The sequence below is a fragment of the Microcebus murinus genome, chromosome 15, assembly GCF_040939455.1.
Source record: "Microcebus murinus isolate Inina chromosome 15, M.murinus_Inina_mat1.0, whole genome shotgun sequence".
Classification (NCBI taxonomy): domain Eukaryota; kingdom Metazoa; phylum Chordata; class Mammalia; order Primates; family Cheirogaleidae; genus Microcebus; species Microcebus murinus.
In genome coordinates, this window is record NC_134118.1 from 3,054,259 (window position 1) to 3,126,347 (window position 72,089).

Below are 72,089 nucleotides of genomic sequence, written 5' to 3' on the forward strand. Positions count from 1 at the left end.
GGGAGAGGATTGCAGTTTTTAAATTTGGGGCAAGACAGGTGCAGCTCTTGCCCTTCCCCCACCCCCAGCACACTCGAGTGGGCAGGAATTCACGTGAACACAGACACAGAACAGAGATGTCAAGATCTATGTGCCCAGGGTAGTGGGGACACATGGCCAGGGCAGAGGTGGGCCTTCCTGAGGAAAGGTGTCTGAGACATGAAGCAACAGGTAGAAACAAGTGTAGAATAAGCTATAAACTATTTTCCTGTTTTCATGGGGTATAAAGTCAAAACAGTACAAAATTAAGCCCTTGAAGTGGGAGGAGGGCAGAAGGGCTCAGCTGTCCTCTCGTTCTCTATCCTTCCTCTCCCTCTTTTTTTCCTTCCTTCTTTCTTTCATCATAAACTAGAAAAAGGAGTTCTGCCTCAAGGCCTACAAAATATAATTTGGTTTCATTTTCTTTTCTCCAGTTGACTGCAAACAGCTTCCTTGTCAAAATATACTATATCTTCTTGAGCAAACAGAGCACATTCCAGCTCTCTGGCATGGGTTCCTCTCCCATGGCCCTGCTTCTGGTTCAGACCCACCTCGCCCCTTCCCCCACGCCCCAACCTCCTTCCTGCTGCTTCTCGGGGGGAGCTTCTGCGGGTTATACAGCAAACATTTGTCCTATACTTTTGAATAAAGTGCCAGATACAAGTTAGGTTCTGGGAAGACAAGAAAACATCAAAGTGGCCTAGCCCCCAAGGAGACGCTGTCGCCCCCCTGATCACACACGGCGGCCCTGGGAGCAAGTGCCCCAACTGCAGCAGGGCCCTACGCCAGCGGTCCAGCTGCTCTCCACCCACAGCAGTCCCTTCTGGGCTGCTGCACAGGTCTCCTCTCCACGCCTCTGCTCCGAGACTTAGCCCCTCACACCCTCTCAGATGTCAGCTCCTCCGCTGGGGGCTGAGTCTAACTCGTTCCTCTTCCTCTTGCTTACGCCTCCATGTAATCAGACGCCTGGATCCAAGTCCCAGCTCTGTCCCTGTCGCTTACTATCTGTGTGCCCTCAGACAAGTGCCTAGTGAAATCTTAGGCAAGTTCCTAACCTTTTTGTCCTCAATTCCTCATGGGCGAATGGAAGCTAAAGGTTTATGCCTTGTCTGAGGCTTACAGTTATTATAAAAGTCAAATAAGTATAAGTAAAGAAATGAAAACCAAATCATCAAGAGGTGAGTGTTGGCGAGGATGTAGGGAAAAGGGAACCCAGCACACTGCTGGTGGGAATGCCAGTTGGCACAGCCGTTATTGAAAACTGCATGGGAGTTGCGAAAAACATTATAAATAGGACAGCCATATGATCTAGCAACTTCACTTCTGGGTAGGTACTCACAGGAAATGAAGTCAGCATGTTGAAGAGATGTCTGCTCTCCCATGTTCACTGCGGCACTGTTCACAGGAGCTGAGGCATGGGAACAACCTGGCGTCTGTCTGTGCATGAGGGATGAAGACACTGGGGTGTGTATATACACAGTGGGAGGTTAGTCAGCCTTAAAAGAAGGAAATCCTGTTATTTGTGACAACAACATGGATCAACCTGGAGGACATTATGCTCAGTGAAATAAGCCAGGCACAGAAAGACGAGCACTGCACGATCTCACTTATATGTGGAATCTTAAACAGTCAAATTCGTAGAAACAGAGAGTGGAATGGTGATTGCCAGGGGTGGGGGATGTGGGATGTGGGAAAATGTTGGTCAAAGGGTATAAATGTTGGGGGCTGACATTATACTTTCCTGGTTTAAGAATTAAATTTAGTGAGTAATGAAGTGACCACCTAGGCATTGCAGCAATGGCCATACATTCCAGAACACGTAGCCTAAGGACACAGATGTCCTCTGACTGAAGGTTTCCAGACAGTTGCTCAAGGTGCCAGGCATAGATCACAGGCTGAGATAAGCAAAGGTTAAGCAAGGCTGCCACAGGGGGCACTTTCCGTCCCTGGTTCCTCCTGGCTGGCCCCCAGCAGCTGTATCTGTCTTAAGTTTTTCCTCCTTGAGGAATCTTACTGTTCATTGACTATCCAGCCATCCTACAGGGCCAAGCAGCAATCGTAGGAACAATTTGCTTATTGTGTGGCTTCCAGGCCTCCACTTATCGTGGGGCTGGGCAGCTCTTGCCTCAATGCAGAAACCCAGGACTATTGTTATGCCTCTAGGCAGCAACCTTGTCCGGAGCACATTACTCTTAAACGTTCTGGACGGAGCACATACATTACTCATTAAATTTAATTCTTAAACCAGGAAAGCATAATGCCAGTCCCCAACATACAAACTTTCAGTTTCTCAGGATGAATAGGTTCTGGAGATCTAATGTACAGCATGGTGACTATAGTTAAGAATAACATATTTTATGCCTGAAATACTGAGAGAGTGTGTGTGTCTTAGATGTAGGTGCACCAGGCATGTTTGGAACACGGGGACCCAAGAGTGCCAACACATTGTCTGAACCAGTTTCTTCTCATTCTAAAAGGGAACAGATGACATGGAAATCAGATGACCACAACCAGATGATGGAAAGGGGAAGGCAAAAGGTTTTAACTTGTTAAAAACATAAACTTGATTCAGAATGTTTCACATGATGCAGCTAAAGAGAAAATCACCTACAGGATTTAGGCCACTCATTTGCATTTGACAACCCAAATGGTGTAAACATTTCTCTATTTTATCAAACTATTTCATACTGCTCTTCTGTCTGCTCATAACTCTGCTCAAAAGGAATGACTGATTCTTGATATTTGTATTAGTTTTCCAGGGCTGCTATAACCAAGGACCACAGGCTGGATGGCTTAAACAACAGAAATGTATTCATGGTTCTGGGACTAGAAGTCCAAGATCAAGGTGTCAGCAGGGGTGGTTCTCCTGAGAAATATGATTGAGGAATTAATGAGATGTGGCTCATAAGACCATTATTTTATTGTATATCCCAATATTGCTATATTAAAGACAGAAACAGGGGTTTGCAGGGTTTTGCCCTGAAGGAATGTGTGAACTCAATGGTTCACTTATTAGAGGCTGTTAACATGGGAGAGCTCTCAAATCTCCGGTAGGGATGTTTTCCAGGAAGGCTTCCTGGTATCTCAAAATCTGTGAGCTTCCCTGTGTCTTGAAAGACAAGACAAGGCAAATATGGCCCACAGGATGGGAACCAGAGACAATGAATGCACTTTGCCCAGAGATGTGCCCTGGTGGTTATAAACAACCTATTTTATAGAGATGAGTTTCCTGCTCTCTCCTGTCTGTCTACCTTTAAGTCCACAATTACTAATCAAAGAAATATAGAATCATTATACCTCTTTTGTTATACCTTTGTTAATTTACAACTACCTCTTAGAACTTAGAAGTTAGCCCCTGAAAGACTTTGTACTTGTTTGTTCACCTAGATAGATTAGAAGCACCTTGAGAGGACTTTTGATCCCAACCCACTACCTGTATCCCTTAGCAACTGCATTCCCTGATATGTAAATATGTTACCCTGACAACTGGTAATTGATGTCTGTGATTATAAAACCCTGTATAAATCTAACCATATTACTGGCATTTATGGGGATAGGCCAGTCTCCTGAGTACCCCGCTGTGTTATTTATATCTTATCTTTTTATATATAAAACTATAAGCTATACCTTAGTCTCTGTGTATTCTTTTATTTCTCTCTATCTCCTATCAATTTCCTTATCCTCTGTGGCAACCCCTATCTTAGGGACTTGGCTCCACAGGGAGAAGTAGCTAATCTCCTTGAGGGCCTGCCTCAACTATTCCCCTGCATGGTTCCTTCTCCGGGCTCAGGGAGAATCTGTTCCAGGCCTCTACTCCTTCACTTGCGGATGGCCGTCTTCTCTCTGTATCTTTGCAGTGTCTTCCCTCTGTATGTGTCTGTGTCCAAATTTCCCCTTTTAATAAGGACATCAGCCATATTGGAATAGGCCTACCCTAATGACCTCATTTTGCCTTAATTATTTCTGTAAAAACTCTGTTTCCAAATACCATCACATTCAGAGGCCAGAGGTTAGGACCTTAATCTATGACTTAGAGTGGGGTGCATGGGAACAACACAATTCAGCCCATGACATTGTCCCAATGTTTCAAGACAGTTTCTGCCCAGATAACATAGCCTTACCTTGATAATTTTAAAAGACTTTTTCTGTAAGTTTTAAATCAAACTTCTTAGATCACTTTCCTTTGAAGCACTGATGAGGACCAGTTTTGTCAATAAATCAACTGAATTGGCAGACAATGCTTCTACAATTTTGTCTTTTAAAACAAGAAAGAAAATAGGTCTAAGTAATACTTAGACACGCCTGCTGTGATAACACGTAAAGAACTGAGGACCAACTTTTCAACTGTACTAAGGTGATCGTGCCTAGAAGTCAAATTCATGTAGATTTGCTATCCTCACTGTTTAGTAGTTCATTTTCACTGCATGTTTGAAACTATTCTTAACAATATAGAGTTTAGAGAGTTTTTCCTGTCTGCTGTCCCTGCAAGAAAGCAAATGATAATTCTTTTTAAAAGGAGTTATGATCAGACAGAAGAACAGTATGAAATAGTTTGATAAAATAGAGAAATGTTTACACCATAAGTAAACAGTTTGGATCTACTGAAATTATAGCTACATCTGGGTTTATAAGGACTTTTTTATAAAGCTTTTATTCAGGACTGAAGGAATGGAAGAAAGAAGAGAACCTGCCACTCCAGGGATGGGAATCCAGAAGTGAGGTTGGAAGGGCAGAGGAGGAACGTGCACCCTCCTCTGACTAGCAAGGTGGTATAGACAGCTGCAAAAAGTGGGGTGTCTGGGGTTATACCCACATCCAACTTTGGTGGGACCTATCCTGTCCCAGGCATTGCACCAAGGACTCAAGATAACTCATGGATTTAACCCTCAAAACATACCCTTTGGGAGGAAGGCCCTACTGCCCCCTCCCCAGGAGGCCCTCCCAGCTCCCCCAGGGAAGGGAGGTGGCTCCGCCACTGATACCCAGCTGTCATGTGAGCCAAAGGTCTTGCAGGGCAGGGTTTTTCTTCCTGTCTTTGTATCCTCACTGTCTGGGTCAAAGTCATCATTTGTATGTTTATTAAACTAAATTGAACTGGAGGAAACTCCCTCAAATACCAGTGATTCTTTGGCTGCTATGCCCTCAGCTATGGGGCCTGTGACTGCTTTATAGCTGAGTACAGAGATAACTAAAGAAATGTTCATTTGCTGGTAACTATTGCTCTAAAGCTTTTGTATCCCAGGATAATTAAGTACGTTTCCTTACCCAATAATTTACCAATTTATCTATGGTAGAAATAGTCATGGAAATCCTGGTAACAGCACAAAACAACATAAAAATTGAAGATCTCATCCTCTGTCCTTTCTGCCACCCTGGCATTTGTTTGTTGCCTGGATACCTCGAGGGCCCCTGGGAGACGTCTGGGGTGGTGCTGTTTCACTTCTGACCAAGGGAGGCGACCTGGGACAGCATGACCCAGCCTAATCAGCTGTGGAAAAGCAAAAACAAATGACCTCTTAGCCACCGGATGAGCCCATACGCATGTACGCAGGGGACCAACCATCTGTCTCTTGAGTAAAGTCTTCCAAGACCACGGAAGCACAATGCTGACACCAGCTGATGGGAGCCTGGCTGCAAAGAATCCACACCTATCCACCTCTAACCGCAAGCCAAACAGACTCCCATACTGACCTCACCCTGACGCTCCCCTCATTATAATCTCATTTTAATGCTAAAATTTACAGTCAGGGGTGGGGATTTAACATGCTAATGATACATGTGATGCATAAAGAAGCATAATGGCCAAGTGCACAGCCGCTGACAGAACCCTGCCTCTACATGTAATGACTTCTGACCTGACACCTCCCTTCCTCTTTGCAACCTCATACGAGTCCCACAGCCCTGTGTTTGATGATCCAGCCGGTTGCCCCTTAACCAGCAACATCTCCCTTTTGTTCCAGCAAAAGCCCCAGTAAAGCCTTGCCTACCTAAATCTTTCTGGTGTCGTGCCAATTTCTATTGACTCTGGGACCAAGAAATCAAAGTCTCATATCACCTCTGACAAGGCCTGATAAATTTCTGGCAAGATTCTTTAAAGTCCTGGGAGAAAGACCAATCATTCTCATTGCTGCAAAGTCAACAACTTTTCTAAGAAATGAAAACTCTAAAAATTGTCCTGACAAGTGAGGACTGAACTCTGATCTTTTTCTTTTGCTAAAAACTCCTTCCTAAGGAGGCAAGCTGGGTCAGGCTGGCAAACGGTAAATTCCCACTAAGCGCCAACCTGCTTCTGGTATGGCATTAACATCACCTAAAAGATAAGAAGCCCCTGTCTTAACTCAAGCATCCTAGCAGATGCCTATCATAAATTTAAAATATCTTAAAGCATCCTAGCAGGCGCCTATTGTAAATTTAAAACATTTAAAACGTCCTCCTGTCTGGACCTCCCAGAGTGCTCACACCCTTATCTTAAAATAAGCATATCCTTTCTGGTCTTCTAGATAAAGTCTAATTCTCTCAGCCAATTGCCAGCCAAAGAATCTTTAAACCCACCTGTAACCTGTAAGCCCCCACTTGGAGATGTCCCACCTTTTTGGGCCAAACCAATGTATGCCTCTCATGTATTGATTTGTGACTTTGCCTGTAACCCCTGTCTCTCTGAAAATGTATAAAACTGAACTGCAAAGCCAAGTCTGCAAAATAATTTTTAAAAGATTTATTCTGAGCCAAATTTGAGGACCATGACCCGGTGCCACTGCCAAGAGGCCTTGGGCAAATGGACTCGCTGTGGCTGGGTTACAGTTCAGTTTTATACATTACTTTAAGATAAGGGTATGAGCACTCTGGGAGGTCCAGACAGGAGGACATTTTAAATTTACAATAGGCGCCTGCTAGGATGCTTGAGTTAAGATATTTTAAATTTATGATAGGCATCTGCTAGGATGCTTGAGTTAAGACAGGGGCTTCCTATCTTTTAGGTGATGTTAATGCCATACCAGAATCAGGTTGGGAAGTAAACCACTGCTTTATTTGGTTAACAAAAGCCGCTTAGTAGGAATTTACCATTTGTCAGCCTGACCCAGCTGGCCTCCTTGGGAAAGAGTTTTTAGCAAAAGAAAAAGATCAGAGTTCAGTCCTCAGGGGCTATTGCATTGGGGCTCTGTGAGCCATTCTAATTAATTATCAAACTTGGGGGTTCATGGGAGCCATCATATTTGTAGCTGGCCTGGCAGAAGTGCCTGGGTGCTTTATTTGGGATTGGTGTCTAAAGCCAATTGGGGAATTTTTTTTTTTTTTTTTTTGAGACAGAGTTTCACTCTGTTGCCTGGGTTAGACTGCCGTGGTGTCAGCCTAGCTCACGGCAACCTCAAACTCCTGGGCTAAAGCAATTCTTCTGCCTCAGCCTCCCAATAGCTGAGACTACAGGCATGGGCCACCATGCTAGGCTAGTTTTTTCTATATATTTTTAGTTGTCCAGCTAATTTCTTTCTATTTTTAGTAGAGACAGGGTCTCGCTCTTGCTCAGGCTGGTCTCGAAACTCCTGACCTCTAGCGATCCGCCCACCTCAGCCTCCCAGAGTCCTAGAATTACAGGAGTGAGCCCCTGCGCCCAGCCCTAGGTTGGGGAAATTAACAAGGGTCTTTCTGCAAGGGGCAAGTTGTGGTGAAATTAACAATGGTCTATGTGCTTGGAGCTGGGTACTGAGAGATGGTGAGTCTGTGTCAGGAAGTCTGCCCAGGGGTCTTGGGAATCTCAAATCTTTTGCATAAAATCCATCATCTCTGGGAAACAACTCAAAAGATCAAGCAGATCTTTGTTAGTTAAGGCAGAGGGCTAAAAAAAGAACATATAGGGGTCATTGAAATTTGTTCATAGAGCCGGTTACAAAACTTGCTCTGTTCATGCGTGATCAACAATGGACAAAAATAACAATTAGAGCATCTGATCTGCATGGATATGGCAGTGCCCTGAGCACCAGCTATCATTATAGCTATTACGTTAACATATTTGTGCTATCATTTGTGGTTAATTCCTAAAAGATATAGGGAGCACCTTGTGGTTTCCCTGCTCTAGACATACAAGTTGACTTGGTCCTCAAGAATTACATATGCAGAGTCTTTTTGGAGAATCTGACCATATATTTAAAAACCATGTCTTTGTCCAATAAAACCAGAGTAGCCAATATCTTTACTATCTTTAATAAACACACAAAAACCCCATTGCCTTAAAAATTAGGTTTCTCATATGTTAGTCTGAAAGAAATTCCAAATGAACTAATGCAAAAAAATTATAAAAGCTCTAATGAAAAAAATAGATGAATATTTATATAATCTTACTGTTAAGAGAACTTTCTTGTATGACTCCAAAGGAAGAAAACATAAAGAAAAAGTGATAAAGCTGATGACTAAAATAAAAGTCCTTTACTTAAGACATTAATAACACTAAAATGTAAATAAAAAGAATAGAAAATATATGTAATATGTATATGACAGGGAGAAATCTATTTAATCAATAGATTTTAGTGCTTAAACACTAAAAGAGAAAAAAATAAACATCCCAAGTACAAAAGCAGGCAAATAATAAAAATAGGCTAACTCTAGCCTATTCATAAGAAATATGAATAGTTAATAAAACAAATGGAAATTTAAATAATGATGACACATAATATCCCTCCCATCAAATTATCAAAATGTTGTTTGTAATGGTAAAAATGTTATAAATAGTTTAAATGTCTAATTTTAGATGATTAATAAATTATTATACAGTTACCTAATGAATGGAAGCCATTGTAAGCATGCCATAAAAATGTTTAAAGACATTTAACAAAGTCCATGTGATAGTTTGTTGAGTGAAATATGCATAGGTAGGCCATCTCTACCTCATTTTGCAGCTAAAGACCAGAAATATTTTATATTGTGCATCTTTTCGTATCCTACCTCTATTCTGGCTGAAATCAACTAAAATGAATACCAACAGCAATCTTGCTTACGGGACATTGTACAAGAACAATCTCTTCAATAACTCAAGTTGCAGAAAATGAAGGGGGCCGAGTGCTCAGAAAACATGCTATAGATTAAAAGTTTGAAGAGCCATAACAATGAAATTTGATGCATAACACTTGAATGGATTCATCTTTGAAGAAACCAGCTATAAAAGATATTTCCAGGACCACAGGAAAATTTGAATATGGAATGGGTATGAGGAAATAATTGTTCATTTTAATAAGTGTGAAGATAGTATTATTGTTGTGTAGGAAAGCATCCTTTTTAAAAATAAAAAATGGGTACTGAAATATTTAGAGGTAAAAAGTAATGATGTTTATAATTCACTTGGTTTTTTAATGCAATGTCCAATATAATTTTGTCCATCTACCAAATGTTCATTTTAAAATTTTCAGTTTTAGAATTTGTTTCTGTTTCTATATTGAGTTTTTTCATCAGTTCATCCACTGTGCCATCTATTCCTTAAATACTTTAACATATTTACAAGCACCGTATTGCAGTCTTTGCTAATTCCAACAAGTGTGTCATTTTTGTGGCTGTTTCTATTGACTATTTTTCCTGGTTATATTTACTTGCACTTTTACATGTTGAGTAATTTTTTACAAGATGCTGGACATTGTTGATTATGTTGTCCTTTTTAGTGTTAAGTTTTGTTTTTGTATGGTGGGTCAGCTTGATCTTGTTGAAGTTTGGTTTTATTAGGAAGAGTTTAGAGTAGTCCTGATTTTAGAGCTATACTGGCCCTATTCCTAAAGCCTGGGCCTTCTGGACTCTCAATTACATGGCAAAGTTGTTCAGCAAGGGTTTCTTAACTCTAGCTGGACAGAAATCAAACACTGTCCCACACTGTGTAATCTGGAACCTCGGTTTCGGCTCTCATGGCCCAGTCTATTCTCTGCCAAGTCTTACGGAATCTCAGCTGAGGCTTGTGCAGCTTGGCATTCAGCCAAAGCCTAAACGAAAGCCCTGTGCATGTTTTCAGGGCTACTTTTCTGTGTTACTACCTTTTCTGTCCTACCATGTCCTGCAAGTGCTGGTTGCTTTAGCAACCTTGGACTTCAGTCTCGGTAGACAGTTCCTTTCTGTTGGGCATCCTCTTCCCTGTGCCATAAATTGAAAAGTATAATCAGGCAGAACATGGAATTCATCTCGTGTGCTGCCCTTCTCTCAAAGATCACAGCCTTGCTGTGTCTGCCCAGATAGTTGTTTTATATATTTTCTCCAGTTTTATGGTTAGTAACAATGGAACAGTAAGTGCAATAGTTTTAACCCCATCTTGGCTAGAACTATTAATAGAAATGACATGAACTTGCTTATTAACCTCTAAGCCTCAGGTTCATCACCACCTGTGGCATGAGGACGCAGGCTAAATCAGTGGTTCTCAAACTGGCATGCATCGGAACCACCTGGAGGGTTCCAGCCTCAAAGTTGCTGAAGTCTGGGGTAGAGCTTGAGAATTTGCAGGTCTAACAAGTTCCCCAGAAATTCCAATGTTGCTTATACAGAAAGCACACTTTTGAGAACCCCTGGGTTATATCATGTTTTCAACCATAGTAGTACATTGAAACCACCTAGAGAGGTTTAATAAAACAGCAATGCTAAGGCACCAACCTAAAATAATTAAATTATACTTCCCAGTAGAAGAAAGGCATAGGATTTTTGCCTGTTTGCTTTTTAGTAGAAGGTCAGTCTTAAAAATTGTTCCATCTATATCAAAGAAGCCAAGAAGAAGAACTAATCTTATGTGCACATCACTATTTTCCTTTTATTGATTTAAATACATTTATTGATAAAACTTCATGCATGACAAATAAAAACTTAAACACAGCAAAGAGTACAAAGAAAAAAAAAGTATCCAGGCCCTAATAGCTCCTCAGAGGATTTTATTTTAATATATACTCAAATTTGAGACGCCCAAGGCTAGATGGTCACTGGTGTCCATTCCAGCTCTGAGGGTGGAACTTGCAGGAGAGAAGGAAGGAAAGGGAAGTTATTCATCTAGAGGAGGGAAAGCAAGATAGTGGAACAAGGAAAACTTGCCAAGTAGAATTTCCAACTCCAAAAGATGGGACACATGAGCATCAGGGCAAAGATGGCACCCAAGAGAGGACTCTCAAAACTGCATCAGCTTCAAAATAGGCAGAAGGTCCTCACATTCCGGAAGCTGTCACCTATGGTGTATGACTCTGCCCACAGTCAGAATTATTTCTCAGGCTAGGAAACACTGTCTCTGTCTACAATACGAGTTTCCAGTATAAAAGCTGGATTCATGCTCTTGAATATACTCTTATGCAGTTACAGAAACTTCTTGAGCTAGAAAATTCTTCAGAGATTATATAGCTAATATTTTTTTCTGGCTTTTAGACCAATATTTTACAGTTTACAAAGTACCTTCACATACATATTCACAGGGTTACAAATACCTCATGAGGCAGTAGGTCTCTCTTTATAAGGCTCTCAGAAATTATGTGGCTTAGGAAAGATTCCACAGTAACGTGGAGGCACTGCCTAAACTTCAAAGCTCATCAACTCCCTCGAAGCCTAGTGCTTCTCCGAAAGACAACAAAGCCTCTGAGTTTATATACAAAGGGAGCTGTGGAGGAAATTGTCACAGATCTGTAAGATCCTACCACATTTTTAAACTTCCTTTCCCATTCCAGTAGCACTGGCAAAAGTCCTCATGAGCAGCTCCATAATGGTGTGGAAGGAAATAATGTCTAATTTGTATCAGCCAGAATAGGCTGTGTTACACAGTGGTAACAAATAATCCCCCAAATCTCAGCTTAAAATAACAAAGAATTGTTTATGCTTCAGGCTATAAGTCCATCACAGACACGCAGGGCACTTGGGGACCCAGGCCAGTGGAGTAATTATCACCTCACATGTTGCTGATGTCATGCTACAGTGACAAAAAGAATTCTAGAGGGTCTCAAACGGTCAATTAAATACTTCAGTGCTTGTCACTTCTACATACAACCTGTTAGCCAGAACTAGACATATGGCCCCAACAAGAGAGCCCAAAACAACAATTCTACGATGTGCTGGAAGGGAGGAAAACTGGAAGCTTTTGGCAAACCCAAATGACTACCCACAATTCTTTCTTTTGCAGTGGAGTCCTCCTTGCCTGGGCCATCTGGGCAGCTGTGCTTCCTTTTGTCCCTAGGAAGAGCACAGCATGGCCAGAGCAAAGACACTCAGGGGAGATAAAAACACATTGTATGAAGGGTTTTCTTGGCATGGCTTCTTTAATAGATGACTGCAAAGGTGCCGTTTGCTTCAGAGAGGGTGTTCATGGTGGAGGGCCTGGAACCAGAGCACAGAGAGAAATGTGTAATTTTGTGTTTGACAGTTTGTTGTCCTCAAGGGGAACAGGTGGCTTCTCAGATGGAGCCAGCAGAATGTTGAAGGGTGGTAACAAATAATGCTCTGGGTTTTGTAGTGGATCTAAGGTTTGAGAGAACTATCGGACTTTCTAATCTTTGTCTGAAAAGGGAAGAACAAGCCACATTTCTTTTGTTGTTGTTGTTCTGAATAGTGTTCTCAGAGGATGTGAGAGTGGAACTCTTTTTGGGTAACCCAGCCCTCGCCTCCATCCTGGTCCTCCTGGATGGGCTTTGAGGAACTGGATGCCTGTCTGGGGCTCTGCTTCCCCAGGCTTTGGCCAGAGAAAGGCACAGGGCTCTCTCCTGGGACCCACCCTGGCTGCCATCCATCTTGAGCTCATGTCCTGGGAGGCTCCACGGACTTGGGAAAGGATGCCTCCGAGTAGGTGGAGGGGGCGACAGAGCCCACCTGTCAGAAGGGGCGCCCCTGAGTGACAGTAAAAATATCCTGAGCACTGACCAATCAGAATAAATGCTCAGTGACAACACAACCAATGAGGCCATACTGATACGCATTAGTGAAATGTCAGCCCCATCAGATACCCCCAAGTCGAGGACTAACCCCAGGTCTTATATATTCAGTCTCTAACATGAGTGTTCACACTAGGACATCTGCATTGTGCTCTCACTGCCTCCCCTCCCTGGCTCTGCCCAGCCTCTAGTCCACGGCTCCCTCTGGCCACCCAGTCTTAATAAAGAGGCATCAAGGAGCCAGGCCCTTCAGAAAATGGACACTGAGGTGCTGTCCCTGCCAGTTCAGCTGCAGTCAAACAACAGAGCCCTCTATCTCTTTGGTTTCTAATCCTAGGACTACATGGTGTCCCTAGATCGCGCTGGTCTTCACTTGCTTTTCCCCAAAGCCAAAATGAACTCTCCTAGAGCCTCGGGATCTCTGGGGAGACACGCGAGGTGGGGTCTGGGACTACACCAGCCCGGGCCAACTGCAGGCATGTCCCTACACCCAGTACGCGTGGTGGCGCCGGGGCCTGGGACCCATCCCTCCTTGAAGAGGTCTCCTCGGGAGATCCCAGCTACCCGCGCCCTCCGCGCTGGAAACCTGCGGCAGCGGGGACCCGCTCCGGTTTAGACCTGAACTGCCACGTGAGTTGCATGTAACTCATGCTAGTTTTGAGCCAGAGGCCTTGAGAAGCAAAGCCCTGCAGTTGGTTCGAGAAAATCTTACTTGTTGATGTTCTTATTGTTACAACTAATATTGACAATTTAATTCTAAAAACATGGACTGCGTTGCATATAACTCACACACACAAGTAAAAAATAACAAACGAGAAAGTATTGTTTTGTTTTAATAAAACACTGTGGCCCAGGAAAACATTTTTTTTCTCCTGTGGCAGACAGCCTGTTAAGGGCGAACAAGCGGAAGCCTCGCAGAAAGTAGGCCCCGCCCTCCAGGGCGGCGGGGCGGCGGCGCGGGGGTGGGGGGCGCGGGCGGGGCGGCGGCGCGGGGGTGGGGGGGCGGACGGGGCGGCGGCGCGGGGCGGCGGCGCGGGGGTGGGGGGCGCGGGCGGGGCGGCGGCGCGGGGGTGGGGGGGCGGACGGGGCGGCGGCGCGGGGGTGGGGGGCGCGGGGATGGGGGGCGCGGGCGGGGCGGCGGCGCGGGGGTGGGGGGCGCGGGCGGGGCGGCGGCGCGGGGGTGGGGGGCGCGGGCGGGGCGGCGGCGCGGGGCGGCGGCGCGGGGGTGGGGGGCGCGGGCGGGGCGGCGGCGCGGGGCGGCGGCGCGGGGGTGGGGGGCGCGGGCGGGGCGGCGGCGCGGGGGTGGGGGGCGCGGGCGGGGCGGCGGCGCGGGGCGGCGGCGCGGGGGTGGGGGGCGCGGGCGGGGCGGCGGCGCGGGGGTGGGGGGCGCGGGCGGGGCGGCGGCGCGGGGGTGGGGGGCGCGGGCGGGGCGGCGGCGCGGGGCGGCGGCGCGGGGGTGGGGGGCGCGGGCGGGGCGGCGGCGCGGGGGTGGGGGGCGCGGGCGGGGCGGCGGCGCGGGGCGGCGGCGCGGGGGTGGGGGGCGCGGGCGGGGCGGCGGCGCGGGGGTGGGGGGCGCGGGCGGGGCGGCGGGGCGGCGGCGCGGGGGTGGGGGGCGCGGGCGCGGGCGGGGCGCGGGCGGCGGCGCGGGGGTGGGGGGCGCGGGCGGGGCGGCGGCGCGGGGGTGGGGGGCGCGGGCGGGGCGGCGGCGCGGGGGTGGGGGGCGGCGGGGCGGCGCGGGGGTGGGGGGCGCGGGCGGGGCGGCGGCGCGGGGGTGGGGGGCGGCGGGGCGGCGCGGGGGCGGGCGGCGGCGGGGCGTGCGCGGGGGCGGGCGGCGGCGGGGCGTGCGCGGGGGCGGGCGGCGGCGGGGCTAGCCTCGCTCTGGTCCGCGCGGCGCAGCGCCCTCGGGAAAGCCCCGGCCTGCACTCGCGCAGGGACTCGTGCATCTCCGGGGCGTGTGCGGTCGGGGCCGGCTGCGCTCCCGGCTGCGGAGCGCGGAGAGAGCCGCGGGCGGAGCGCCGGCCCCGAGCCCAGCACCTGCGGCGCCGCCCGCGCGACCCGGCCGCGAACGCGCCGCTGGCCCGGAACCGTCCCGGAGGCCGGGCTGCTGTCGGCGTCGGCGTCTGCGCGCACCGGGAGCGCTCCCTTCCCCCTCTTACTCAGGACTTTCCGGGAACTCTGCCCGACCAGTCGGCGGCCCGGCTTTGTCCTCGTGTGTTCAGCTGTTTAACGTATATTATGTGGTGTTTGGGGCAAAACTGAGACAGAGTTCCACTCTCACATCCTCTGCGAACACTACTCAGACAAAAATGTGGCTTGTCCTTCCCTTTTCCGACAAAGATTAGAAGGCCCGATAGTTCTCTCAAACCTTAGGTCCACTGCAAAACCCAGAGCAGGGTTGCCTTGTGCGGTTAGCATTCTTTAGGCCGGGCCAGCTTCAGGAGCCTGTGACCTGTGCGGTCCCATAAAACCCCTCCTTCAGAAGGGCTCACCTTTGATCTGATACTCCGCTCTCCACATCCTAAAATTCAAACAGGGGACCTCTGTTTTTGCACTGGCCCTCATGAATTATGTGGCTGGTCCTGGAGCCAGGTGCTGGGGTACGGCTGTGGGAAAACTCCTGCCTTTAAGTTTACTATCCGGTGCAGACAGATGGGTGGCAGCTCATTTTAGTCCGGTGCATGAAATGCTTCTGTTCCAAAAGAATTAAACACGCAGGCCTGGCGTTTAACCCTGGCAGGGGTTGTGAGGGTAAGCCAGGGGTGTGGGGCGGTTGGTAAAGGAACAGTAGAAAGTGACAACCCAAAATAGGTGACTGAGGCAAGAACATCAATCAATGGAGGTTTATTAAGCCAAAGGTTGAGGACGCACCTGGGAGAAGCACAAACTATATAGAAGGCCTGGTGACCTGTGCACCCGGAAGAGGGATTTGAGAACTCAGTATTTAAGGGGAGAGGGCACACAGAAAGAAAAAGGAGGAGGGGGTGGGCAGGGAGACAAATGGTTACATTCTTGTGAGACTTTTGATAGTGCCCAGAAAATCTACATTTTACATAAGGTAAGGTCAATGTTTGAAGAGAGAAAGGGAGTGAAGGAAGAATCAATTATGCAGCTGTTCCTGGGTAGGTGGAAGAATGATTGATCTCGTCATGTCTCTGTTCTGCACCTGGGAAGACAAACTTGTAATGCACCTTATTAGTGTGGAGTAAAACAGACTTTAGTTTTGGGAGCTAGACTTAGCTTGCAGACTTAAAGTTACAATTTACATGTCCTTGTTTATTGGGGGCGAGCCAGGAATTTCCTTATGAATGATCTGGGGCAGTACTTGTAGATACCTGAGGCCTTTTACCTTTCTCTGGGGATCTGACTCATGTATAATGTTAGTAACAGTGATTCATTTGGAAGGGGGTATTGCATGACTCAACCTCCAGGCTTGTACTCCCCTTTTACATTAGGAGTTGGCAGGGAGGAGGTGGTCCTGAGATTTTTATTTTCTTTTGCAAAAGGAAGGGGCTTCTAGGCAGAAGGTTAAAGTGTAAAGCTCCAGATGTATAGAATACCCGAGAATAGTCAGGACACTCCAAATAGTTCAGTAGGCTGGAGTTGAAGGTTGCTATGGAGTAATGGCAATGAAGCGAGGGAGGAGGGGGTTAAATCAGTAAGTGCTTTCTTAGCTCTTATAAAGAGAGGAGTTTATTGTCAAAGCAATGAGAAACTACCAGAGCTGATCACAAGACCCATGTCCTCTCCTACCTGGGCATGCAGCTGGACCACATGGTCTAGGCTCCTTACAATCAGGTGTGGCCTTGAGACTGGAGACTTGCCAGTGGCATGCAGGCAGATGTGATATGGGCCATCTCCAAGCACAGCGCTCCATGCTCTTTCTTCTTCTGCAGCATCCTTAGAAGGCGGTATTGAATGTGCAAGAATCTAAAGTCTCTGAATCACCACTTAGAACAACCATTTTTTACTTTATGTGAGCAAGAAATAGGTTTCTATTGTGTTAAGCTACTGAAACTGTGGGCTTATGTTGCAGCAGCTAGCTTTACCCAGATGTACTTTTAGGAAAGACCACTTGGCCAGAAATGTGGAGAATGGGTTGGAGGAGGCAAAAAGAGGAAGAAAGACAAGTGAGGATGCTTTTGCTAGAATCAGCTAAGTGGTTCCTAAGGCAGCATCAAAATTTACATGATGAAGGGACAAAAGGAAGAAGGTGTCCTGTGTTCCAGCTTGGGTAAATTTGTGGATTTTCTTGCCTTTCAATTTAATGCAACTGATAATTCATAAAGAGTACCAGACTAGGGGTAGGCACCCAGTTTGCAGAGTTGATGAGGTGAATTTGATTCCTGCTTTGGTGAATCCAGTCCTAAAGCTGAAAGTGAAAGAAGGAGGATTGGGTAAGTGGGCAGTGATCTTAGCTTTGGATAGATAAACATGTTGAGATAGAGGTTCTTGGATACTTGGAGGGCTGGAGTGGGCAACTAGGGAAGTAGGTCTGGAGCTCAAGAGGGAGATCCCAGCTGAACAGCCAGACCTGAAGCTCATCAGCTCTGGCTGGCAGTCAGGCCACTGTAGGAACCGGACCGGCTAGTGTGAGGACCCAGGCCAGCCCTGCAGGGGACAGCAACATTTAAAGAATGGACAGGGGAAAGAGTGGGACAATGAGACTGAGCAAGAGAGGCCAGTACAGTGAAAGATCAGGCAGGACCCAAGACAAAATATATTCTGAGGAAGAAGTCTCCAATAGAGTCAAATATGGCTGATAAATCAGTTCTTATTGAATTTAGGAACAAGGAGGGTGGGGTGTTGGGTACCATTTAATGCAATGTGAAGCACAAACCACATTAGAGCTGTCTGAGTAAGAATGGCATTCACAAAACCTGGAATTTAAAAGATTGATAAATTTAGGCCAGGCACGGTGGCTCAGGCCTATAATCCTAGCACTCTGGGAGGCTGAGGCGGGAGGATCACTCAAGGTCAGGAGTTTGAAACCAGCCTGAGCAAGAGCAAGACCCCGTCTCTACTATAAATAGAAAGAAATTAATTGGCCAACTAAAAAAATATATATATAAAAAATTAGCCAGGCATGGTGGCCCATGCCTATAGTCCCAGCTACTCAGGAGGCTGAGGCAGAAGGATTGCTTGAGCTGAGGAGTTTGAGGCTACTGTGAGCTAGGCTGACACCACAGCACTCTAGCCCAGGCAACAGAGTGAGACTCTGTCTCAAAAAAATAATAAATAAATAAAATAAAAATAAAAGTTTGATAAATTTGAATACATAAAAGTCTTAATTTTATATGGTTAAAACACCATAAACAAGGTAAATATTAATAACTATTTATAATTTATTTCATAGACAAATGGCAAATTTCTTTTTTCTTTTTAGAGATGGGGTCTTGCTGTGTTGTCCAGGCTGGAGTGCAGTAGCTATTCACAAGTGCTACCATAGCATAATAAAGCCTTGAACTCCTGGTTTCGAGGGATTCTCCTGCCTCAGCCTCCAGAGTAGCTGGGACTACAGGCACGTGCCTCCATAATGGATTCAATTTCAATATCTAAAATGCTCCTACTGATCCGTACATAATAGACCTACAATCCTAGAGGAAAAATATGGCCAAATTATTTGAAGTCAGTTCACAAAACAGGAAATAAAGATGGCTCTTAAACATAGGAGAAAATGGAAATAAGCCTAACTTGCGAAAAGGTTAGGTCAACGTTCAACTGCCATCATCATTAAAAACTCTTGTAAATACCAAGGATAAAAAAATATTTTGAAAAATATGTTTATATGGATTTTATTTTAATTTCAATACTGTGCCACTCTGTATTATACATATGGGTGTATCCTGGAATTCTTCTTTCTTTAAATTATGTGCAGATTACAGAATTAGATTTTCATTGTTAAAAATTTAAATGTTACAGAAACAGAGAGAGCAAAAAATGGAAGTTTTCCTCCTATATCCCCTTCCCCAAATGTATGCCTGAGATAACGTTATCTCTGTTAGCAGTGAAGGGTGTAGCCTTTTTAAACCTTTCCCCAGGGATTTGCATACATAAATTTACATATACCTATACAGGCTTTTGTACACATGGATGAGATCACATTATAAACATTGTATTCCAAGTTACATTTTTCACTTAATTTGTTTTCATGATCTTTTACAGAAGTGTATATAGGCATAACTTTTTTCAAAAAATTCTGCATAGTAGTCCATGATATAAACTAATTAAATTTTTTTCCTATTGAAGGAAAAATAAAACTGAACTAATTCCTATTCATTTTTTCTCTCCCTCCCTCCCTCCCTTCTTTCCTTCCTTCCTTTCCTTTTTTTGCTATTCAAAAATAATGCTAACTGTGCGCTTAGAAATGCTTAAGATGGTAAATTTTATATATTTTACCATTATTATAAAAATAAAAATAACTCTATAAAACTGCCTTATATTTTATATTATTATATTACATATTATATTTTCAAATGCTGCAGAGAAAAACTTGGAATATATCTAAGCATGTATACAAATATTTCTGTAGGTCAGACATTTATAAGTGCAAACACTAGTCCAAAAGGAATATTCATTTAAAATTGAAAGACTCTGATCAATTCCCCCCAAAAGTCTTAATCCACACTCCCACACCGTGTGAGTGCCCATTTTCTTATGTGCACACCAATACTGGATATTACCAACCTAAATTAAAACAAAGAGCAGCACAGGAGTGCCCATTGTGATTGCATACCCTGTCTCAGAATGCCTGGTAATGCAAAAAGGACCAAGACAGGCCGGGCGCGGTGGCTCACGCCTGTAATCCTAGCTCTCTGGGAGGCTGAGGCGGGCGGATTGCTCAAGGTCAGGAGTTCAAAACCAGCCTGAGCAAGAGCGAGACCCCGTCTCTACTATAAATAGAAAGAAATTAATTGGCCAACTGATATGTATATAAAAAATTAGCCGGGCATGGTGGCGCATGCCTGTAGTCCCAGCTACTTGGGAGGCTGAGGCAGAAGGATCGCTGGAGCCCAGGAGTTTGAGGTTGCTGTGAGCCAGGCTGACGCCACAGCACTCACTCTAGCCTGGACAACAAAGCGAGACTCTGTCTCAAAAAAAAAAAAAAAAAAAGGACAAAGACAGAACAAAAAAAGAAACAGAAAACATAAACAACCGGTGTAGTTAGAAGGGTGTTCTCTCTCTTATTTGTACAAACAATTACATATCTAATAAAGATCATTTGCCTATCATGTAACCATATAGCAAAAACCCCAAGAGGATTTATTGAAAACTCTTAAGCTACTAAAAGAGTACACCAAATTGGTCATATAAGAGATAAATGCATAAATTTCAGAAGTTTACTTATATGCTACCATAACCAGGTAGGGGGAAATGCTCTTGGTTACAATGACAATAAAATTTAGAAATAACCATACTGAGAAAAACAAAAACTGTGTAAGAGGTTTTAATAAAAATATATTTAAAAGGATTTGAATAAATGGAGACTACCCTCACTTTCCTGAATGAGAAAACTAAACATTATAAATAGATCAATTTACCCAAGTAATTTTTTGCTTAATGTCATGCTAACCCCTCCCACCCCCCAAAAAATCCCAGTTAAAAAAAAATTGGGGTATTGAAAAATTATTCTAAAGTTCATCTGGAAGAATAAAGATGAAAAAATGGTATGAACCCTGGGGAAAACATATTATTTTACAAAATATCCAAAAATTGGCTATTTGTAAATAAACCAAATTATGTTTTCTCCTGAATGTGAACAATGTAAAAAATTCCACATGGATGAAATAGTTAAATCATTTAAGAAAATAAAAGTTCAGAATTAAAAATAACTGATGATTTAATTAATGGGAAAGTACTTCTAAGAATGAAAGCAGTATCAGAAATCACAAAGGGAAAACCTAGATTTGACTATAGGGGAGGAAAAAAACCCATTGATTAACAAAACATCGTAACGAAATTTAAAATCCAGTAACAAAATGAGTAAAAAATATAACAGAGAGGGGGATAATATCTTTAATAGGCAAACAGATATGTAAAAATTAGTAAAATGAACAACCAAACAGAAAAGTAGATGTGTGGACAATTCATAGAAGAGGATATTCAAGAACCAATAAACACATGAAAAAGCTTTCACCAATAATAAAAGAAATGCAACTGGCGTGTATCTTTGTATAATACATAATGTTGCAATTGTTCATAATTTACATAAAAGGTGCTGAACTGTGTGCCCACTGCCAAGTTTTTTTTCACTCCAATCTCATCCATGAGATTGGATGTCTCATCTGGTTTGTATTGTACTTTCTAACTCCTACATAGGAAATGCTAGTAAAAAACACAATGAGATACCACTGTAGACTTACTAGGATGACCATATTTTTTTAAAAAGGAAATGAAAAATAATAAGTGTTGGTGAGGATAGGAAGAGAAATTGCAACTCTCATACATTGCTGGTGGGAATGAATGTAAGATTCAGCAGCTGTGGGAAACATAGGTTGGCTGTTCCTCAAAAAGTTAAACATAGAATTACCATATGACCCAGCCATTCCACTCCTAGATATATACCCAACAGATAGAAAACAGGTATTCAGACAAATACACGTACATGGATATAGTAGCACTATCACAATAGCCAAAAGGCAGAAACAATCCAAATTCCCAAATCTGATGGATGAGTAGATAAACAATTTGTGCTGCATCCACATAATAGAAAATTATTAAGCTGTAAAAAGGAATGAAGTACTGATACAAACTACAACCTAAATGAACCACAAAAACTGAAGCTAAATGAAAGCAGCCAGAAACAAAAGATCATATATGATTCAATTTATACGAACCACCCACAATTGGTACATCCATAGAGACAGTGAAGCAGACTGGTGATTACTGGGGCTAGAGGGAGAAAGGAATGGCGAGTGACTGCTTAGTGGGTACAGGCTTTCCTTTTGGGATAATGAAAATTTTTTTGGAACTAGACAAAGGTGGTGGTTGCACAACATTGTTAACATACTAAATGCCAAGGAACTGTTCACTTTAAAATGGTTAATTAATGTTATATGAATTTCACCTCAATAAAAAAGATTCTAAAAGAGAAAATCAGTAAAGTAATATCTAACCACCAAAAAAACTAACATGGCTCATATCTGATCAACTTACTTATTACAGCACTATAAGTGGCACACAGAATGGGACTATATATAGTGGGATTATGTATGTAAGCTATGTAGTCCCAATGCTTGGTGAACATATGGCCTCATGAGAGAACTTTCCTAAGTACACAGAAAAATTAATAAATAAAGCTACTGCCATGAGAGATGGGCCCGCTGTGGGCAAGGAGAATTCAAAGGTGTACATCTGGTTATGGAGAAAATGAAAAATTTCTAAAATAAGGCATTTGAAATGAGCTTTAAGAGTTGAATGGAATTTTTACTGTTAGAGGTGAAGAAATACAATAACATAAAGAAAGTTGTGATCCCTGAAAGCGTAAGTTTAAAGACATTAACTAGTCCAATCTGGTTATTGTAAAAGCTATATAAGTTGGGCACAGATATTAAAGACCAGGTGTCAAAACACCATGACTTTTCCCCCTTTGTGTCCCCAAGTGCCTAATGCAGTGTTTGGCACGTATTTGGTGACTGGTAAAAGTCAAACACAGGTAAAATATAAATGTTTATTAAAGAAACTTTTTAAAAAAATCCAAGCACCAGGAAAACTATAAAATAGTAGTACTATCTAGCAGCATCTGTAGCTATTGAGTCATGTTAAAGCAAGTATGCAACAAGTTTTGAGGTATCAGGAAAGAGCGGTGAACTAAAATGAATTGCAAGTGGAATTCTAGAAAAACTTTGCATGCCATTCTCTGCTATTTGAGATATATCCTAAATACAGCAGAGAATCATTAAGGTCTGTTCTATTACTCCAAGTCCGTGGCTAAGAGGCAGAAATGAGCAGTCCGCGCACGCGCAGTGTGGAGCATGAAGTCAGGACACTGCTCTCACACTTGCACTCAGCTTTACGCCCATCCTCACGGAGCTGTACAAGGGGACCTGGGGACACTGAAAGAGGAAAGCGCACCCCTTATGGAGATGAGAACCTGCCGCAGAACAGAAGGCAGTTGGCTTTGTTGTGCCGAATGAAGAAAAGGAAGGGGTGGTCGGCGCAGAACCGCGGAGTGGATTCCATGCAACACTCCGCAACCAGCTCGGCCGAGGCTGCCGCGGCCTCCGTGCCTTCTTCATTCACCTCCACAAAGCTCTTGTGCACAAACTTGGACAGACACAGGTCTCTCTCCACCGACATTGCCAAGTCAGCCTGGCCCTGCTGAAAGACATCTACCACCCCCAAACGCTGAAGCACAGATTCCATGTTGTAATGCTCTTGCAGTTTAAATTTTGGAAGGAAAACTTCAACTTCAGTACTCTCCATTGAGTCTGGCTTGGTCCAGGCTGTGAATTTCTCAAAAGTGAGATTTTGTTCCACCTGAAAGACCAGAATTAGACTTTAAGATTCAGACTGCAGGGCACGCCCACAAGCGCGCAGGCACCCCGCGTGCAGTGCCCGTCCCCCACGCAGCCCGTGCTGGCTGCGCACGCGTCCGCCGGGCCGGCAGCTCTCCTACCCCGCGCGCTGTTCCGCACGCAGCTCCCTCCGCAACAGGGACACCGGGCAGCCCAGAGGGGCAAGTCTGTGCCTGTCCTGGCCTTACCCAACAACTTCCAAGACATCTTTTTTTCTGACAAATGTCAATGCCCAGATGCCTATGCTTTTTTCCTTTTAAACTATGCTTATTTTTTGGAGATAATAAACCATTGCTGGTAAGGAAAAAGATGATAAAAGAAAGGGCTCTTGGTGTGAGTCGCCCCAGGAGGGGAATCTGCCCAGGGCAGACTTTGCTGTGGTTTCTGCAGAAGAGAGGTCACAGTTAGGGAGGAGGACGGAGCAGGCCGCAGGCGGCACTGCCTGCCATTTGGGGGAAGCCAGGAGGGTAGAGCCAGCACTGGGCTTCACACCACACCTGGGGGCCACTGTCGCCCCTCCCAGCCGTGGTAAGTCCAAAGTCAAGACTTTCTCATTCTCCATTTCAGATTAGAGATTTTTTTAGATTTTAAAGTGTAGTGCTAATAATAATGATTACAGTAACGGGTCACATATAGAGTTTGCCATTTGCCAGACCCCCATTCTAGCGACGAGAAACCAGGGGCCGCGGCGAACGATTTCGCAGGTCACGCAGGTGACACTGGGAGAGGTCGGTCCCTCACCGAGCCCAGCTCCACGCCGTCGTCGGGCAGCAGCACCAGCAGGCTCAGCTCCCCGCCCGCGTAGGGCAGCTCCAGCACCTGCGCGCGCGCCTCGCGCACGTGCGCGATCTTAAACGTGGCCTCCTGGAACATCATCTGCACCGGCCTCTGCTCCTGCTGACGGACGCACGGGGCACGAGTTAAAGCGCGTTACTGAAGGAGGCGGGGGGACTTCCCAAGGAGCGGCAGGTGCCCCAGGGGTGTCCACAGCCCGTCCACAGCCCGCGTGATGACCGTGTTCTCCTGCAGTTAACACAGAAGTGTCACCAGCTCCTTCGATCACCGCGCCTTCACTGTGAGCAGACACAGTACTAGTTTGGGAAAGGCTTCATTCAACAAAATAAAATGTGATCTGCATTTTCCAGAAAAAGAGGGCACATTTTCCTCATTTAAAATATGCTCAACAAATACATCCAAAGGAAACAATATATTCAAATGAAATTAAATAGAAAATTATTTTATTTAATTAGAAAAAATTGTTTAAAGTAGGAATGAAATTTATAGTTTCACAGTTGTGTGACTGGTAGTATAGATGGATACATCTTCATGTATTTTAACCCAATTGTTTCAATTCTGATATTCTAATCTAAGGAAATAATATATATATATTTTTGAGACTGAGTCTCACTTTCTTGCCCAGGCTAGAGTGAGTGCCATGGTGTCAGCCTAGCTCACAGCAACCTCAAACTCCTGGGCTCAAGCAATCCTCCTGCCTCAGCCTCCCAGGAAGCTGGGACTACAGGCATGTGCTACCATGCCAGGCTAATTTTTTCTATATATATATTAGTTGGCCAATTAATTTCTTTCTATTTATAGTAGAGACAGGGGTCTCGCTCTTGCTCAGGCTGGTTTCGAACTCCTGACCTCGAGCCATCCGCCCACCTCAGCCTCCCAGAGTGCTAGGATTACACCGTGCCAGGCTGGAAATAATTTTTTAAAAACATAGACGAGTACATGATTGCAGAAGTTAACTGAAGTATTACATTTATTAAATTAATTTTTAAAAATTGATATAGACCATTTATTATATAAATTAAAATAGTTACAAAATCAATGTTAGAAGTTTCCTTCTCACCCTACCTTTGCAACTAGAGAATTGATTTTGCTAAAAGTTATCTAAAGTACACCTTATTTAAAAACGGGGTGGAGGGTGGGAGGGGGCCTGGGGGGGACAAGTTGTTACTGGTACAAGTTTTCTAATTGCATTAAAATGGTGTTTTTTAGAGGCTGGAGGATTTGGGAAACTATTCTAATGCTTGGCTTATTTGAAGTTTTATTTTGATGTAAACATGAAGGTCTTTGTCACTCAGTTTTATTATTAGAAAGCTGTAGATACTGAATTAATGATAATAATTTAATTAACAATTGAAATCAATACTTATTTTTTTATAAAACTGATTAAAGAAATGTGTTTTCGCATTCACTCTCTCTGCCCTGCCCCCCATATCACACCACCTCAGCGCCTGTGTTTTGCTTTCTATCCAAGCAACCTGGGATTAAAGGAGACTCTTTAGTTTCCAGATCTAGGCATCAGCAAATGGTTTCTGAGAAATTATCAGAGGCAATAAGAGCAGTGTTGAAATGCAAAACATTATAGGCAGCAAATATCTTTTATTCTTTCAATTTTTTCTACTGTAAAAATTCATTCAGAAATGTGTTAAATTTCAAATTATTTTTAACCAGTCATTTATGCACTTACAAAGTTAAACTTTTCCATTTAATTTCTTTATCCAACTAGCACGATTTTTTAAGGCTTCCCCCTACCTGGTTTATTTTAAAAGGCATTTCTCTGGTGCATGTTTTGTCAAACTGCTCGGTCCACCTTCCTTTGAAGTAGATGGCGTTTACAAGAACCAGCCTGGTCTGTGCATCAATTGAGTCACCAGGCAACAACTCCTGAATTTTACCTTTCAAGAAAAGTAGAGACTGCATTCAGTTGTTTTTTTTTTTTTAAATAAAAATATGATTAATAAACTGTGATACAATGTATTGGCAAATCCTAGATTATTAGTCGAGAATCAAACATTCTGTTTTCAAGTTTGCTGAACTTGGGTTGTTATGTACAGAAATAAAAAACAACACATACAAATGGTATTTATGGTTACTGTAACTTGGAAACATCCACCAAGTTGAAGATGGTGAAAGACTCCTAAGTCACTCAAGGAAACCAGAGAGAATAAAAAACTACACCAGGACGGAGAGAACAAGACAAGCAGGATACGAGAGATGGGCTGGAGGGGTGCGATTTATCTCACTCACTCGGATAAATGGAGGTTTGGTGTAATCCTCTGTGGTCACACCAAGTTCTAACATACCATGACTACACATGGACAAGTCAGAGGTAGCCAGAATGGATGGCTCAAAGGGGAGAAAGTTGGCAATGGACACATGGGAGTTTCTGGAAGACTCTGGAAGAGATATTCCTAATGGATTCTCTAAACAAAGCACCAGGCATCTCTGGAAAAGAGAATGTGGGCAAGTGAAGATACCTCCCCCCTTCCACCTCTGGAGATCAGTGGTACCTTTCCAAAGAACTAAGAGCATTCCTGCTAATTCACCATCCCAAGAAGGCATGAGGGCTAAAGATTCCAAGATGAAACGAGGGAAATAATTGCTAAATTTTTAAAGGAAGACTACCTCTCATTCTTTACTATCTTATTTATTAACAGAAATAGAAATATTCCTAGTGGTACTAAGCATAACTAGTGCAGAAGAGTCTGAATGGTTCAAACATCAGCCTGTCCTTGATCTTGGGGGCCAAGGTAAGAACATGTCACTGCCTGAAATAGAAACAAATAAGTATCAACCCCAAATAGAAGGCGTTTTCAGTCTGTGGAACTGTTTAGCCCTGAAAGAGGGTCTGCAGTTAACCAATCAAGCCTAGGTATAAAGTCTAATTCAGGGATCTGGAGTGAAAGACATGAAGGAGGCAGAAGCAACCTCAACAGGTAAAGGTGGTAGTGGTGAGGTCCCCACAGAATCTAGGAAGAGGGGGCCTGAGTGTATGACTCGGGGAAGATCTGTCCATCAGTCTCCTTCTCACAGGGATGATGGAGTCACACGACATGTGAACCTTACAGGACAGTGAGAGTGTGTTCTAATGTCAGTTATTAAACTAGAAATCTGGCTTGAGTTTCTTTTGACCTTTGTATAAGCCACTCTGATCCTGGCAGAATAGAAAAAATTAAATCTCTGTTGTTGAAAACCTGAGCATCTGATCAGAACTTTTATGAGTCCACCAAGGTTCAATATGCCACAAGACCCAGCCAGACACCAGTGAGATCAGAGGGGCGGGGAGGGGAGCTGAAGTGGGGGAAGGAGAGGAGGAGGATGAGATGAAGGAGGAAGAGGTGGGTGGGGATGGGATGGGGAAGAGGGTGGAATAACTTGTAATTCTGACCTTCAGTCTTTTTTGAGACCCAAGTGTTGATGTGTCTCCTGGACTCTTCTGCAGCTTTGACAAAAGAAAGCTGCTCCAGCTCAGCGTGATAGAACTGCAGACAGGATTCCTTAAACGGCTTTAGGGAGAGAAGTGTTCAGCGAGGCTGCATTGCTAAATAAGACGTCAGCAAGCTTCCCAAAACTCTAAATATTCTATCCTTTTCTTAAATGAAAAGAATATATGTATCTCTTAGAAAGTGATATTTTAGTCTACTAGATGTTAAAATATCAGAGTTTGTAAACAGGTACATACTGAGCCCTGAATAACAGGAAATGAATTTTAGGAATAGTCAAATTTTAAATAAAACAAGATATAATTATACAATTGTGGTCTTTTAAAAAAAAAGTTTACCATAAATTTCTCAACTTCTCTAGTCTTTCTCACAGACTCTGTATCACCAGGCATTTTGAATACAAACTTCTATTGTTCTACTGATTCACTTACTGAAAGGAATTTACAAGTCTTCTCTCCAAAGAGCCTGTTGGCTGTTCTAAGCAAGTAATGGGTGCCAGGCTTGTTCACTTCAGTGAGAAGTGACTGGAAACCCCGATGAATGTCTTTCTGTGTGTTTAAAGAAAGCACCTGATGAGAAAAATAATTAAAAAATTATTAATATAGTGCTTTGGTCTCAGAAAGAAATTGCAAGCACAAATTTTTCTCAAAGAAGGCTGTTTATATTTTAATGGAGTATTTCATGCATCCTAGAGAACCAACACTGCAGGGGTGGGTGGAGAGAGGGCAGTGTGGACACAGAAAACAGGTGAGGAAAGATTTGGCTATTCTGCCTGAATGGTCTCTCTTATTTAAAGATGAGTCACAGACAAAAATGACAAGGGTGAGAGAGGTCCAGAAAAGGGGCTATGATTAAACCCTGCTTCCCAAGGGAAGCAAAAATTTGACCTAAATAGAGAGAAACTTATCTCTAAAATTTATTTTTTTTAAAAAAAGATGCACTTAAAAGCATAAAAAATGGGCAGAAATACAATCATAATAGGACTCTTAAAAAAAAGGATATAGGCCGGGCGCTGTGGCTCACGCCTGTAATCCTAGCTCTTGGGAGGCCGAGGCGGGAGGATTGCTCAAGGTCAGGAGTTCAAAACCAGCCTGAGCAAGAGCGAGACCCCGTCTCTACTATAAATAGAAAGAAATTAATTGGCCAACTGATATATATATAAAAAAAATTAGCCGGGCATGGTGGCGCATGCCTGTAGTCCCAGCTACCCGGGAGGCTGAGGCAGAAGGATCACTCGAGCCCAGGAGTTTGAGGTTGCTGTGAGCTAGGACGCACGGCACTCACTCTAGCCTGGGCAACAAAGTGAGACTCTGTCTCAAAAAAAAAAAAAAAAAAAAAAAAAGGGTATAAAATAGTAATATGATTAATAATTAGACTAAAACAGTTATTAAAATCATACACTAGAAAGATAACATATGTATATATTTTTAAATCTTACTTTAATACTTCAAAATAATCCATCATATATTAGGCCATAAGAAAAGTCTCCATCAGTACAGAAATTATACAGATTATATTGTCTTACCTCAGTATAGTAACTAGAAATCAATATTTTAAATAAAATACCAAGAACATGGAAATCACTCTTTTAAATACTATTGAAAATACTTCTAAATAAATAATTCTTCTAAGTAACAACTAAAATGCTCTTCTACACAAATAATGCTTCTAAATAATTATTAAAAATACTCTTCCAAGTATCATAACTATATGATCTACAAAATAATCAAAATAGAAGTGATATATATTAGTCCAAAGGCTTAATACAAAAATAAGTAAAAACATAGCATTAGTTGTTTTTAATATTACCTAGGTAATGAAATGATAAAACTTTCAACTCATGATGTAAGAAAGGCACAGAAAAATCCCTAAAGAATTTAGGGAAAAATAGAAAATGGTCAATGGAGGCAGGAGGGCTCTCAATATCATACCTCAGAAAGCAACCAACTTTGGTGCTCTCCCAAAAAAAAGCTCCCTTTAGAGGTTTATCAGTGAGCCTAAAACACAGAAAAACCTAGAAAAAGACCATAAATATTTAATTATAAAGAACTTCAAAAGATCAAAATGGTGTCACTAATGTTAAAACAACAACAACAAAAAAACCCTGACAAACAGAGCTAGGGAAGGCCATGAAGAGAGGGTTCTCACACTTGTATGCCTGATAACAAAACTTCACAAAAGACTGTAAAAACCACAACTTTGCCCAAAGGCCATTACTGCATCACACAAAAAAATACTTCTACAAGGACATCCGCCCAGGAACTGTTTGTCCAAACTCCAACTGGCATAATCTTTGTTATTGATGATCTTTGTAGCCATGGATAATTATTTCAAAACAATTATGTAATCCTCCTCATTTTTCCTTTAAAAATCTGTTTTTCTTTCACTCCCTGAATATGTACACAGCTTACTATGGCATGCATATTCCCACTGCAATGCTGTATCCCAAATAAACTTCTCTTCATTTCTCTCCATTTGGTACTCAGGTGGACACCCTCTACACATAAACCCTTCACTCTCTCACACAATGAGCTGGCAATTGATTAAAATGAGTAATCATTATTGAAAACAGTCCTCAAGAGAAAAGAAAGTCATACTGAAACAAAGAGCCACTATGAATAACTCTCCTACAATGAAGGTGTGTTCAGGGGCCCAAGGTTAGCGATGTCACAAGCTTTTAGGTTTCATCTCATCTCAGGCAGGTGTCTCCTACCCTTTCTAGAAACTCCTGAAGACAGGGACTGAGCCTGAACCATTTCCAGAGGTCCACTGGATGTTGGGTAAGCGGAGCTAACCCAAGAGCATTCACAGGCTGTGCCTGTAAGGAAGGGCATGCCTCTGACCCTTCCTTTGCATATTTCTGTTTCTGTCCTGGCTGAGCTAGGAAGGCACCTGGGTATAGAAATGAAGTGAGACAAGTATTCCTTACAAAGTCTCTCCAAAAAAGAGATCTTAGCAACTTATGTTTCAAATCATTTCTGGTATCATTTCCTAAACAAAGATAAAATGCTAGGACAAAATTTTGACAGTCTTTTCCAGGTTATTAACTGAGGAAACTCCCCACGTTGCAAAAACAAAAAATCTCAGTGGTATAAATACCCCATCTCCCTTTCTGAGTTGGTCCCACCTCCCTCAAACTGCTGTGTGCACACACAGGCACCATGGCCACCCTCCTTCCTCAGCACTTCTGGCGCATGAATGTGAAGCTGGTGATAGACACATGGTGCAGGCCACCCCCTCCTGGGCAACGGCCAGCTTACCTGGGCCATCTGGGCTGCAGTGTTTCCCTTTGCCCCCAGGAGGACCATGGCCAGGGCAGAGGAGATGCTTAAGGGAGAATAAAACACGTTGTGCGAAGGGTCGTCTTGACAGAGTAGCCTTAGAAGGCTAATGGCAAAGGTGCCGTTGGCTTCAGCGAGAGTGTCCATGATGTAGCTCCTGGAATCCAAGAACAGACAGATGCTGCTTCAACAGTCCTGAATGTTACTGACTTACTACATGGCAATTTTGGAATTGTACTTTTTTGATTTCATGTCAAAGCTCACAAATATTCCAAATTGAAGGAAAATCCATTTTCTGTTGGTCTCCATCCAAAAATGAAATCCAAATTTTGAGGTGATTAGCTAAGTGTAGTGACCACAGCAAATCAAACCAGCTGGAGAGCTTCAAGAATATCAACAGCACTGGCTTGCCTGCCAGACACGCACGCACGCACGCGCACACACACACAGGACACAGCTGGGATCAGCGACTCCCCTCCTCTCCCATAAGGATCAGCTCCTCCCAGCAGAGGAGGAAACGCAGAGCGATAAATGTTGAGGTTCTCTAGCCTGGCTGTGGAAACACTGTGCTTATTCTTTCCTACGTTTATGAAGAGTCCTCCTGAGATTTTCAAACGGACACCAGGCTGTGGCCTGTTTGTCCACTGATACGCAAATGGTACTGAGATGCTGAATCAGACTCAGACAGATGGCTATGAGGCAAGGGTCTGTCACCCACAATGGCTGCTCAGTGGGTGACAGCTGGGGAGAGCCAGTCTGCTCTTCTGCTGAGCACCCTCACCTCCCAGGAGAAAAGCCCAGGCCCAAGCCCATGTCTGTTGACATCCCAGAACCCAAATTAGAGTTCCTGCACACCACTATCCTCTGGACATCGTGACCTTCGAACAGTGGAGTTGGGCTGAGACAACTGTGTGGGCTTTTTTGCTTCGTTCTGTTTCGCCTTCAGTGTTCTTGCTAACTCGGAAACGTGGGTTTGGGAGCTTTACTCATCAGTCCCACCAAAAGCCATGAGAGTAGACTGCGCTTGAGAGGAAGGGACTCATCCCTGTGGAAAGCCAGAACAGAAAGGCACGCAAGAACAGTCAAGGTGAGGCAGTAAAACCAGCAAGAACAAGGAGACAGTAGCTGTGAAGCCAGTGGAGGCCAACGTGTGAACGCAACTGGGCAGGTCTGTTGGCCACATACCTGAAACCCAGCACATACCTGACACCACCCCACACCACAGTTCCCAGTGTCCTTGGTAATGAGACCCTGGGAGACCTCCCTGACTCCTCCTCATCTCTCCCTCGTGCCCCCACACCCATCACCAAGGCCTCCTGCCCCAAGTCTCTCCCCAGCCTGTGCAGCTCTGGTCGTGTGCCTCGTCTGGACCATGCAGGCTCCTCTCCAGAACCTCTGGTCTCCTTGCAGCCACTCCCCACTGTAATCAGCCCGTGCCCTCCAAAACGCCAACCAAACCACTAGAGAAGCCGTGGGACAAGAAACACAACCGGCTCTCCCCACCCCACCACAGGCAGTGAAAGATAGAGAAAGAGAGACAGACAGACACAGACACACACACACACACACACACATGACATCCTGAGAGGACAGTGGTGTCTTGATCCTTTTACCGCTCCCCTTGAACCTCCCCTGTCCCTAAGGATGGGCTCAAAGCCGCCTTATTGAAATGGCTTCGCCAAGGCGCCGCCCCTGCCCGGGCCTCGCTCCCCCACAGCCTCCACCTCTGGCCATCCTGAACCCCGTTCAAAGTCACCTCCGAGCCTTTGCAAACACTGCTTATCCCACTTAGAAGGCCCACCCCCGTCACCGCGTTAATCCCACTCCCCTTCCCGGCTCCACGTCGCAGCCCGGCCCCGCCCCCGGGACACCTCCCCAGCGCGCCCCTTGTCCCAGCGCGTGTGGTCCCCACCAGACCGGCCGCCGCGCGAGAGGCCGTTTCTGCCCGCGACAGCGCCCGCGCCGCGCTAGCGCTCCGGTCCCCCGCCGCCCCCGTCCGCGCCCCCGCCGCCGCCTGCGCAGGGCCACCCCACCTGCCGCCTTCGTCCGCCTGCCTCGCCGCGCTCGAGCCTGGACGCCGCCCCGGGAGCACGACCCGACCCCAGCCGCGCGCAGGGCTCTCACCCGGGGCGGGCGCCGCAGCCCTTTAAAGCCTGGGGGCGGGGAGACTTCCAGTCCGCACGAGGGCGGGGCCGAGGGAACCGCGGGCCGGGGGGGGGCAGGCGGGCCCTGCGCCTGCGCGAGCTCCGCCCCTGCGCCCGCGGCGCCCCGAGCCGGGCTGCGAAGGGAAAGCGTCCTGAAACTGGCCGCGGGGAGGAAGCCGGCGGGACGCCCGCGGGGCGGAGACTCTCGGGGATTTGGGAGAGGAACCCTGGAACCCTGGTCCCTTCCGCTCCCAGGAAGCGAAGGCAGAGTGACTCGCAGGCTCTGACGCTGGGGCAGGAAGGTCGCGGGGCCTGCGCCACGCCCTCGTCGTAGGTTCGCGCTCCACCTCCCACCGGAGTCGGCGCTAGTCCCGGGCCCGGATACGGAGCCCGTCTGCACCCCGGCGAGTGGCCGCGGTGCTGGTGTGCGCAGCCCCGCCGCTCGCAGCACGGTGACAGAGACAGAACTGAGCCAGACGGTGACCTCTGTGCGGGTTCCAGAGGCAGAAACGGCTTCAGGGAGTCGTGCCGCGTTTCAGGGTGTCATCTGAGACCCCCCCCACACCCCTTACCCTCATTGTTCCGTTCTCAGGCTGGAAGCAATTGAAAGCATTTCTTGTTGGCACCGTGATGTCCAGAGGAAGAGAACAGACCAGCGGACTTTCTGGAGTTGGGAGGATTTCCCAGAAGCCTTGGCCTTCAGCACATTTCCCCTCCTGTTCCACATTAACCAGAATTAATGCCTTCTCCGGAGGCTCTGGGTGAGGGTGAGGCCAGCCAGATGTCTAAGCACAAAAGTTAAGGACGGGCACACTCTTAGGTGCCAACCCTGCATTTTCACCACGCCGACAGAGCCTGCTTAAATTTTGCACCCTAGGTACCTAGCTTGTTTTTTAAATTAACACCTTTATTAAGATACAATTCACATACCATAATATTTGTCCTTCTAAAGCACACCATTAAGTGTTTCTTAGTATACTTACAAAGCTGTACAACTGTTACCAGCGTCTAACTCCAGAACATTTTCATCACTTCAGAAAGAAATGTGATACCCAATAGCAAGTATTCTCTGTTCACTCCGCCCCCGCCCCCCAGTCACTGGGGACCACTGGGCCATTTTGTTTACATGGATTTTCCTTTTGTGAACGTTTCGTGTAAATTGAGTCATACAATATGATTTGTGACTGCCACCTTCTGCTTAGCATTTTTTCAAGGTTCATTCTTGACGGTTCAAAGTAGCATTTAATCAGTACTTCATTTCTTTTTATGACTAAATAATATTCATAATAATGTATATATATCCTTTTAAATCCATTCATCAATTGATGGGCATTTGGGTTATTTTTGTCTTTTTTATATTATGAATAATGCTGCTATGAACATTCATGTGCAAATTTATGTGTAGACATATGTCTTTTGGATTTATGTTGAGTATATACCTAGTAGTGGAATTGCCAGGTCATATGGTAACTCTGTATTTAACTTTTTTAAGAACTGCCAAACTGTTTGGCAAAGCTACTGCACAATTGTACGTTCCCACCAGCAATGTATGAGGGTTTCAGTTTCTCCACATCTATTGTCTATCTTTTCTTATTTTAGCTCTTCTACTAGGTATGAAGTCAAATATTACTATGGTTTTAAGTTGTAGTTCCCTGATGACTAATGATGTTGAGCATCTTTCCATGTGTTATTGGCTCTTTACATATCTTCCTCTGGGAAATGCCTATTCAAATGCTTTTGCCCATTTTGTGATTGGATTGTCCTTCTATTGTTGAGCTGTATAGCACCAGACATTTAACAGCCTGAATATATTTTCCAAAGCAATTTGGTAAGCATCACTGGCAGTTGGCTCATTTAGCTTCCACCTCATGTCTTTTCTGGTATATCTTCTATGGAGGTTGAAAAGCTAAAAAACTTTCCAGATTATTTGGTAGCTGGCTGTACATGTGATTGGATTCTGTCAAACTGATTCACCTCAGTAAAACTCAGAAAGTGGAAATTGAATGACAGTTGTTGGGGAAAATAGGACATCCTTGTCATATTTACTCTTAAGGAGACACTCACACTCATAAGGTGCCACCCACACAGGGGTGAGAATAGTGCCTACCTATTCCCTTCAGCCAGATTGGAAAACCTGTAATTCTCAGAGTATTGAATAGAGTACCTGAAGTTATCTTGCCTCAGTATGGTGCATAATTAGCCCTCAACCAGGCTCGGGTTCTGCCTGAACAAATCTTGGAAATAAGACCTGAGAAGATAGTAACCTGCTCCTCAGAACAATGCCCAAGAATAGTTATAGAAATGCAGAAATATCCAGCTTCTAACAAAGGAAAATTCACAATGACAATGACTGGCATTCAAAAATTACCAGCCATGCAAAAAAGCAGGAAAGGATGACCCACAATGAGGAGAAAAATCAATAAATCGAAACCAAACCAGAACTGACACAGATGTCAGAATTAGCAGAGAAGGATACTTAAATAATTTTTGTAAACTGTGTTCAAAAGTAAGTAGAAACATGGAAGATTACATATTATGCATATATCATTTATTTATATATTTATAAAATAAATATATATTTATATAATATACATAAAACCTCTTGAGATGAAAATGAACTGCTAGAGACAAAAACTAAAATGTGAGATGAAAAATACACTTGATTGGACTAATGGCAAATTCAACGTTGAAGAAAAGATTAGTGGACTTGAAGACATAGCAATAGAAAGTATCTAAAAGAAACAATAGAAAAAAAATTATGAATGAAATGAGTGAACTGTGGGACAATTTTAAGCAGCTTGATATATATATACAATTGGCATCTTCTGAGAGGAGAGAGACAGAAGAAATATTTGAAGAAATAATGAATGAAAATTCCCCAAATTTGATAAAAACTGTAAACCTACAAATCTAAGAATCTCAGCAAACCCCAAGCACAAAAACATGTGATGAAATTTACTCCAAGATACATCAAAATCACATTGCTCAAAAGAAATGATGAAAAGAAAATCTTAGGCCGGGCGTGGTGGCTCACGCCTGTAATCCTAGCACTTTGGGAGGCCGAGGCGGGCGGATTGCTCAAGGTCAGGAGTTCGAAACCAGCCTGAGCAAGACCCCGTCTCTACCAAAAATAGAAATAAATTAATTGACCAACTAAAAACATATATACAAAAAATTAGCCGGGCATGGTGGCACATGCCTGTAGTCCCAGCTACTCGGGAGGCTGAGGCAGTAGGATCGCTGAGCCCCGGAGATTGAGGTTGCTGTGAGCCAGGCTGACGCCACAGCACTCACTCTAGCCTGGGCAACAAAGTGAGACTCTGTCTCAAAAAAAAAAAAAAAAGAAAAGAAAATCTTAAAAGCAATCAAAGAAAAAAGATTAGGTACAGAAACACAAAGATAAGATGATAGTAAAATTCTCTTTGGAAACAATTACAAGTAGAAATGCAGCAGAGAAGTGTCTTTAAAATATTGCAAGAAAAAAAAAAGAAACCGGCCAGGCCTGGTGGCTCATGCCTGTAATCCTAGCACTCTGGGAGGCCAAGGCCGGCGGATTGCTCAAGGTCAGGAGTTCGAAACCAGCCTGAGCAAGAGCAAGACCCCATCTCTACTATAAATAGAAAGAGATTAATTGGCCAACTAAACATTATATATATAAAATTAGCCGGGCACGGTGGCGCATGCCTATAGTCCCAGCTACTCGGGAGGCTGAGGCAGGAGGATCTCTTGAGCCCAGGAGTTTGAGGTTGCCGTGAGCTAAGCTAACGCCACGGCAAGAAACTCAAACTTCTGAATTCCTTTCTGAAATCTCCTTTCATTCAAAATAGAAAGCAGAGGCCAGGCTTGGTGGCCACAGCAGGGGCTGGGGGATCGCTCAAGGTCAGGAGTTTGAAACCAACCTAAGCAAGGGGGAGACCCTATCTCTACTATAAATAGAAAGAAATTAATTGGCCAACTAATATATATAGAAAAAATTAACCAGGCATGGTGGTGCATGCCTGTAGTCCCAGCTACTCATGAGGCTGAGGCAGTAGTATTGCTTGAGCCCAGGAGTTTGAGGTTGCCGTGAGCTAGGCTGATGCCAGGGCACTCACTCTAGCCTGGGCAACAGAGTGAAACTCTGTCTCAAAAAAAAGAAAAAAAAAGAAACCATCAACCTCAAATTCTATATTTTTTAAGCATATCTTTCAAAATTAAGAAATAAAGACTTTTTCAGATGTACAAAAACTGAAAGTTTTCATCACAGCAGACCTGCACTTGAAGAAGCATTAAAGTAATTCCTTCAGCCTGGCAGAAGAAAAATGATACCAGATGAAAAAAAGATTTACCCAAAGGAAGAAGAACATTGGAAATGGTAACATCAGGTAAATATATGACTATTTTTTTAATTTTTAAAAACTGGCTATATATAAATAGTTATAAATAGCTTTATAATTGGCTATTTTAACAAAAAATAATAGGAATCATAACATATATGAAAACAAAAGCATAAAGACCAGCAGAGGGGAAATGGAAATATAGTATTGTAAGGCTCTGTACTACATATGAAATGATATATCATCATTTGAAAGTGATTGTGATGAGTTAAAGATGTATACTTGTTTTGGGAAAATCCCAGAATGGTATAGAAAACCCGCTCCCCAAACTGAGATGGTATTGAGAGACCAAGAATGACCCAGACAAATCCAGCTTGATGGGTCAGATGAGTTTATTCGAGGTTACTTACACAGGGCTCTCATTCCTGGATGGTGGCAGGAGTTCTCTGAGGAGTAAAATCCTCACTGCCTGCCTGTTTATGGAGCCTTAAATTTCTTTCTAGCAGGTTACAAAGAGCTCTCTCCATGTCATTGCGTGCTTACAGGTGAAACAACCATCTACGCAAAAAGAGCTACTTAAGAATATCCTTTGTGCTTTGTATTTCTTTCAGCTACCTTGTTTTGATCTACTTAAAAACAACAGAGGCCCAGCGTAGTGGCTCATGCCTATAATCCCAGAACTTTGGGAGGCTGAGGCGGGAGGATTGTTTGAGCCCAGGAGTTTGAGGTTGCTGTAGCTATGATCATGCCACTGCACTATAGCTGGGGCAACAGAGCGAGACCCTGTCACAAAAAAAAAAAAAAGAGAGAGAGAGAAAATTGATTAAACCAACAGGTGTTCTTTGAGAAAAATTAAATTGATAAACCTCTAGCCAGCCTAATGAAAAAAGAAAAAGAAGACACAAATTACTAATATCAGGAATAAGAGAGGTAGCATTACTATGGATTTTATAGATCTTAAAATGAAGATAAAGGAATATTATGAACAATTTTATGCTAATACATTTGACAAATTAGATAAAATGGACAAATATCTTAAAAGCCAAAAACTACCCATACTCAAGAAGAAATAGATATCTTGAACAGTCCTATCTTCTTATTAGTCTACATTAATTAGGACGGTGGTACTGGCATCATGATAGACACATAGATCAATAAAATCAATTAAAGTCTAGAAATAGGCCCACATATATGTGATCAATTGATTTTCAGCAAAGGTGTAAATGCAATTCAGTGGCCTTTTCAACATATGCAAAAACATGAACTCAAAATGGACCATAGATCTAGATATAAATTTTAATACTATAGCATTTGTAGAGTTCTTTGAAAAGCCCCCTTTTCAAAATGAAAATACAAACCACAAGCTGGGTGAAAATATTTTCAAATCATATATCCGAGAAAGGACTTGGTATCAATAATATAAGAACTCTCAAATGCAAACAGAACCAAAATAAAATAAAACGTGAGTGAGCAATTTAAAAAGACATTTCATCAGAGAACATACATGGATGGCAAAATGAGCGCATTAAAAAAATGCTGGACATCATTAGTTATTAGGGAAATATAAACTAAAACCTCAATGAGACACTGCTACACACCTATTAGAATAGTTAAAATAGAGGTAGCCAGGGGCCTAGGTGCCGAGATGTGGTTCGAGATTCTCCCTGGACTTGCCGTCATGGGCACGTGCTTGACCATCCCCAGAGTGGCCACTGGGTACATCCACAAGTTCACTAACGGTGGCAAGGAAAAAAGAGCTGCCCATTTTGTCTATTATTGGAATTTGATGGAAAGAGATAGGCGCATCTCTGGAGTTAATCGTTACTACGAGTCAAAGGGTTTGGAGAACATTGATTAAAGTAGCATTTTCCTGATTGATGAAAAAATAACTCAGCAATGGTCATCTACTCCTGCTAGAAGGTTATATAGTGTATTATGTAGCATGTAGTATGTTATATAATGCTTAATAAAAATAAAATGACAGAAAAAAATAGTTAAAATAACAACACTGATCTTTCCAAGTGTTGGTGACTGGACCTTTCTTATGATCTACTGATAATTAAATGGTATAACCATTTTGGAAAACAATTTGGCAGTTTCTTAAAAAGTTAAACCTTCCATATGAACCAGCCATTCTACTCCATTGTCTACTCAAGAGAAATAAAACCATATGTTCATACAAAGACTTGTACATGAATATTCATGGCACTTTTATGTGAAATAGTTAAAATCTTGGCAACAACCTGAATGTCCATTAACAGGTGAATGAATAAGTAAATGTGGTATAGCCATACAATGGAATATTAGCTAGCAATAAAAAGGAACGGACTATTGATGCACACGATGACACGGCTGGACCTTGAAATAATTATACTGAATGACAGAAACCATACCAAAAAAGTACAAAGCTGTATGTTTCTATTTATGTAAAATTCTAAAACATGCAAACTAATCTAGAGTGACATAAAGCAGATGACTTGTTGCTCAAGGACTGAAGATATGTGGCAGGAAGGGGAGAAAAAAGCATTACGGAAGTACAGAAGGAAACTTTTAGGTGTGATGGATATGCTCATTGCCTTGACTGTGGTGATAGTTTTACTGGTATACACAGTATCAGAGCTTGTCAAATTACACTTGTTAAATATATGAAGTTTACTCCGTCAATTATACCTTAATAAAGTTGTAAACATTTTTTTAATATTAGGAGGAAATAAAATTAAAATTTGCAGTTGCCTGCTTTCCAGTTCTGTGGAAATTTATTGCCAAATTTACTTTGGAAAGCATGGTCCCTGAGGTGATTGTGGTCTAGCAGAGGCCCTAGTCTAGCTGGGTACATTTTAAGTAAGAGTCATATTATGAGTGGCTTGTGTAACCGGCTGATAAACTCTGAATCCAAAATGGAGCCAGAAGCAACCCCTACTCAGGCCAAACCATAAAAGTGAGTCAGGCAGCAGTGTGCGTGGGGATGGTCGTATACATGGCCGTGTACATCAGGGCAACATTTTAGGGACCAGTTTGGAAGAAGCCTCAACATGTGCCCAACTTTTATTTCAACAATATCATTTTTGGGAATGTTTCTTTAAAAATATTAAGATGTGAGAAAATATTTAGGATATTCACAACAGTCTAGTACATAATATAAACAATTTTAATTACTCAAGTTGTCTACTAGTAGCTGAAATAGATTACCAAAGTATAGACAGTCATACCATGGAAAACTATACACATCAAAATTTGATGACATGGAAAGAGAACTCTTTGGGGGAAAGTTTACAGTAAGTAGGGGTGGAAGTAGGCTACAGAAATGTATGAATAACTTGTATGAAAACAGGTTTATAAGTTTATATCTGCATACATAGAGTAGGGAGTAGGGAAGGATATATAGCACTGGTAACAATGGCAGTTGCTGGGTGGTGGAATTGTGGGTGACTTAAGGTTTCTTTGCATACTTTCTGTAGCTTCCATATTTCTGCCATAACACATATTCTTCTTTAATCAGAAAAATATATTCATGTAGAGTGGTCCCTTCCTAGGCAAGGGGTGTGCTTGGGCCACGTCTGCGCATCTCTGATCTACAGCTGCATCGACACTAGTTAGAGGGCTGCTGCTCCCAGGAGTGGCTGAGTGTGAGGGTCCCTTCTAGGCTTTGTGTGTGCTACCGCGGGAGATGGGCAGTCCACATGGCATCTGTTTCAGAGATCCGCCTCTGAGCCCAGTCTAAACCCCAGCCCTTGCAACAGAGGCTCATGGAATGAGAAGCTGAAGGAGTGGTTTCCATTAGGGACTCTGTGAGTTTTGGAGCATGCAGGTGTCTTTGTGACATGAGGGAAAGAGAGTCACTTTATCACTACTGCTTAGGAGACCATGGTGTTGGGGCTGCAGGGTGAACATGTCAAGATCTCTGGCTTTGCAAACCAGGGGTCCTGGACACTGGCATCTCCTGGCGAGCCTGGCAGAAGTGGGGGCAGAGCTTTGAGATGGTTTGAGGGCATATCAAGTGCTGGTCCCTGAGACCCTGAGAAGCTCCTGAAGATGTCCACAAAGAATGGGCATGGCCTGGGAGGGAACCTGGCAGTCCCAGGGTGTGCAGGTGAGGACAGCACCGCTTGGGGCTCCCGAAATGCTCCCAAACCAGCATGTCCTCCTAGGCCCAAACTGCACCCTTCTGAGCCTCAGCTCTTCCCAGGAGCTGTGTGATGCTTGGTTCAGACGTCCACAAAGCCCCTGGTACACACGCTATATTTGGCTACTGGAATCACAGCACCAGTTTGGTTCTGCGAGATTTAAATGAAGGCAAGGTTGCCAGAAGGAAGAGGGCCACAGGAACAGCAACCGCACTCTCCGTGAAGAAGAGAGCCCGCAGAATGAAACACGGCTGGCTCTGCCGTGCCTGAAGAAGGAGAGGGTGGTCTGCACAAACCCTCCTGTTCTGCCGGCCACCTCGCAGACGCGCCCACCCTCGCTGGCCTCCGCAAAGCACTTGTGAGCCACCTGGGACCACAACACAAGTCAGGCTGGTTTGGGGCCAGCTCCACTGAACTCAACTTAAGCACCTCTCTAAAGACCCTGTCTCCAAATACAGTCACATTCTGAGGTACTCGGAGTTAGGCCTTCAACATAGGAATTTCAGGGTAACACAATTTTCAGTCCATAGCAATCCGTATGCACATTAATGTTTGGGAAACACTGACTCAGTCGACCCCTACCCTCTCTTCCATGACTCATATTCAGTAATTATTGGGCTTTTAACTAGTCTTTTCTTCAGAATAAAGAATACTTTTTTTGCAACTCTCGTTAGCTTCTTCAAAATGTGGCCTTACCAACAAAGTCCTCTCCCAGACACTCAACAGAAATGCAAACACATGCTCACCAAAGACATGCAGTGGTGTCCATCCAGCTCTACTTGTAATAATCCTAAACTGGAAAGCCCTTAAAAGCTTCCTGGTGGATGGACTTAAACAAATGAGCTTGGACTGGAATCCACAGCCACTCAGACTCGCGGCCACGGCTCGCCGCGGTGAGGTGGGTGTTGTCTCCGGGAAGCGGAACGGCGGCACTCAGCTCCCTGCATGGGGCAGCTCCAGGACCTGGGTGTGCACCTGTCTGCATGCCCCGTTTTAGGTTTAGCTTGCTTAAGCATCATCTGTACTGCTGTTCTCCTAATGAAACATGAAATTAAAACCAGATTACTGAAAAATGAGCACAGTGTACCGAGAAAAGACACCTCTAACTCCAGGAACCTCTCAGGTATACGTAGGAGAGTTTGTATTTCTGTCTCTGTATGCTGATAAATGTAAAATCTTCATCAGGACATTTAGAATTGAGCACAAAGTACTCTTGTTCCATCAGATCAAATATTACTGGATAGATGACAGAGAATAGGTTGGCAAATATTTCTATATTTATTTTGGATGAAGTATTGTTTTTTTTCCCCCTGTTTTGAGGAGCTGCCTAGAGAAGCACTCCCATGGACTTTGAAATTAAAAAGTAAGTTAAGAGGACCGTTAACTAATATTTAGGCCTTTGAGATGACGGCTGTGGTTAGAATAGATATTATAAGCCAAAGGGAGTTACACTTTTATCCTGAAAAGCTGCCCAGTTATATAATTGGTTTTATGGCTTTGTTTTTCTTAAAGAGGAGAACTGGACAAGATGTGTAGGGCTGACATTTTTGAAGCTTGCTTCAAATATATTTTATATGTTTATGTCTTTGAGCAATAGGCTATTATTAGGTTGATGGAAGCCAAATACACATTATTGACCCTGCCATTATCACATTCAAAAGGAGTATAGGAGAGTGTGTAGCATTCGAGTTAACATCTGGTAACACATTTTTCTTGCACTTGGAATTATCTGCCATGAATTTTAAGGTGACCAATAGCCATTGTTATCACTGGCATTTCAGGAAGGTGCCTGAGTGAGTATAGCTCTTGATGGCACAACACCAATGTGCTCTAAGGCCTATAGGAAACTTACCTCCGATCCAAATAATATGACCAGCGATGGAAGATGGATTTAGCCAAGGATGAAGAAACAGAACTATCAATACAAAAATTATTTTGGTTTTTCTTTTCTCTCCCCTGCCCCCCTGACCAAGGGATATACATGGGCATGAAATCCATTAAGAAATTGTTAAGAATCAGGAGACTTTGAAATAAATTATTTATATTTCCCAATCAAAATCTTTCTCACCGCATTACAAATCTCAGTATATCTGAAAAATACTTTTTTATCTGGTTGATTTTTAAGAGTTTTCCCAGATAGAAGACAAACAGGGCCCAGAGAGGAAGCCATTTTCCTGGGTTTCCCAGCTCTGTCCAGAGGGCAGGAATCCGAGACCCTCACGCTATTTTTCAAAAGTCATTACTTCATGATCAGACAAGCCTAAGAGAAATGACAGAATTTTGTTGCTGTCCCCAAAACCTGGCAAAACCACAAAAAAACACCTCCAGTAACTGGGTCACAGCAGGAACATGGGGACACACCCAGCCAGGAGCAGCCACACTTCCATCCTAACTACAATTTTACCGAAAATAAAGGCTCTCACCGACAGTCTGTTCTGTGACCCAGTAACCATGTGCCTGGGTTCTCCCATCTCTGTAGCAAGGGACAGCACCTCCAGGTCTGTCTGAGACAACATCTGGCAGTGTTCCTTGAAGACCTACCAAGAGCAAAACACTGGGTTCGGCCCTGTTCTGCAAAGGTTTCCACAACTTGAAAACATTTTCCCCCTCTTTACATTTTTCTGGCATACATGATAACTCAGGGCCCGCTGCATGTTGAGGCTCATGATTTCAGGTAATTCAGTGTGCCCTGCACTGTGTTGGTGCTCGCACCACATGGAAGACACAGCGTCTGAGCAGACGTGGCCCACGGTCCGATGAAGAGATGCCAGCACACAGAGGTACTCCAAGGTCCCCAAACACCCCAATAATGCCCCTGCCCCAAACTTAAGCTTCGTAGGGACTTTCTGCTTAATCTTCTGTCTTCTGCACTGAACTGTGATCCTCCGGGTGGCCCAGTGCTCCTTTGTTAATTTGCATGTCAGTAGCAACACACAGCTGTCCTTCCACAGATTCAACCAATCTCATGTGGAAAATATTTGGGAAAAAAATAACAGTACAAAAATGGAAAATAATATAAAATTTAAAATAATACAGTATAACAACTATTTGTTATAGCATTTACATTGTTCCAGGTGTTACAAGTAATCTGAAGATGATTTAAAGTATGCAGCGGGATGTGTGTGGGTTATATGTGAATACTATGGTGTTTTATATCAGGGACTTGAGCAGCACCTGCAGATACCCAGGGGGGGCCTGAACCAATCTTCCCCTTGATACTGAGGGATGACTGTATTCATCGAAACATTTGTTGAATGATCTGGAGGCTTCACAGTGGGACTAGGAGATCAGGAAATCTTAGAGATCTCCAAGTGGACAAAGAGAAAAACAGCATTTTTAGATCGGGATCGTCATGGTGGCTTGAGAGAACAGCGAGCAAGGAAGGTCCCCTGGGAATGGAAGGATTAGGTCTGGAGGGGTGTGTGTGCGTGTGTGGAGGGGCTTAGAGAGAACACAGGGGCAGGAGATGAACCTTGAATGGTGAGCTGGGGCCAAGCCAGGAAAACCTGATGCTGCAATGCCCGGAAACCCAGAGGGACCCTCTTCTGTTATCACTTGGCTTCAGATAGAATGTGCTTGGCAGTTGGTGCTCGTCCTCCTGCTCGTGCATATTTTCACTTCTACAGAGGAAAGCAGATGTAGAGGGGAGGAGAAGCTAGGCAACGATAAAGGTGGCGGGTGGTCCCCTGCGTCCCGGTAGTATACTCCAATTGCAAGTGTCAACAATCAGGCTGATGTTCAGAAACGATTCCTGGAGCCACTAGGGCTCATCCTGGGAGACCTGCCAGCGAAAGCACTCAGAGTCATCCCATGGGAGTCAAGCCCAGAGCAGGCAACCGCCAGGGTTAGCTCCCAGCAGCAGCAATGCTGGGGTGACTTGCCGAAGAGCCCTTGTGACCCAGGCAGGCAGATCATTAATCTCAGTGACATCGTCCTGCATGTCACCTGGTAGGATGTGTTTGGGCCTCACTTACTGCATCAGGGAAGGGTTTTTCTGGACTAAGGAATTTTGTAAAGACATATATAAGTAAATTGAAGCTACTCATATTTAAAGTCTCCATTTCATGAACAGATTTTTATTTACAAAGACTATTCTGTCCGTAGTGTGGGTTTATGAGAAGGAAGGAAGGATCAGGTTGGTCTTCCAGAGACCAGTTAAGAAGCAATTAAAATAATAGCATAGAAACCATCCATCGTGCGACTGTGAACCCAGGCGATGGTGGGGATGAAGCCGAAAGCAGTGAATGTCAGAGGCCAGCCCGACAGCCAGAGGTGAGGTGAGGAGGAGCCCAGCTGGTTGGGCTGCCTTGTGCTCAAGCTGGAGGCAGGAGTCACGGGCAGAAGCAAGTCTGGGTGCAAGAGTATGGACATATTGAAATTGATATCAGGGAGGGATTTAGCAGAAAAAATTAAAAAGAAACAAATCAAAAGCAATATTAAAATTCAAAAATTATACTTACAGGAGTGTAATTCTAAGTACATTTTAAGATAGTCGAGTTATGTCTCCTTGTCTACTCTTCCGCTGTTTCTTTTATTTTCCTTTTCGTCACTGTGTGAACACTAATTATGAAAACACGCCTTTTCCCCAAAGAGTCTGTCAGTAGTTCTAAGAAAGTACTGTGCCAGCCACGTGTGTTCATTTCAGTGGGAAATGACTAGAAACTCTCTGTTTAAACAAAATGCCTGGTGACGGAAAACAGCAACACCAATTGTGAACATTGCCCTCTTAATTTCTCAAAGAGCAACCTCATGTTCACACTGAAAATATGGAGATTCCTATATGAAAAGGAGTTTTATTGAATTGTCTAGCCCAGTTTCTCAGCTGCAGCATTGTTGACACTTAGGGCCAGACAATTCTTTGTTTTGGGGACATTCCTGTGTGATGCAGTGTGTTTAGCAGTCTCCCAGGGCCTCTAGATGCCAATAGCATCTCCCTCAATTATAACAACAAAATGTCTCCAGACATTGCCAAATGTCCTCTTGGCTGGGCACAATCACCCCCCACCCCCACCCCAAGTAAGAACCACTGGTCTAGGAAATGTGTCCATGCCAGGAAGGCATGCTAGTGGGAGGGAAACAGAAAAACAACAAAAAATAAGTCTTAGGGATTAAATCTAACATGGCTCTAGGGAATAGGAAAGAGCAGACACAAAAATGAAAATGTTTCACCATTAGTTTTACAGAAGTTCTCCAGACTATGCTTGAAATGTCCAGCCAGAGTGAGAATTAAGGTTGTTCCTGTCACTCCCTCCCACTCCCAGCCCAAAGTTCCTCCCGCAGTGAGCCGGGGGTCTCCAGCTGGGGTCTGTGGATGCACTTGGGCGATCAGCCACGCACACTGAGCACTGGGGTCATACTCACTCTCACCGTGCACTTGAGGGAAACAAAAGTTTAGGAGCCAGGAAGGGATAGTCAAACTTGGAGGCATCGGGCCTACCAAGGGGTGGCACCAACAAAAGAGATCCAAGGAGGGAGAGAAGCCGGTAAATGGAAATGGCAGAGACACAAATAAAATTTGGATTTGACCCCACCTGACAGTGAGCTCTTTGCCATCCAGGTGAGGCAGACATAACCTGCACTGGTGTGTGTGTGTGTGTGTGTGTGTTTGATCACAGTGGCTGGACAGGGGAGGCAGGCATAACCTGCACTGGTGTGAGTCGTGGCCGATTACAGGACGGGGGATGACACAGAACATAAAATAACGACACAGACACACATGGACATGACAATGACTCGAGTGACCAATGCACCGGTCGCTTTATTTTTATACCCCCCAGACCCAAGGTTAGTTCCTTGTAGGTGAGCATCTGAGCATAGCAGCGATATCAGCCAGTTCCGGAGTTGTATCAAAAGGGAACAGTTTCCCATGCTCTCAGACCTCTAACGGTTACTAAAGTTAAGGTGCTGGACAGAGCTCAAAAGCCAAGGCCGAGATAGGCAACATAAAACAATGCAGCCATTTGAGGTGGTTCTTGGTCTCAATCCCAGGTGGCGGCTCCTTCCTGGCCCCCACGGTTGTGCCTGTTTCAGGTCGCCCCCCTCCAAGGGGAGTCTTACCCGTCATTGACTACCAACCATCAATCGGGGGCCAGTTCCTGGGAGAGTTCTTCTCGTTCTTGTTCTCATGGCCTCCAGACTCCCACCACGGGGCCCTCCGTGTGGGAGTTGGGAGCATTTGCTTATGAGCAACGACTCAGGCCTCTTATCAAGTCACAGGGCAGCAACCGTGTCTGAAGAAAATGCCGACTACCGCTGCGTCAGGCAGCACACGTACATTACAGGCTGTAGTGAGTGATTAGTATACGGCATCACACCAGAATCAGCCCCCAACAGGGGTGTGTGTGTGTGTGTGTGTGTGTGTGTGTGTGTGTGTGTGTGTTTGATCACAGTGTCTGGACAGGCAAAGGAATGAACCGGAGCACCACATCCATCTCAACTCTATATTTTAACTGCTCTCAATTCCTTGTGATGGCCTACTTCTGGCTGCTCCTGCTTCCCCATGCCTGCCTTCATCTCAATTCCTCACTCCCATTCCTGTCCAGCGTCCAGGTGCTGGTCAGGAGCATGTTAATTCCCATCATCATTGGCCCCATGGCAAGGACACACAAACACACACACACACACGTGCCTCCAGGATATGTCCCAGCTCTCACCGATGGTTAGGCTGATACTGGAATGAGATCACAGGGTGACTCCCCCATTCTTCCTGGTGCTCCAGTCCCATTTGTACATTAAAGCTTTTGAGAGAGTTGGGACTTCATACACAAACCTCTCCCAATAAATCTAGAAAGGCCTTCATTCCAACATCACACAAACACAGCAGAGGTGCCCATGCCACAGTTCTGCAATGCCACAGATACACTGCAATGGCGAAAGGTTTGATCTCCAGCCATTTACATAAATTGGCATCAAGCTGGGGGTGGTGGTGTGCACCTACAGTCCTAGCTATTCAGGAGGCTGAGGTGGAAGGATCACTTGAGGCCAGGAGTTCAAGTCCAGCTTGGGCAACATAGTGAGCCCTTGCTAAAAATTTTTTTTTAAATTAGCATGAACTAGTTTTCTTTCTACATGTGAACAAACAAGGCCTGGAACAATTACATTTCTGCCCTCAGACCTCACAGAAAACGTCCAGGGCCTGCCTCAAGAGCAAGCCTCAAGCCTTCGGCTTTCAAGTGCTCGGCATCCTCTTCCTCCTTGGAGCCCTGGAGGCCTGTGAGCTCCAGCTCCACTCCCCTCTCCCACACACACTCCGGCAGATGGATTTATTCAAAGGGCACTGATGCAAAACTTTCCTTACATATTTTGGGGAAAAGAAAATGAAAGCTAGCCCTGAAGGGGCGCATGCTGAAGGAGCCGGCAGACAGGGGTCCCCGGTCGGTCGCAGGCCACCTCGCGCTCGCGACGGCATGAAGACCTCCTAGCGGAGCCGGACCAGCTGCCGCCTCCTGCGGGAGGCCGTGGGAGGCCGCGGCGGGCCCCAACCTGGCCAGGGCCCCTCACGGCAGGTTCGGGACTCTGAACCCCTGCACCATCTGGAAAGCTGTGAATGGTTTTAATCAAATGTTGGATGAACTGACAACTTTGGAGCTGTAGAAAACAGCGCGGCCGCCGCGCGGAGGAGGCCGGGAGCCTGCAGGGAGAGCAGGGGCACCGCTGGCGGCTCGGGCCTGGAGGGAGCGTGTGGCTGGGCGAGGCCGGGCAGCAGGGCACGGCGTCGGCCTCCAGGCCGGGCAGCTGGGGCACGGCATGGCCGCTCCAGGCCGGGCAGCTGGGGCACGGCATGGCCGCTCCAGGCCGGGCTGCTGGGGCACGGCGTCGGCCTCCAGGCCGGGCAGCTGGGACACGGCGTGGCCGCTCCAGGCCGGGCTGCTGGGGCACGGCGTGGCCGCTCCAGGCCGGGCTGCTGGGGCACGGCGTGGCCGCTCCAGGCCGGGCTGCTGGGGCACGGTGTCGGCCTCCAGGCCGGGCAGCTGGGGCACGGCGTGGCCGCTCCAGGCCGGGCTGCTGGGGCACGGTGTCGGCCTCCAGGCCGGGCAGCTGGGGCACGGCGTGGCCGCTCCAGGCCGGGCTGCTGGGGCACGGCGTGGCCGCTCCAGGCCGGGCTGCTGGGGCGGCGCGGGCGGCCGTGCCCTGGCCTGGAGCTGGAGCTGCGGGGACACCCCGCGGCCTGACGGCCCAGGACGGCCAGGGATGCCAAACACAGGTAGGATGACGGGCAGGTCCAGAGGGACCTTGGGCCCTCAGCCGCTCCAGGAGGGTCTATGCAGGAGAAGGAAGCTGCGCAGGCAGCACAGTGGAGACGCACGAGGAGACACTCACCCGTTCTCAACGTGCCTAACATCGGAGGGTGGGTGCCTGTGAGGAGCTGGGAGCGAGGCGGCAGGGGAAGCGGGCACCGGGAGGCTTGTTTGCAAGCGAGCGCAGCGAGGGACAGGAACGAAGCAAGACATTCCTTTAAAAGAAAAGCTGAGGACACAGGAGGGCAGCTGGGCGGCCGCGGGAGGTGCGCGGGACCTAGGCCGCCCCGCCACTGCAGGCCTGGAGAAAGGACAGCCTCCGCCAGACTACCCCATCCTGTCACCATCGCCCACTGCCGCCCTCCAGCCTGCTCCCCCTGCCTCGGCCAGTCGGCGCCCAGCAACGGCCAGTCGCCCCCTACAGGGGCGAGGCGGGCGGCCCTCAGACCTGCAGCGCTCCTTCTTCTCCTGCCACCTGCCTTGGATCTCTGTCCCCACCCCTTCTCTGCTCCCAGAGTCCCAGAAGGAGGGCTCAGCCAGGGATCCAGGGGGCATGAGCCTCCAAGACCCTGGTGGGCCATGACTACGGCTTCCGCACCGCGGCTACCAAATTCTAGCCCTGACCCTGCTGACCACTGCCACCACACGGGCACTGCAGCTTCCCCGGTGCCACGACTGTAATAGCGCCGCACCACCACTGCTCCTCCTCAGCACTGCCACCGTACTAGCACTACGCCACCACTGCTCCTCCTCAGCACTGCCTCCGTACTAGCACTACACGACACTGCTCCTCCTCAGCACTGCCACCGTACTAGCACTACGCCACCACTGCTCCTCCTCAGCACTGCCACCGCACTAGCACTACACGATACGGCTCCTCCTCAGCACTGCCACCGCACTAGCACTACACGACTGCTCCTCCTCAGCACTGCCACCGTACTAGCACTACGCCACCACTGCTCCTCCTCAGCACTGCCACCACACTAGCACTACACGATACTGCTCCTCCTCAGCGCTGCCACCGCACTAGCACTACACGACTGCTCCTCCTCAGCACTGCCTCCGTACTAGCACTACACGACACTGCTCCTCCTCAGCACTGCCATCGTACTAACACTAAACCACCACTACTCCTCCTCAGCGCTGCCACCGCACTAGCACTACACCACCACTGCTCCTCCTCAGCGCTGCCACCGCACTAGCACTACACCACCACTACTCCTCCTCAGCACTGCCACCGCACTAGCACTACACCACCACTGCTCCTCCTCAGCACTGCCACCATACTAGCACTACACCACCACTGCTCCTCCTCAGCACTGCCACCATACTAGCACTACACCACCACTACTCCTCCTCAGCACTGCCACCATACTAGCACTACACCACCACTGCTCCTCCTCAGCACTGCCACCGCACTAGCACTACACCACCACTGCTCCTCCTCAGCACTGCCACGGTACTAGCACTACACCACCACTGCTCCTCCTCAGCACTGCCACGGTACTAGCACTACACCACCACTGCTCCTCCTCAGCACTGCCACCGCACTAGCACTACACCACCACTACTCCTCCTCAGCACTGCCACCGCACTAGCACTACACCACCACTGCTCCTCCTCAGCACTGCCACCGCACTAGCACTACACCACCACTGCCCCTCCTCAGCACTGCCACCATACAAGCACTACACCACCACTGCTCCTCCTCAGCACTGCCACCTCACTAGCACTACACCACCACTGCTCCTCCTCAGCACTGCCACCTCACTAGCACTACACCACCACTGCTCCTCCTCAGCACTGCCACCGCACTAGCACTACACCACCACTGCCCCTCCTCAGCACTGCCACCATACAAGCACTACACCACCACTGCTCCTCCTCAGCACTGCCACCGCACTAGCACTACACCACCACTGCTCCTCCTCAGCACTGCCACCATACTAGCACTACACCACCACTACTCCTCCTCAGCACTGCCACCTCACTAGCACTACACCACCACTACTCCTCCTCAGCACTGCCACCGCACTAGCACTACACCACCACTGCTCCTCCTCAGCACTGCCACCATACTAGCACTACACCACCACTGCTCCTCCTCAGCACTGCCACCGCACTAGCACTACACCACCACTGCTCCTCAGCACTGCCACCATACTAGCACTACACCACCACTGCTCCTCCTCAGCACTGCCACCGCACTAGCACTACATCACCACTACTCCTCCTCAGCACTGCCACCATACTAGCACTACACCACCACTACTCCTCCTCAGCACTGCCACCTCACTAGCACTACACCACCACTGCTCCTCCTCAGCGCTGCCACCGCACTAGCACTACACCACCACTGCTCCTCCTCAGCGCTGCCAGCGTACTAGCACTACACCACCACTGCTCCTCCTCAGCGCTGCCACCATACTAGCACTACGCCACCACTGCTCTTCCTCAGCGCTGCCACCGTACTAGCACTACACCACCACTGCTCCTCCTCAGCACTGCCTTCGTACTAGCACTACACCACCACTGCTCCTCCTCAGCACTGCCACCATACTAGCACTACGCCACCACTGCTCTTCCTCAGCGCTGCCACCGTACTAGCACTACACCACCACTGCTCCTCCTCAGCACTGCCTTCGTACTAGCACTACACCACCACTGCTTCTCCTCAGCACTGCCACCGCACTAGCACTACACGACACTGATCCTCCTCAGCGCTGCCACCGTACTAGCACTACACCACCACTGTTCCTCCTCAGCACTGCCACCGCACTAGCACTACACGATACTGCTCCTCCTCAGCGCTGCCACCGCACTAGCACTACACGACTGCTCCTCCTCAGCACTGCCACCGCACTAGCACTACACCACCACTGCTCCTCCTCAGCACTGCCACCGCACTAGCACTACACCACCACTACTGCTCCTCAGCGCTGCCACCGCACTAGCACTACACCACCACTACTCCTCCTCAGCACTGCCACTGTAGTAGCACTAAACCACCACTGCTCCTCCTCAGCACTGCCACCACACTAGCACTACACGACTGCTCCCCTCAGCACTGCCACCGCACTAGCACTACACGACTGCTCCTTCTCAGCACTGCCACCCCACTAGCACTGCGCCACCACTGCTCCTCCTCAGCACTGCCACCGCACTAGCACTACACGACCTCTGCTCCTCCTTAGTTCTGCCAGTCTACTAGCAGTACAATGCCACTGCTGCTCCTTGTTACTACACTACCACACGTCCTCCTCAGGCCCGGCACTGTACTAGCACTGCACAAGCACCGCACTTCCCTACTACCGCACTTCAAAGCCACTGCATCTTCCTGAGTAGTGCCAGTGTACTTGTAATATACCACCGCTGCATCGTCCTCAGTATTGCTAGTACTGTGCTAATACTACACCACTAGGGCACTAGACCACCACTGCACTGCACCACCACTGCCCCTCCTCAGTACTGCCACTGTGCTAGCAGTGCACGAGCACTCCGTCTCTTCAGTACTGCTGCTGTGCTAGCACCGCACCACTACTGCCTCCTCCTCAGTACTGCCCCTGTACCTGCCCTGCACCACCACTGCTCTTCCTCATTACTGCCACTGTAGTAGCACTGCACCACCACTGCTCTTCCTCATTACTGCCACTGTAGTAGCACTGCACCACCACTGCTCTTCCTCATTACTGCCACTGTAGTAGCACTGCACCACCACTGCTCTTCTTCAGCACTGTCCGTGTACTGGCACTACGACACCACTGCACTGCCTCTGCATTATCAATGCACTACGCCTCCACTGACTGCACAGCCTGGACACTAGCACAGCGTCCTTCTCGGTCCTGGCATTTTACTAGCACTACACCACCACTGTACTGCCTCTGCACTACCAGTGCATACTCTAATACTGCACTATATACTAGTACTCCACACTGTCACTGCACTGCCTCTGCACAACCACTGCATACTCTAATACTACAATATACTACTAGTACCCTACACTATCACTGCACTGCCTCTGCACTACCACTGCATACTCTAATACTACAATATACTACTAGTACCCTACACTATCACTGCACTGCCTCTGCACTACCACTGCATACTCTAATACTGCACTATATACTAGTACTCCACACTGTCACTGCACTGCCTCTGCACTACCACTGCATACTCTAATACTGCACTATATACTAGTACTCCACACTATCACTGCACTGCCTCTGCACAACCACTGCACTACACCACTACTGCACTGACTCCACACTACCACTGCATACTCTAATACTGCACTATATACTAGTACTCCACACTATCACTGCACTGCCTCTGCACAACCACTGCACTGCACTGCCTCTGCACTACCACTGCATACTCTAATACTACACTATATACTAGTACTCCACACTATCACTGCACTGCCTCTGCACTACCACTGCATACTCTAATACTGCACTATATACTAGTACTCCACACTATCACTGCACTGCCTCTGCACAACCACTGCACTGCACTGCCTCTGCACTACCACTGCATACTCTAATACTACACTATATACTAGTACTCCACACTATCACTGCACTGCCTCTGCACTACCACTGCATACTCTAATACTGCACTATATACTAGTACTCCACACTATCACTGCACTGCCTCTGCACAACCACTGCACTACACCACTACTGCACTGTCTCTGCACAACGACTGCACTATGCCACCACTGCAGTGCATCTACATTACCTCTCTACTACACCACCACTGCACTGTCTGTACATTACCACCACACTACACCACCACTGCACTACCTCTGCACTACCACTGCACTACACCACCACTGCACTGTCTCTGCACAATGACTGCACTATACCACCACTGCACTGTATCTACATTACCTCTGCACTACACCACCACTGTACTGCCTCTACACTACCACTGTACTACACCACTACTGTAGTATACAAGTAGTACACTACACCACCACTGCACTACCTCTGCACTACCACTGCACTACACCACCACTGTACAACACTACTAGTACACTACACTACCACTGCACTCTCACTCCTGCTGCTACCACCACTATCACTGCCCCTGCCACCACCACTATCACTGCCTCTACCATTAGTAGTCCTGTGACTACCACCGCCACACCACTCTAGCTTGGTGGGCGCTTCACATCTGCCTCCATCCTCTGAGGACAGCTATGGAAGTCTACACCCAATAGGAGAATGTTTTTGTTGGGTTATTATGGGTAGTGTTCATGTTTGGTGTGTGTGTGTAAGAGCAATTTTAAAACTGTGGCTTTACTTTGAAAATTAACTATAAGGAAAACCAGAGATTAAAGGTTCCCAAAGCCACCCATCAATACAAGTTTTGAGCACCAATTCCTAATTTATCTTTATTAAATTATATGTGGTAATGTACTTAATACTGATATATTATGAAGGTTGCAAGACATATAAGTAGAATTCAAAAGGATGAGAAACAAAAACTTTTTATTAAAAGCATACATTTCGATAATCACAAAAATGTATAACAATTTAATAAGAGCAGTATAATTGTGTATACGTTTATCTTGAATCTTGAGTCTTGTTTTTTATTTTAAATCTTGGTTTAATGCTTAGGAATACAGTAATTTGAGGATCTAGTTTTAAGTTCTGGTTATTTCTAAACTTGAATTAATGAGCTATCACAAGGGGAAGATTTCTCAGGAAGATGGGTTAATTTAAACAAGATAAAGACATTGAGGCTAACTGAACCTCGATATTTGATTATCAATCCATGGGCTAATTATATGCAAAGGTGACTGGTTAAAATCTAGCTAGTAAAGCTTCATTTATCATTGTGAATATAAATTATTGCTTCAAGCTAAGTTTTAAAATGTTGTATATTTATTTATATTTTTTAACTGTTTGAAACCTACCAAGTGTTTGTTTTTTCAAAGAGTTTGCAAAGGTTATAAAATTACATTTCCAAATTTTTAAAGTGTCAAAATGACAATTTTGACATCACTTTTTTAGCAATAAGATTATTTAATGATAGAAAAACTTCCAAATGGATGTTTTCAAAATGATCACTCCACCTTCTAAAAAAGCATTTTTTTTCTTATTTGTGAGTAAGATGCACCTCCTCCTACAAGGGCAATCAATTATGGTTTTTCAAAAATACTTGCTAGGTGTCCTACTACCAACAGCCACGTAATCACAGAAAATGTCAGCACATTTGGAACACTTGCCTTTTTAAAAAGAAAAATTATGCAAATATCTAATCATCCCATACCTTTTGAAAATACTTAACAAGGACTTTAGACATCCTTAAAAATTATTATTATTATTATTTTTTTTTTTTTGAGACAGAGTCTCGCTTGTTGCCCAGGCTAGAGTGAGTGCCGTGGCGTCAGCCTAGCTCACAGCAACCTCAAACTCCTGGGCTCAAGCGATCCTCCTGCCTCAGCCTCCTGAGTAGCTGGGACTACAGGCATGCGCCACCATGCCCGGCTAATTTTCTCTATATATATTAGTTGGCCAATTAATTTCTTTTTATTTATAGTAGAGACGGGGTCTCGCTCTTGCTCAGGCTGGTTTCGAACTCCTGACCTCGAGCAATCCACCTGCCTCAGCCTCCCAGAGTGCTAGGATTACAGGCGTGAGCCACCGCGCCCGGCTAAAAAAATTTATTTTTAAGTACTGAAAAAATATTTAAAATGTGAGCTAAAAGCCATGCCTGAGTGATTTTCAAAAGACTTTCCGGCACGATCACACTCCAAGGACGGGAAAGTCTAGTCCTGAAGTGGGCTCTGTTTCTCAGGGACAGCGATGCCATCCCACAGCCTGCCCCTGCTGGGCGCAAGCACGCCAAGGTGCCACTGCCAACCCAGCACATTCGGAAGCAGTGCTGTCTGTGTGGAGGTTCAAAGAGCCAGGCTGCAGCTCGAGCTCGCCTGCCTCTGGCTTCAGAGTCCGCGCTTTTCTGCTTCCAGAGGAGAACTGGACAGCTAAGCTGGAATCAGAGGTGGACAAAGACACTCGGGTGTGGAGCGTTGCAGAGCAATTTTGGCAAGTCGTCTTTGCCACCGCCGGTGCATGCTGGACCTTCACTTTTCAGAGGGTTCTTACCTCTGAAAAGAGCTTGAAGGAACCTCAGGCCTGACCCTTCTGTAGGGAATGTGAATGGAGTGACTGGGATAGTTCTGATGGTCTCAGGGTAGGAATGGTGAAGGGGAGAGAAAACAAATGGTAGGTCCAGGAGAGAGGACAGTGACCACTCCTCCACGAGCAAGAGGAAAGAGGAAACCCTAGAACCATGTGTTTCAGATCCTGTGTTAACAGGACCTTCCGTCATTTAGTTTTAGAGCTGGGGGAGGGCTCACCCCAGGTCCTGAGGGGTGGCCAGCAGCACAGAGTGGGAGTGTCCGCCTGCAACACATGTGCTCCTCGGGCCTTCTCTCCTGCTGCTCATGGAGGAGTGGCCACGGTCCCCTCTGCTGGGCCTACCACTCTATCCTTCCACTGCCTGGAGAGAAGCAGACCTCCTCCACGACATGCTTCCAGGCCTTCTCTCCTGTCTTTGATCTCTTCTACTCTTTTGGAGTCACCTTCTTATTCTGATCTCATAAATATGCTCAATCCCTCCCATATTAAAAATAACAACCACACTTCCTTTCCTCCTTATGTCCAGTAGGTAGCTGCCCCGGCCTTTCCTCCTTCCATTCTCAGTCAAGTTTCTTTTTTTTTTTGTTTGTTTTTTGTTTTTGTTTTTTTTTGAGACAGAGTCTCGCTTTCTTGCCTAGGCTAGAGTGAGTGCCGTGGCGTCAGCCTAGCTCACAGCAACCTCAAACTCCTGGGCTCAAGCGATCCTGCTGCCTCAGCCTCCCGAGTAGCTGGGACTACAGGCATGCGCCACCATGCCCGGCTGATTTTTATATTATATATATTAGTTGGCCAATTAATTTCTTTCTATTTTTATGGTAGAGACGGGGTCTCGCTCAGGCTGGTTTTGAACTCCTGACCTTGAGCAATCCGCCCGCCTCGGCCTCCCAGAGTGCTAGGATTACAGGCGTGAGCCACCGCGCCCGGCCTCAGTCAAGTTTCTTTTTTCACCTTATGCTTCCTCTCACTCTGCTGCAGGCTGACTTCCATTGCAGCGCCCCCTGGAACGGCTCTGGTGGGTCACCAGTAACCTTCTGCTTGCCACAGCCGGAAAATACACGCAGGGTCTTATGTCATTGTATGTGCTGGCAAACTCCAGCCCTTTGGATACCTGCCTTGCAAGGTTTGCAAAGGACCCTTCTCTCCTGCTCCCTTTCCCTCCTCGCCATGTCCCCCTTCCTCACCTGCCCTGGCATGTCAGACTCGCCCTTGTTTCCCTGCCAAGCTCTCTGCCTTTCATGCTGTACTATGCTCTTCTTGAATGACCTCAGCTATAACCATGGGTTCAAGTCCCAACTTTTCCTGAGCACATCCAAATGCCTAATCTGTCTTCTGAGCTGCAAACATTCCCAGTCTTTGTACTACTGCTGGACATTTCTTAGAAAACTGGGGTGTGCACCTTCCCAGCTCTAAAACTAAATGATCTAAAGTCCTGTCACTAATTCTCCACTGTCCCTCCCCTCCACCCTCCATTGCTTGGGAGAGACTCTCCCTGTTTCTCCCCTTCCCCTGACATTGCCTGCCTACTCTCCATGCTGACGCCTTCACCATCATTGCAAACCTGACGATGTCACATCCAGCTCAGAATCCTTCAGAACATCCTCTTATCCCAAAGGGCAATCCAAACTATCAATCAAGGAGTATAAGCCTCTTACAGTCTTGACTCCATCTTCTTTCCATTGGAGCCCTGGGAAGCCATTTGCTGTCCCTCCCTCCATGTCCTACATATACACTGGGGGCACCCGGCACCCTTCTCTTTCAAAATTCAGCTCAAATAATGCCTCCTTTGGGAAGCTCTCCTGGTTCTCTCCCAGGTAGTGTTTGATGCTTCTGCTTTTAAAAAATCCCATGCCCAGTCTGCACCCAAATCAATTAAGTCAGAATCCCATGGTGGGAAGAGCTCAGCCAGCAGCTTGATGTCAGTGTAGGGTGGAGGTGAGAACCATGGGCCATCCTAGGGTCACTCGTCAGAGATTTTTCCCTCAGTAGGCTGGGTGCAGGATCCACCCCATCTTTCCTGTGTGTTTTGGAAACGTGCATTTGTAGTGGCTTAGGAGTCAGTGCTGACTATGCCCAGACTTTGCTGCTCTACCTGTCTGAAACCCGGTGTCACTTTCTCGTAGTCGCCAATTTCTCCTGGTTGGTCAGGCCTAGATCCAGAGTTTGGTTGCCGCTTGCTCCTTGCACCTTCTAGGTGGGGACATGGCCAGCTAAACAAGTCAAGAATGTGCTCAGGGCTCTGCTGTTTTCCCATTAAAAGTCTCCCAGCAGATGTGTGGTGGGCAGAGGTCCCTCACCCATTCTTGACTGCTCTCTGAGGGTGTGGGTCACAAGTACCAGTGTTCCAGGCAGGAGAGCACATGCGTGTGAGTGTGTGGAGCTTGGAGACTGCACCACGGGACGAGTATCTCAGCCAGTTCAGGCAGAACAGAGAGCCAGGAGGTCTGCACCACAGGGGGCATCTGGGAGGTCCCAGGGCCATGTCACAAAGGCCTCACAGGCTCTGACGCTGGAGCATTAGTCAAGGTTCTCCAGAAATAAAGCTGATATGATGTGTGTGTGTGTGTGTGTACAGAGAGAAAGAAGAGAGATAAACATTCCTTTTAATGAGTTGGCTTATGTGATTGTGGGCAAGTCCAAGCTCTGCAGGGCAGGCTGGTGGGCTGGAGACCCAGGGAAGAGCTATGTTGTAGCTCAAGTTTACAGACCATCCAGAGACAATTCTTTCTTCCTCAGAGACTCAGTTGCTTTTTTTTTTTAAATAGATGTTATGTTTAGAGGTGTTTTAGGCTCACAACACTATTCAGCAGAAGGTACAGAGATTTCCCACATAACCCCTGACCCCACACATGCACAGCGTTCCCTGTTATCAGTATCCCCACCAGAGTGGAACATTAGTTACAATTTATGAGCCTACACTGACACATCATTTCCTACCCAATGTCCATAGTTTACAGTAGAGTTCACTCTTGGGGTTGTACATTCTGTGGATTTGGACAAACATATGTTGACAGGTATCCACCATTGCATTATCACACAGAATAGATTCACTGTCCTAGAACCCTCTGTGTTCCCCTCGTCATTACTGCACTGCCCATCCCTGGTAACCCTCAGTCCTTTTCCTGTCTCCATAGTGTTGCCTTTTCAAGAACATCATATGGCTGGAATCGTGCATCATATAGTCTTTTCAGACTGCGGTCTTTGCCTTAGTAATATGAATTTAAAGCTTCTCTAATTCTTTTCATGGCTTGATAGTTCATTTCTTTTCAGGGCTGAGCATTACTCATTGCCTGGTTGCACACCTCAGAACTTTGCTCTGAAGTCCTTCAGTGGATTGTATGAGGCCCTCCCACGCCATGGAGTGGAGTCTGCCTTACTCAAAGTCTGTTGATTTAAATGTTCATCACCTCCAAAAAATACCTTCACAGCAACATCTAGACTGTTGTCTGGGTTCAATGGCCCAGCCAAGGTGACACATAAAATTAACTATCGTAGTGGGTTTTCTTTTTCTCTTGTGGACGGTGGGGACCCCCCCAGGATGTTAAGTGGGGAGGAACATAATCATGTCTGTGTTTTAGAAAGGTCCCTATGGCTGCATTATGGAGAGGATATTTTAGGAGGCTGCCGTCACAGGCAGTGATGCGAAATGAGGAAAGATGAAATGAGGCAGAGGCAGGCAGGATGCAGGGGCCTCACCCACCGGCGCAGTGAGGCCACAGGTCCCTGCTGAGAAGGCTCCAGACTCTATGATTCAGAGTCTGGGGAACCGTTCCCAGCTTCACCTCGGTATTCATGCCCCATACCTCATCTTACACAGTTCTTCACCAATACTTGGGAATACGTATGTCAAATATAAACAAAGCCAGACACTAGTTACAGTGATCAGGACAGATTTTAATCAGTAACACACCATTGCAATATGGAATGCCACTTTGATTTGTGCAGAGGTGATTGGGCTTTTTAAAGGGAGAATGAGGAAGGGTGAGGGGTGAATGGGGACATTAATAAGGGGACAGGCAGAGTCAGGGAAGTGAAAAATTGCCAAGGGTTGGTCAGCATAACTGTGACAAGGCCAGTGGTGTAGTTATCGAAGTCAGGATTCCATCCTCCCACAGAGACTGGGAGACTGAGATCCCGTCTTTCTGGTGACTACATTCCAAAGGAACAGCTTTCAGGTTCTTGAGAAAGGGACTCCAGGATTGTAGGAGATACATATCTCAAAGGGACAGAGGAAGGATTTACAATGGTAAGCTCTTTTTAGTAAATGCTCTAAGAAAGAGAGGTTGGGCCTATTGCCAGGCATTGTCTACATGTGAATTCTTTTGGTAGCCTTGAGTTTTTTCAGGCAGCTACTTTGAAGGGGCTAGGGTCATCCTAGAGACATGGCCTTGAGAGGTTGGAAACCCTATTAGTGTTTAAGTCTTTTAATGAGGAGGAGGAAAGTAGATGAATTCATTTGTGCTGAGAGTCCACAGTTTTTATAGGCCAAGTTGAGAATTTGACTGCCAAGTGGTCATGTAGATAATCCAAAACATGCTTGCATGAAAGTGCTCAGACCGTGGCCAAAGTGGGAGCATGCTGTGAGAGAGAAACGTGGTGGGACGCTTGCTGGCCAAGGAATGTGCACCGCCCAGTGGGCCTCAATTTGAAAAGCATTAGGGTAACTAGTTCGCCAGATTTTGTACTTGAAGGAACTAGTAAGACAAACAAGTATTTCTGGCATGATACCTTCTGGGAACTGCCACCAAAGTGCTTAGTGAGTGCATTGTCACTCTCTCCATTAATTCCAAAGGTATAACCTGGAAGTATTAAATGACAAGCATTTGGGTGGCAGTTAGGGAGATGTATTTGTCTTCTAAATATATCCATTCCTTTTTGGGGTGCTTTGACTAGATGTAATGCAGAGAGGAAGGTTAAATAGGACATATAATCCTCACATTCTCTTGGAATATGAGATATCAGCAGGACGACCACACAACTTGCTTTGTCTCTGACAGTCCCAATTATGCACACTGCTCTCATGTCCTGCCTGGTTCAGCATTTGTCACAGGCTTTTCTTTTCTTTTTTTTTTTTTTGAGACAGAGTCTCACTTTGTTGCCCAGGCTAGAGTGAGTGCCGTGGCATCAGGCTAGCTCACAGCAACCTCAAACTCCTGGGCTCAAGTGATCCTGCTGCCTCAGCCTCTCGAGTAGCTGGGACTACAGGCATGCGCCACCATGCCTGGCTAATTTTTCCTATATATTAGTTGGCCAATTAATTTCTTTCTATTTATAGTAGAGACAGGGTCTCGCTCTTGCTCAGGCTCATTTCAAACTCCTGACCTCCAGCAATCCACCCGAGTCGGCCTCCCAGAGTGCTAGGAATACAGGTGTGAGCTACCGCGCCCAGCCAGGCTTTATGTTTTTAATGAAGTAATTTTATTAATAAGTACAGGAGGAGGGGTTGGTAGATCTTTACTTTGTACTTCAAGGCTCTGCCACAGTCACCCCTGTGAGCACATGGACACATGTGCACTTTATCAGTCAGGGTCCACTCGGGAGACAAAGCCACATCAGTTATTTGAACAGAGGGGAACTTAATAGAAAGAATTATTATTTAGGGAAAGGGGAGCAGAAGTAGCATGTGAAGAAGGGTAGCTGCTACCTCTTGGCTGAGTGAGAGTGGACAAGAAAAGGACTGAGGTCTCAGGAGGCCTATTCCCGACACACACACACACACACACACACACACACACACACACACACACACAGACACACTGCGAGTTGAGACTCAGACCTTCCTGCACACGATGCGGCTGGCACAGGAACACGAAGCTGCCACTGGCAAGGGCTCGCGCAGAGCTGCCCACAGGAGTTGCGTGCCAGCGCTGGAGCGCGTGGGCTGGCTGGGGCTGGTCTAGAGAGGCGAAACTCCGGGCAGGGACACAGTAGACTGAGGTGGCAGCCCTTAGGTCTGCAGAAATGCCCTCTGCAGGAGAACATGGCTGGAGATGGCCCATGGGGGTGCCGGCCCCACACTGAGTGCCCTGCCTGTGACAGGGAGTGCGCCACCAGGCTCGCTGCACAGTGGCCCACCAGCGCCTCCACTGACAGGACCTAGCGTTGCGACAGCTCGAAAAGCAGCGAAGTTCTCAGGGCCAACTTCAGCGGCACAGATGTGTCAAGGAAAGGGGGACTTAGAGCTGGGAGGCAGGACACAGGTTGAAAGGTGGTCTTGCTAATAACCTATCTAACAGAGGAAGTAAACCATCGAACCGGGAGTCAGAGGAACTCACAACACAACTACCCTTTGTGTAATTAAAACACGTGTGGCCTAACTTGTTATCTCTGAGTTCTTTCTCAGTCTTGAGAAAGTTCCTGAGCGGACAGTAGGAAGAGGCAGTGCTAGGTGCCTGCTACTACTGTGTTTCCCCGAAAATAAGACCTACCCAAAAAAATAAGCCCTGGCAGGGTTTCTAAGCATGTGCGCAATAGAAGCCCCACCCCGAAAATCAGACCCAGTGACGGGCGCGGCTGCGCAGCGCTTCTGCACAACCCGTGCGTGTCGTCATGGAGCGGGAAAGAAGACGAGCAGCCCTTCTCATCTGCCCCATCGTGACAGCTACTGTCCCAGAGGTGACCAGAAAGGTGCGGGCAGCCCCACAACAAGGCCGGCTCCCCCTGTCAGGTCCCGGCCATGCCGTGCGTGCTGCAAGCCGAGGCTTTGAGAGGAAAATAACACATCCCCTGAAAATAAGCCCTGGGTGTCTTCTTGAGGAAAAATAAATATAAGACCGTGCCTTATTTTCGGGGAAACACGGTATCAAGAAGAAAGAGAAACTAATGTCTGCTACCAGTTGGCTACGTGAGAAATAGAAAAGCCAACACAGCAGCGTCACAGCCGCTTTTGTTGTAAGTCTCCTGAAGCAGACAAAAAAAAAAAAAAAAGCCATTTCTACCCTTTAAAAAGACTAGGCAACTTTCCTTAGCACCAGGCATTTCTCTCCTCCCTGTGTGCGTCATGGCCACTCTGTCTCTTTCTGTCTCTCTCTATTCCTCCCTTCCTTCCAGCCTTCCTTCTTTCTTTTGTTCACAGGAAAATAAACTTTTACTTTTGTATAGCCTAATCACTGCATGAGAGGTTAAATCTGAAAGGCAACCAGCGGTCTGTTTCTCTTTTCCTGACGGTTTCCAGAAGTCTCCCCTCCAAGGACAGCGTGTAAGGAATGGACTGATGAAACGGCATGTGCTCATTCGCCAGCGCTGGGGACAGCTGGGTCCTCCTGGACTCTCGTGCTGGTGAGAGAATCGTTTGAGCCTGCTTTCCTTGATAGTCACTTGGTTGTGACACGGCTCATGCCATGGCCTTTGAAAAGCCACTGTTTGGCAGAGTCAATTGGAAATATGAAAAATCATAGTTTAGGCATGTTTAAAATATGTACAGGGAAATAGAGGTTATTAAGTATTATAGAAACAAGCCCATGCTCTCTTGTTATATCAGTTTTGTCATTCATTTTAGAATGTAAATCTGCAGCCATTTATTTATTTTATTGTTTTGTTATACTTTTTAAATTTTGCAATAAATACTTTCAGAGAAACAGTGAGCTCAAAAATTAAGTACTAAATCTTCATAGTTCAAGAAATGAAATGCCTAGTGGCATAAAATGTTGTTTACCACCTGCATGTGGTACTGTAGTATCATCTTTGACCATGTAAAAACCAGCAAATTCTAATCTACAAAGAAATACCATCATTTCCTTCAAAATCTGGTAGTTATTTTAATAAAGTTCTATCCAAAGATAACAATCTAACAAGTGCAGCTACAAAGGATTTATTTACATATGAGTTTGTAAAGCAGGTTTTTCATTTGATCAAATGACTGTTATTCTAAATTAACTTGTCATTTTCAAAAATTAAAGCAATATATGGAAGTATTGGCTCCATTAGCAGAAGAAAAACTACATTTTATTCAAATAACTTTCATCAGATGTTTCAAATTAAAAAGTAATTTAAGTTTTTCATCCTAATTCTTAGATAGAATCAAAGTTAAGCTTTTAGAAGTTCTCTCTCCCAGAGGTTAAATATATAATATGTTGTGGATGCATGCTGTCATAAATTTAAATACAATGTGTATCAGGGAAGATTTTCATAGAGACAATATGAATCAAATTTTGATGGAACATGACCTTGAAGTTGATTACGATGAACACTCAATTTGGGTTGCATTAATCAAGCTGTGATATTCTTTTTTTAAAATATATATATGTTTATTTTTTTAATGTCAATAGATTTGGGAGGTACAAGTGTTTTGTTTGTTTGTTTGTTTTTGAGACAGGTCTTGCTCTGTTGCCCGGGCTAGAGTCCAGTAGCATCGTCATGGCTCACAGTAATGTCACACTCCTGGGTTCAAGCCATCCTCCTGCCTCAGCCTCCCTAGTAGCTGGGACTACAGGTGCACACCAGGCCTGGGCAATTTGTCTATCCAAGTGTTTTATGTTACATGGATGAATAGTATCATGCTGACGTCATGGCTTTTAGTGTACCCATCACTCCATTGTACTGGACAGGTAGGTTTGTGTCCCTCACCTCCCTTCTACCCCGCCCCCTTAGTTTTCAATGTATACTACACCACTTTATGACCACATAGACCTGTCATTTAGCTCCCACTTATAATTGAGAACATGTAGTATTTGTTTTTTCCATTCCTGAGACACTTTACTTAGAATAACAGTCTCCAGTTCCATCCATGTTGCTGCAGACAAGCTGCAATATTCTTCAAATCAAAATAGAATTCATAGTTGTCAAAATTTACAAATTTTATTTATATACTCACAGCTATAAAATATTTGTGATGAATCTGTTGATGAATACCTAAAAAAGGTCAATCTGACAATACATGCTTTTCCTCTTTGCTACCCATCAGCAATTGGAATATGGTTATGTGTGCTTTTAGAGTACAATTTTAAATCAGCCTAAATGTTCTATTACACAATGGGATTAGCTTTGAACAGAGTTCTCTAAATTTCAGGTGCATTTTGTTCAAAATCAGTTAGAAATATTTGGTCAAAATATTCAAAGAGTCACATATCCAAAAATTTAATTTTGGAAGCTTTTTCGTTATTTGAAATCAAGGAAAACAAAGTTTGCAAACAGGAAGATATTCAAAGTTATCTCTTCAAAAACAAGGGGAACCGAGTAAACCAAACATCGGCATAATGATATACAGGACTTAATTTTCTGAAATTCTATAATTGAATCTTTGAATATCTTGATTGTGGGAATCTATAGATGGAATCTCTGGTTTTAACTGGATAAATCTATACTCTATATTAGAATGCAATGAAACTGAGAAGCACAAAAAGTTTATAGAATATACATTTGGTAAAGACTTTGAAAGAATTATATAAGTAACATTTGATAAGTTTTGCCTGATAAAAGTGTTTGGAAAAGTTTGTATGGAGGCCAAATGACTGTAATTGTGGAAATATTCAGACTGAAATCTTTGTAACTTTTTTTTTATCTTTTTTTTTATTTCGACATATTATGGTACAAATTTCAGATTTCAATAAATGCCCTTTCCCCCTTACCCCCCAAAGTCTGAGTTTCCAGCATGACCATCCCCCAGATGGTGCACATCTCACTCATTATATATGTATATACCTGCCCCCTCCCCCCCTCCCACCTGCCCAATACCCTATTACTATAGTACCTATGTGACCACTTAGGTGCTGCTCAGTTAATACCAGTTTGCTGGTGAGTATATGTCATGCTCATTTTTCCATTCTTGGGATATTTCACTTAGTAGTATTGGTTCCAGCTCTAACCAGGAAAATATAAGATGTGCTATATCACCGTTGTTTCTTAGAGCTGAATAGTACTCCATGGTATACATATACCACATTTTATTAATCCATTCTTGGATTGATGGGGACTTGGGCTGTTTCCACAGCCTTGCAATTATGAATTGTGCTACTATAAACATTCGAGTGCAGGTGTCTTTTTCATAAAGTGACTTTTGATCTTTTGGGTAGATGCCCAGCAATGGGATTGCTGGATCAAATGGTAGATTCACTTGTATCGCTTTAAGGTATCTCCATATTGCTTTCCACAGAGGTTGAACTAGTTTGCAGTCCCACCAGCAGTGTAGGAGTGTTCCTCTCTCTCCACATCCACGCCAGCATTTATTGTTTGGAGACTTTTTGATAAAGGCCATTCTCACTGGAGTTAAGTGATATCTCATTGTGGTTTTGATTTGCATTTCCCTGATGATTAGAGATGTGGAGCATTTTTTCATGTTTGTTGGCCATTCTTCTGTCTTCTTTAGAAAAATTTCTGTTCAAGTCCTTTGCCCACTTTTAAATAGGGTTATTTGATTTTTTCTTGCTGATTTTCATGAGTTCTAAGTATATTCTAGTTATCAACCCCTTATAGGATGCGTAGGATGCAAAAATTTTCTCCCATTGTGTAGGTTGTCAGTTTACTTTCATGACTATTTCTTTGGCTGTGCAGAAGCTTTTTAGTGTGATCATGTCCCATTTATTTATTCTGGTTGCTGCTGTGATTGCCTTTGGGGATTTCTTCATAAACTCTTTGCCTAGGCTGATGTCTAGGAGAGTGTTTCCAATGTTTTCCTCTAGAATTCTAATAGTTTCATACCTTAGGTTTAAGTCTGCTATCCAGCGTGAGTTGATTTTTGTGAGAGATAAAGGTGTGGGTCCTGCTTTAGCCTTCTACAAGTAGCTATCCAGTTTTCCCAGCACCATTTATTGAAAAGGGATTCTTTCCCCCAGTGTATGTTTTTGTCTGCTTTGTCAAAGATTAGATGGCTATATGAGGATGGTTTTATATCAGGATTCTCAGATCTGTTCCACTGGTCAATATTCCTATTTTTGTGCCAATATTCGATTTATTTAATTCCTACAGCTTTGTAGTATAGTTTGATATCTGGCATACTAATACCTCCCATTTTGTTTTTGTTGCCTAGAATTGCTTTTGATATTCAGGGTCTTCTTTGGTTCCATACGAAGCGTAAAATTATTTTTTCTATATCTGTGAAGAATGCTGATGGGATTTTAATAGGTATTGCATTGAATCTGTAGATCAGTTTGGGTAGTATAGACATTTTGATGATATTGAGTCTGCTGATCCACGAGCATGGTATGGATTTCCATCTGTTTACATCCTCTGCTATTTCCTTCCTCAGTGTTTCATAGTTCTCCCTGTAGAGGTCTTTACCTCCTTGGTTTAGTATATTCCTAGGTACTTTAATTTTTTTGTTGCTATTGTGAAGGGAATTGAGTCTTTGATTTGGTTCTCAATTTGATTGTTGTTGGCGTATATGAATGCCTTTGATATCTGTGTATTGATTTTGTATCCTAAGACTTTACTAAATTCATTGATCAGTTCCAGGAGTTTCTTGGTTGAATCTTTGGGGTTTTCTAAATATAATATCATATCATCAGCAAAGAGTGAAAGTTTGATCTCTTCTGCCCCTATTTGGATACCTTTAATTCCACTTTCCTGTCTGATTGCTGTAACATTTTAATATAAAAAAATTAAAATGGAGACAATTCTTCATCTCTCAGAATTTGCTCTGGGCTTACCAGTTTCCTCAGCTCCTGAAGAGAGTATTTTCTCAATAAAAATTACTTAGCCTATCAACAGGACCAGCTACAAAATTTGAAGGGCCTAATGCAAAACAAAAATGCAAGACCCTCTGTTCAAAAATTATGAAGAATTTCACGATCATGATAGCAGAATAGTCAACCAAATGTGGGGCCCTGTAACAGCTACCTAGTTCAAACATGAATGCTGGTCAACAGACAAGAGTCAACTGACCATGGCAGTAATTTCAAACTTGTTGATAACAAAGGACATGAAAAAGAAGATTCAACTGAAAAATACATTATTGAGAAAAAATATCCATGACATTTGGCTAAGAAATGGATCAAGTGTATCAATATGTACCAAGACTAATGTCTGAGTCAGCTCAGGCTGCCATACAAAATGCCACAGACTAGGTGTCTTAAACAACAGGAATTTTGGTGCTCACAGTTCTGGAGGTTGGAAAGTCCAAGATCAGGGTGCCAGCACGGTGGATTTCTGGTGAAGGCTCTCTTTCTGCTTTGTAGACGGTTACCTTCTTGCTATATTTTCACGTGGTAGAGAGAGATCTCTTTCTTGTCCTCTTCTTATAAGGCCATCACTTCTTTTGAATTTGTCCCCCGCCCATCTTATGACCTTATTTAACCTAAATTATCTCCATATAGACCCTATCTCTAAATACGGTCACATTAGAGGTTAGGGCTTCAACGTATGAATTCGGGAGTGGACACAATTCAGTCTATAGCAAATCATTATTTAGTTTACTTTTTAAAGTAATATTTAGTAAGTAATAAGTAATTCTTATTATTTAATAGATCAGTATATTTTTTTAATTTTTGCTTTTTAAAAATAGATGTGTATTAAGTTTAATGTTTTAGAAAACTGTATTTTAAAGAACATTTTGAGAAGAACTACTTTTAGGTCCCTTTAATAAAAACCAAATGGGCAACTAATAAATCATTTTTTTCTAATTTTATTTTTTTAATTGACAAGTAAAATTGTATATATTTATGGTATACAACATGATGTTTTGATATAAGTATACATTGTGGAATAGCTACATGAAGCTATTTAACATATTGTGAAAGTTGATTATACAAATTGGGTCTCTCTTGTCATACCTAACCAAACTGGTGTTGAGGGTGACTGGGGAAAAGGCACTCAGGGCACATGACATTGCTCCAAGAATGTCACTCTCTGCAAGCCTGGCTGCTGAAACAGCCTGCTGCTAGGTAACTAACCCTGGGGTTACCTAAGACCAGTTTTATCTAGTAGCTGTTAAAGCAACCTGCTGTGACTCTAAGACTAGTTTTATCTACTGCCATCACTCACCAGTCAGAGCCTGCTGGCTCTCAAAAGGTTCTCTAGTGCTAATGAGCTTTCTTTCAAAACAATACAAAATATTTTCTCTCTTTTTTTCTTTCTTTCTTTCTTTCTTTCTTTCTTTCTTTCTTTCTTTCTTTCTTTCTTTCTTTTTTTTGGTCTTGCTCAGACTGGAGTACAGTGACATCATCATCATCATAACTCACTGTAACCTCCAACTCCTGGGCTCAAGTGATCCCCCTGCCTCAGCCTCCCGAGGAGCTGGAACTACAGGTCCATGCCACCACACTAGGCTAATTTTCCTATTTTTAGTAGAGACAGGGCCTCACTATGTTACTCAGACTGGTCTTGAACTCCTGGCCTCAGGAGATCCTTCCTCCTCAGCCTTGCAAAGTGCGAGGATTACTGGCATAAGGCACCATGCCCAGACAACATTTCTCCTTCTACTATAATAAAACTCCCAATCTTCTCTTTCTTCTTCAGGCATTATGAAGACCACCCAGTCTTCATTATATAATGTTTTAAATTTAGAGATTCATCTCTACATTTTATTTGACTTTAACAATATTCATTACCTTACTTTGTTGTGGTGAGAACACTTAAAATCTATCCTTCACAATTTTTAGGTATACAATATGTTGCTATTAATTGTAATCAACATGATATAAAATAAATAAAGTTTTAAAAATAAAACAACCCTTATTTTTATTATCTCCTTTCATTTTTAGGTGCCCAGTTTGGACACACTATATATCCAGCACATTGTATAGATGTATACAGTAGTCCCCTTATGCAAGAAAAATACACCCAGTGGATTTCTGAAACCACAGACAGCACCAACTCCATATATGTTTCTTCCTATACATATATACCTACGATAAAGTTTAATTTATAAATTAGGCACAGTAAGAGATTAACAGTAACTAGAACAGTAACAGTAAAATAGAACAATTATAACAATATGCTGTAATAAAAGTTGCATGAATGTGTAACTCTCTCTCTCAAAACATCACATTGCTCACTTGTCCTGGCCCGATTACAGAACGGGGAATGACATACACAGAACATATACATAAGATGCAGACAGACAGAATTGGCTGCAGTCCTGGAAGAAAAAAGGACACAGAGACAAGTGACGGTTTCAGACTGCAGCACTGGAAAAGTGCTCATCAATTTATTATATACAGTTTAATTGGGCAAGCGTCCCACAGCTATTTTCTCATGCCAGCTACTTTCCCAGCTACGTTTTGCTACGTGACTTCCCACAGCCAACAACACCTGCTTTTCCAGTCAAAGCAAAAAGCATGGCCTTCTACAAGAGATCTCTTTGATGTTTTGTACTGCTTTCAGATAACAAACAATCTCCGCTGGAGTGCGAGACCTTGAATCCTAGACCGTCTTGCAGGGCGTAGCACCGCGTGCTGGTTACCAGACAACCTTGGCTCGCATGCGAGGCCACAGGTTCTTGACCGTTTGCCTGCAGAAACAGTCTCTTCAGCCAGTCAACAAGCCAAGTCCTGCTAATTGTGGGAACAAGCAATGGGCTCCATTCTGCTGACTTGGGGTCTCAGTCAATATGACCCTGGGACGGCTCACTTTAGTACTCACCTGTTTTCAGATTGTGGTTGACCGTGGGAAACTAAGTGAAACCGTGGAAAACAAAACTGAAGATAAGTGGGGACTGCAGTTTAGGCGTTACAAAGGGTTCCCACAGGGAAAAAAACAAATGCTGACTACATTTTCAGAGAGCTTTGCAGGTTGTTCCCTAATGTGATTTCAGCTGAGGGCTTGGCAGCCTTCCTGTCCCTTTACAGCCCTGACCTTTTAGCAAAGGTGCATGCGCAGGCATCGGGCCGGGCCGCAGGTGCCAGAGCCCGAGCTGCAGCAGGGGGCCCTGTGCAGAGACCGGTGTGCATGGGGGCGGGGCGGGGGCGGGGGGGGGGGGGCAGGGATGGGGGCGGGGGGGGGCATGGGCGCGGGTGCTATAAGAGAGCCCAGGGGAGCTAAATCTAGGCTACCTTTGACCACAAATAAGGTGTATTTTAAGTGCTAAATTAAGAAGTTCTGGGTTTTACTAAGAAAGAGTAAGTTTACTAGAGACGTACATAAAATTACAGTGTTTTCAAGTTTGCCAGAATTCAAATTTGTGTGCAGGGCCAGATGAAACAGCTAGGATAGACATGATTCCTGCCCGATGGCTCACCTGTCCTTCCAGAAAGTCTCCAAAACTGAAAAGGGAATTTAATTGAAATGGAATTCAATTCCATTTACCCTTTTCTTTAAAGTGTATGTTTTCTGTCCCGTGTGTA

General features: G+C 45.1%; 2 protein-coding genes across 4 annotated transcripts; one reads left to right on the forward strand and one right to left on the reverse strand.

Moving 5' to 3' along the window:
• Window positions 1–20,867: 20,867 nt before the first annotated feature.
• Window positions 20,868–33,079, reverse strand: SERPINB9 (serpin family B member 9). Of its 3 annotated transcripts, none has more exons than XM_012768451.3 (7): window positions 32,939–33,079; window positions 30,885–31,062; window positions 28,056–28,193; window positions 27,570–27,687; window positions 25,934–26,076; window positions 24,131–24,283; window positions 20,868–23,351 (listed from the first exon to the last, which is right to left on the reverse strand). In XM_012768451.3, exons 2-7 carry the CDS (start codon window positions 31,050–31,052, stop codon window positions 22,950–22,952), a joined length of 1,122 nt encoding a protein of 373 aa, XP_012623905.3. In that variant the 5' UTR covers window positions 31,053–31,062; window positions 32,939–33,079; the 3' UTR covers window positions 20,868–22,949. The 3 variants fall into 3 exon arrangements, with proteins under 3 accessions (XP_012623905.3, XP_012623902.3, XP_075866546.1); XM_012768448.3 differs by having other exon boundaries at window positions 24,131–24,286; XM_076010431.1 differs by lacking the exons at window positions 25,934–26,076; window positions 27,570–27,687; window positions 28,056–28,193.
• Window positions 33,080–38,990: 5,911 nt separating this feature from the next.
• Window positions 38,991–39,346, forward strand: LOC109729268 (NADH dehydrogenase [ubiquinone] 1 alpha subcomplex subunit 1-like). The gene has a single exon (XM_020280288.2). It carries the CDS (start codon window positions 39,011–39,013, stop codon window positions 39,221–39,223), a length of 213 nt encoding a protein of 70 aa, XP_020135877.2. The 5' UTR covers window positions 38,991–39,010; the 3' UTR covers window positions 39,224–39,346.
• The last annotated feature ends 32,743 nt before the right edge of the window (window positions 39,347–72,089 follow it).

Coding starts and splice junctions, on each gene's coding strand:
- SERPINB9 (XM_012768448.3), bottom strand. CDS start 31,052: ATGGACACTCTCGCTGAAGCCAACGGCACCTTTGCCATTAGCCTTCTA. Junction 28,194..30,884: donor CTGCAGCCCAGATGGCCCAG/GTAAGCTGGCCG, acceptor TTTTCTCATCAG/GTGCTTTCTTTAAACACACA. Junction 26,077..27,569: donor GGTCTCAAAAAAGACTGAAG/GTCAGAATTACA, acceptor TTTTCTTGAAAG/GTAAAATTCAGGAGTTGTTG.
- LOC109729268 (XM_020280288.2), top strand. CDS start 39,011: ATGTGGTTCGAGATTCTCCCTGGACTTGCCGTCATGGGCACGTGCTTG.